Consider the following 65,935-nt stretch of genomic DNA (forward strand, 5'->3'; position numbering starts at 1 on the left):
CCTATCTACTTATCTACTTATTTCTCTGAAATAGGGTTTACAGCATTTATAATCTGTAGAAATGAAAAAAAGGAACAGAATCTGTGCTGAACCCTAACATTATAGCTATAGGTAATATTCATGACTGCACACTTGAAACACTTGCTTAAAATACAAGCTGCAACCCCCTTAAATTGTATTTGTAATAGTTATTAACACTTACTATATATATATATATATATATATATATATATATATATTTTTTTTTTTTTTTTTTTTTTTTTTTTTTTTTTTGAGACGGAGTCTCGCTCTGTCGCCCAGGCTGGAGTGCAGTGGCCGGATCCCAGCTCACTGCAAGCTCCGCCTCCCGGGTTTATGCCATTCTCCTGCCTCAGCCTCCTGAGTAGCTGGGACGAAGGCGCCCGCCACCTCACCCGGCTAGTTTTTTGTATGTTTTTTAATAGAGACGGGGTTTCACCGTATTAGCCAGGATGGTCTTGATCTCCTGACCTTGTGATCCGTCCATCTCGGCCTCCCAAAGTGCTGGGATTACAGGCTTAAGCCACCGCGGCCGGCCAACATTTACAATATTTTTATATTGTCTTGACCAATTACGTTTTAAAAGTAATGAAAACAATATCAATTATAATGTAATCAAAGAGGATTTTTCTTTCTTTTTTTCTGAGATGAAGTCTCGCTCTGTCCCAGGCTGGAGTGCAGTGGCACTATCTTGACTCACTGCAACCACTGCCTCCCCTGTTCAAGTGATTCTTATGCCTCACCCTCCCAGGTAGCTGGGACTACAGGTGTGCACCACCACACCTGGCTCATTTTTGTATTTTTGGGAGAGATGGGTTTCACCATGTTGGCCAGGCTGGTCTTGAACTCCTGACCTTAGATGATCCACCCACCTTTGCCTCCCAAAGTGCTGGTATTACAGGCGTGAGCCACCATGCCTGGCCAAAGAGAATTTTTTTTTTTTTTAACATTTAGATCCTTATGATCCCAGAGAAAAAAATGGATTTCAATTTATAATATGTATTTGTTTCAGAGATATGTGACAGAGAGATCATAAAAGATGTTCAGTGTAAACATGTATTAACATTCTGTAGGGGAATTGGAATGTTCAATGACAAAAGGCAATGATAAAATATTTTTAATTATTAAAGATGACTTGATAATTGCTTCATGGATGATCATGTATGTCAAATTACTATGGTATTAGGATCCATCAAATACATTTAAAAGAGTGTTCTAGGCCGGGCGCGGTGGCTCAAGCCTGTAATCCCAGCACTTTGGGAGGCCAAGACGGGCGGATCACGAGGTCAGGAGATCGAGACCATCCTGGCTAACACGGTGAAACCCCGTCTCTACTAAAAAATACAAAAAACTAGCCAGGCGAGGTGGCGGGCGCCTGTAGTCCCAGCTACTCGGGAGGCTGAGGCAGGAGAATGGCGTAAACCCGGGAGGCGGAGCTTGCAGTGAGCCGAGATCGCGCCACTGCACTCCAGCCTGGGTGACAGAGCCAGACTCCGTCTCAAAAAAAAAAAAAAAAGAGTGTTCTATCAATTTTTTCCAAAAATATCTATGTTTACATTTTGTAGATTACTGACATGTACAACAGCTTTATGTTTTAATGTTAAGTTAAAAATGGGCAAGGGAATGCAGAGCTTTTTGAAATTCTTCTGGTGAGTACATAATCAAAAATGTGTAAGGCCCACAAATTATTTTCCATAATCTCAGGAGTGAGTTGAAAATGGCTTAGAAAGTCTTGATTGAAGCAGACTCAAATGTGGATTAAAGTCTCCATATGATAAATACACTTAGTCTTTCTGAAATAATTCCAACTGGAACTTCAGTTGCTATGGACAGCCAAGTCCACCTAAACCAGAAGATGCCTCAGCTCAGTCCATTGTGTGCAGAATGCACTGGATGCTGTTTCCACAGAATGATGAAGGACCAAATAATCTTTATGGGCTCTGCCTCTGGTTGGTAACTGTCTTTGATCTACTGGAAGACAGAAAATCAGATGAGCTCTCCCAAATCCATCTCTTACCCTGGTATGGATGGCTCTCAGATAAAGTTGCTTAAAGTTACTACTTAGAGAACGTTGAGGAAAATATGGCAGTGCAGTTAGACTCGAAGATGTCAGGTTTCCCTGAGAATGGCACTGCAACTCAGACACCTGCCCTGTGAAATCAAAGGCTATAAAGGAGGGATTTTTTTAAGTAGCCAACTCCACCATACTTATTAAAAAAAACAACAACCCAAAACTCACCAAACAAAACAAAAAGTATTTCAATACAGAAAATTAATAAAGCAATTTCAATCTTTAAAATGGTAAAAATAAACTGCAAAGGAGAACTGCATGATTTTTTTCACATACCCCTACATTTCCTTTCACCTCTTACTTTCTTGATCAGAACAAAAAGTAAAAATAAATAGAAAGATTTCACAAAGTTTCGAATTTTTTTTTTTAATGCTGGACTTCTGCAGCTATAGTAGAAGATTGAAAACCCGAACCTTTTTACGTGTAAAGTGTATGGCAGATGGAGGGTGAATAGGGCATATTGACCTTTTCCAGGCAGGCTGAGCAATGACCGTCCTCTCTGTATGGGTTGTTATCAAGATTTCCTCTGGCCCACGAGCAATGAAGCAAATGTCTTTCAGTAAATGCCGCGCAGATAGGCCACGGTTAAAAGTCATGCTTTTGGGTCATGGAAATCCCCGAGCGGGTTTGCCAGGCCACTGATTAAGAGGAAGTGTCTGTGGTTATTACCCCTGGAGTTCCCCTAAGTCCTAAAAGGAAAGCACCAGTGCACATGCAAACCACTGGGAGGAGTGCGGAACGCCTGCTACGGGTAGGGGTGGGGATTTGGGTGACGCATTTAAAGGACAGCGTGAGACTCGCGCCCTCCGCACGGAACAGGCCGGGCGACAGGTGTCGCTTGAAAAGACTGGGCTTGTCCTTGCTGGTGCATGCGTCGTCGGCCTCTAGGCAGCAGGTGGGCGAGGAAGGCTGGGGTGTGCGTGCGTGTGTGTGTGTGTGTGTGTGCGCGCGGGCAGCAGGTGGGCGAGGAAGGCTGCTGTGTGCTTGTGTGTTTGTGTGTGTGCGTGCGCGCGCGCGCCTCCCCTGGGGTAAGAGGTGTGCCAGCGGGTGGCCGAGGGGTGCTCAGGGCTAGAGCGCTGCAGAGGTTGAGAGTCAGTGGGTGGGGCGCAGTTATCAAACGTCAGGGCCCAAAGGCAGGCTCTAGATAGGTTCCAGGTGCTCAATTTCTATTTTACCTTTGGAGTGAGCCAGTGGAATTGTGCAGCTGTGTCATTTTGATTCGGTTGCCAAGAGTTATCACTGGGCCTTTGCAGGTGCCAAATAAATTTCAGGACCGAGCCTAACACAGAGCTCTGGCACAGGAAGGAAGTAAAGTGTTTAATGAGCAAATGGAGGCATGTTTCCAACCTGTGGTAGGAAGACAGCAGTTTTTGGTTGTCTTCCTGGTGATCAGCATGGAAACCCAGAAGTGCTCTTACTCTGATCAATACAGTGTCGAAGGCATGTACCTGATGCTAACGTAACAATAATATTAACTATTGACTTTATTTGCTATTATGTATTGCTAACATTAAGTACTGCTACCTGCTATATGCTAGGTTTCTCTCTGAAGAATTTACATGTATTTTTCACGTTTAATTATCATAATCTTAAGGAGCAGAATTATCTCCATTTGACAGTGAGGAAACTGAGGCTCTTGGAGATTTACTTGTGCAACGTCATGCTTCTGGTTACCGGGCTGCTTGGTACTGAGCACCCCAGATGTCTGACTCCAAAGCCTGATCCTAATCAATCACTGAGTAGACTCTGTGGTCATTAATGTAAAATTGATAGAAGTACTGTGGTCACTCGGGGCTCAGTCACATTTGCTAACATTTATTCCTTCAACGGGAAGTCTTTGTGTCTACCCTGTATGCCAAGCTCTGCAGATGCTATGAGTGGGAGGGCAGGTACAGAGATGAAACATATTAATAGCTGCGGTTCTAAAATACCTTACTGTCTAGGGGGAGGCAGAAAGAAAAGGCACACTTGCCCTCCAGTGTCATAGAAATGGATGTGCCGCGTGCCCAAAGGGTAGGGATGCCCAACAGCCCTGGGATTGGGGAGGTTGCTTTCTTGGTAGGTTAAATGGAAGAGTCAGAAGACGAAAGGTTGGGGACTGAGCCAATCTGAGAAGGAGCCACTAGAAATGAAAGAAGAATCCCAAGAGCTTGGTATCAGAGAAGCCCAGGGAATGGGACATTTCTAAGAGGAAGTGTGCCCCAACGTCAGATGCAAACATTTCCATTTGTTTTGGCAAAAAAACCATTGGTGTTATTAATACTGAGAGCAGTTTTAAGTGATGCTGACTTAATGAGTAAATGGGAGAGGGAAAATGGAGACATTAACCGTACACACATGTCCAGTTTGCTTGGCTATGAAGGGAAGGGGCGATACAGGGTAGTTGCTACAGTGGGAAGTGGGGTTGAAAGGGGATTTTTTTTTTTTTTTTAGACGGAGTCTCACTGTGTCACCCAGGCTGGAGTACAGTGGCGCAGTCTCAGCTCACTGCAACCTCTGCCTCCTGGGTTCAAGCGATTCTCCTTCCTCAGCCTCCCAAGTAGTTGGTAGTAAAGGTGCACGCCACCATGCCTGGCTAATTTTTTGCATTTCTTTTTAGTAGAGATGGGGTTTCACCGTGTTAGCCAGGATGGCCTTGATCTCCTGACCTTGTGATCCACCCGCCTCAGCCTCCTGAAGCGCTGGCATTACAGGCATGAGCCACCGCACCTGGCCGAAAGAGAATTTTAAAAATTTCTTTCATTTGAGAGTTGAGATAGATTTAAGCATGGTTGTTATGTGGAAGGAAAAGGGCCAGTTGAGAGTGAGAGGAATGAGAGTTGACGCAATGAGGGAGATGGGATTAAGAACAAGACTTCTGAGGCAGTAGGAGAGTTTAGGATCCCATAAGGGGGCAAGTCTTTAACTGAGGCAGCAAGTAGGTTGTGAGCCAAAAAGGCTTGGATATGAGAATGTGAGGCGGTTCCTGCTCAATGATATCTCTTTTCTTTGAGAAATAGAAGGCAAAGCAATGGACTGAAAATGAGATGGAGTGCAGTGGAGAAATCTGAGGAAGGTGTTGAAGGTTTAGAAGGGTGCATAGGGCAGTGGGCTAGGGGGCTGAGCAGGGCGAAAAGGAATTGCTAAGGGGTGGCAAAGGAGTCTTAAGTGATGCTGGTCCCAGTCTGCAGGGCTGCATCTAGGTGTTGGAAATTGTTAGGACAGAGGCTGAAGTGATCTGGGGTTGACATCTTGGCATATTTTTGTATATTTATTGTATAGTTGTTGCCTGAATTTCCACAAATATATACCTTGCTGGAGTGCAGTGGCATGATCTTGGCTCACTGCAACCTCCACCTTCTGGGTTCAAGTGATTCTCCTACCTCAGTCTCCTGAGTAGCTGGAACTACAGGTGCGTGCCACCACACCTGACGAATTTTTTTTGTATTTTTAGTAGAGACAGGGTTTCACCATGTTGGCCAGCCTGGTCTCAAACTCCTGATCTCAAGTCATCTGCTTGCCTTGGCCTCCCAAAGTGCTGGGATTACAGGCGTGAGCCACCACGCCTGACCTAAAGCTTCTTTAGGATAAGATTTGTGTAAGGGGTTTGCAAACTCAAATGGAGGTGATATAAATGAGAAAAACTCTGAGTCTTTCTTTTTCTTTTTTCTTTCTTTCTTTCTTTTTTTTTTAATTTTTATTTTTTGAGACAGGGTCTTGCTCTGCACACCCAGGCTGGAGTGCAGTGATGCGGTCTCACACTGCAACCTCTGCCTCATGGGCTCAAGTGAACCTCCTGTCTCAGCCTCCCAAGTAGCTGGGATCACAGGCATGTGCCACCATGTCTGGCTAATTTTTGAGGTATTTTTGTAGAGATGGGGTTTTGCCAGGTCACCCAGTTTAAGGCTGGTCTCAAACTCCTGGGCTCAAGCAATCCGTCTACCTTGGCCTCCCAAAGTGCTGGAATTACAGGTGTGAGCCATGGCATGAGAGCTTGTGGGATGTCTCTTTTAAATGAAAGCATACTCTGTTTGCATATTTGATATGAAGGAATATCCTTCCTTTTCACAAAGACAAAAGTTCTCCTATTTTTCTGGAAACATATGTCCTTCTTCTACTTTTCATTTTTGTTACTTTTGATAGACACATGTTACACTGATTTCACTTTCCTCATAATTCTGCTGTAAGAAAAACAATAGTGCCTGTTCAATGACAAATGGCAACAGTCTGTTATTGCTAGACTGTTATTGTTAGCGGAGACTACCAGCACAGTCAGTCCCAGTATCAGGGAATCAAAGAGAACACGTTCCCTCTCTAAAGGGCACAGCTGCTGCTCAGCTCTAGCTGCCCTGCAGGACTATAGACCCAGTGTTGCTAGATCTTTTGATTTTCCAAGAGAAGCTTGGAATCTAGAATGTGATGGGAAGTCTCTTACATTTAAAAATGTTGGCAATTAACGGTAAGATTTAAAAATACTGTGGTCCATACTGTTTCCAAATGTATTTGGAAACTGGATTAAATTCAAATGAGGCATGTAGATTAATCCACAGCATGGTACAATGTAAATTTTCTGGTTTCTTTAATTGCACTGTAATTAGGTAAGATGTTAGCTTTGGGGAAGCTAAGTGCAGAGTATGCAGAAACTGTGTCATTTTTGTAAGTTTTCTCTAAGTATAAATAAATTTCAAAATAAAAATAAAAAATTAGTAAAGTACTATAATGCAATTCTATGTAAGCCAAACATGATATGTCTTCCAGTTTGAAACCTCTAGGTTTTATTTTATTTTATTTTTGAGACAGAGTCTTGCTGTGTCACCCAGGTTGGAGTGCAGTGGCGCTATTTCAGCCCACTGCCACCTCCACCTCCCAGGCTCAAACGATTCTCCTGCCTCAACCTCCTGAGTAGCTGGGATTACAGGCGTGCACCACCACACCCAGCTAATTTTTGTATTTTTAGGAGAGATGGGGTTTCACCAGGTTGGCCAGGCTGGTTTCGAACTCCTGACCCCAAGTGATCCACCTGCCTTGGCCTCCCAAAGTGCTGGGATTACAGGCGTGAGCCACTGCACCAGGCACAGACCTCTGTTTTTTTAAATCTCTTTTTGGCCTCTACAGTGACTAGTAAAGCACCTGATACATGGTAAACGATCAGTAATTATTAGTGCTCTATTTTGGAGAAAATGTTTTTTAAAAAAGTCATTGTGTTCCATCTATGAATTGTTTGACTTTTAAAACTGTCTTTTTGTTTGTTTGTTTTTGAACAGGTTTACAAAGGAGGAAAACAACTTCTTCTAGATTTTTTTTTTTTCAGTTTCTTCTATAAATCAAAACATCTCAAAATGGAGACCTAAAATCCTTAAAGGGACTTAGTCTAATCTCGGGAGGTAGTTTTGTGCATGGGTAAACAAATTAAGTAGTTGACTGGTGTTTTACTATCCAAAGAATGCTAATTTTATAAACATGATTGAGTTATATAAGGTGTAACTATAATGAGTCTGATTTTGAATTTGATTTGTGGAAGTAAAGGAGAAGTGATCCTAGCTGGGGCATATTGTTAAAGCATTTTTTTCAGAGTTGGCCAGGCAATCTCCTACTGGCATATTCTCCCATTATGTAGAATAGAAACAGTACCGGTGTTTGGGAAAGATTTTAAAATGAGTGACACTTACGTTGAACAAAAAGCTAATAATAAATCCTCTGCAAACTAAAGAAATATGCAGATGAAAGCTCTGACACATTAAAATACTTCTACAGTGACAAAGAAAAATCAAGAACAAAGCGTTTTGATAGGTGCAACAAATTTAGAGTAAGTAAAAAGATAAATGTGATGATTGGAAATTATCCAGTTATTTATAAGAAATATCCAGTTATTTTATAAATAAATATCCAGTTATTTATAAGGCCATTGATATTTTAAAAGTCCAAAAGTGTGTTTAAGTGGGCTGTTACCTCTGAGAATGATGAGGATGAGAGTGATAGTTGAAGGTTACATCTTAGGAAATGAAGAAATTTAGAAAGAAAAATAATATAAAGACAGCGATGAATACAAAGAAGATTTTTATGACAATGTGTAAAATTTTTGGCCAGGGAAAGGAATATTGAAGTTAGATACAATTACTTACCTTTGAGGGAAATAATTATCGGTAATGAGATGTGATGTTTCTCCTGCCACCTGGAAACAAACCATTGAAGTCTGCAGTCAAAAAGTCCAACATCTCTGAGATCCAGGAAACCATGCTTGCAAATCACTGGTGGAAAAAAAAAAAAGCCACAATGACTTTCTTATTGGTCATTGCTAGTATTACTGACTCAGAACCTCTTTACTAATGGCTAGGAAGTCATAATTGAGAAATTCTGAATTTTGACAAGGTCTCGCTGTTGAAATGGTAAATTTAATTTTTTTTGTCACGATAAATTCTGGTTCAAGGTATGCTATCCATGAAATAATTTCTGACCAAAACTACATTGATGCCATTTGATTATTCATCTTAGCCTATACATGGCATTTGGTAACTTTTGACTGTTTTAAAAAATAAATCCACTATCAGAGTAGATTGGATGTTGGCTTCAGAAACATATAGAAAAACAAAAGTTCAAAAATGTTTTCAGTAGGTGATAAGTTGAATAACTCTACAATGTTAGTTCTTTAAGGGGGATAAAATTTTTTTAAAAAATCTTTGAAAGGTCTTATTTTACAGCCATATCTAAATTATCTTAAGAAATTTTTTAACCAAGGGAATGCAATATATATCATGATTCTGTTTTTCCAAAAGTAACCTGAATATAGCAATGAAGTTCAGTTTTGTTATTGGTAGTTTCGGCAGAGTCCCTTTTTGCAGCACCTGTTGTCTACCATAATTATAGAGGACATTTCGGTGTTCTAGCCAAGTATACTCTTAGAATAAAAAAATGTTAACACTGAGTTGCTTCAACAGCATGAAGCTGAGTCCAAAAGACCAAATGAACAAACACATTAATCTCTGATGATTTATTTTAAATAGAATATTTAATTGCATAAGATCTAATAGTATCATTATGCTTAAGCAATTATATTCCTGATGATCTATGGGAAATAACTATTATTTAATACATATTGAAACCAGATTTTAAGAGCGTTAGCCAGTCCTGTTATTAGTAAAGCTCTTTATATGGAGAGAAATTTTAGATTGTTTTGTTCTCCTTATTAGAAGGATTGTAGAAAGAAAAATATGACTAATTGGAGAAAAATTTGGGATATACCATATTTCATTGAATTCAAAATGTCTTCAATTGTAAATCATACCATTATTGTATGTACCTCTAAGAAATAAAAGTGCTGCTAATTAAAATATGATATGCCATTAATTATAAAATACTTCTTGATAACAGAAGTTTTAAAATAGCCATCTTAGAATTTAGTGAAATATGGTAATGTATTCTTTTCCTCCTTTGAGGTAGGTGTTATGCTTTTTTTTCCTGGCTACTAAATTTCACAATTTCCAAAAAGCAAAATAAACATATTCTGAATATTTTTACTGTGAAACACTTGAGAGCAGAGCTTTCCACCATGTAAAGAAGCTTCATGAGTCACACATTACATCTTCAGATTGATTGAATGCCACTGAAACATTCTAGTAGCCTGGAGAAGTTGACCTACCTGTGGAGATGCCTGCCATTAACTGGCATCCTGATGGCCTAATACACTTTACTCTTCTGTGAAGGGTTTTAATCTTCAGCACAGCTTACTCTGTAGCATCATGTTTACATTGTATGTATAAAGATTATACAAAGGTGCAATTGTTTATTTCTTCCTTAAAATGTATCAGTATAGGATTTAGAATCTTTCCATGTTGAAACTCTAAATGCATAGAAATAAAAATAATTAAAAATTTTTTCATTTTGGCTTTTCAACCTAGTATTAAAACTAATAAAAGCAAAGCCATGCACAAAACTACCTCCCCAGAGAAAGGCTAGTCCCTTTTCTTCCCCATTCATTTCATCATGAACATAGTAGAAAATAGCATATTCTTATCAAATTTGATGAAAAGTGCCAACACGTTTGAACTGAAATACGACTTGTCATGTGAACTGTACCGAATGTCTACGTATTCTGCTTTTCCTGCTGGGGTTCCTGTCTCAGAAAGGAGTCTTGCTCGCGCTGGTTTCTATTACACTGGTGTGAATGACAAGGTCAAATGCTTCTGTTGCGGCCTGATGCTGGATAACTGGAAAAGAGGAGACAGTCCTGTTGAAAAGCATAAAAAGTTGTATCCTAGCTGCAGATTCGTTCAGAGTCTAAATTCAGTTAACAACTCGGAAGCTACCTCTCAGCCTGCTTTTCCTTCTTCAGTAACAAATTCCACACATTCATTACTTCCGGGTACAGAAAACAGTGGATATTTCAGTGGCTCTTATTCAAGCTTTCCATCAAATCCTGTAAACTCCAGAGCAAATCAAGATTTTTCTGCCTTGATGAGAAGTTCCTACCACTGTGCAATGAATAATGAAAAAGCCAGATTACTTACTTTTCAGACGTGGCCATTGACTTTTCTGTCGCCAACAGATCTGGCAAAAGCAGGCTTTTACTACGTTGGACCTGGAGACAGAGTGGCTTGCTTTGCCTGTGGCGGAAAATTGAGCAACTGGGAACCGAAGGATAATGCAATGTCAGAACACCTGAGACATTTTCCCAAATGCCCATTTATCGAAAATCAGCTTCAAGACACTTCGAGATACACAGTTTCTAATCTGAGCATGCAGACACATGCAGCCCGCTTTAAAACATTCTTTAACTGGCCCTCTAGTGTTCTAGTTAATCCTGAGCAGCTTGCAAGTGCGGGTTTTTATTATGTGGGTAAGAAACTGAATCTGCTAATTTAAAAAAAATACATTTCATTTTATACATTTCAGTGGGCAAATTGTGTGTATTCATGTTTTGGTCCAAAATTAATTTTAGGTAACAGTGATGATGTCAAATGCTTTTGCTGTGATGGTGGACTCAGGTGTTGGGAATCTGGAGATGATCCATGGGTGGAACATGCCAAGTGGTTTCCAAGGTAATTGTTTTGAAATTCTCTTTGCAAATTCTTGTGATTATCATGAGATTGCTTATATGTGTTTACCTTAAATCAGCTGTTACTTTACTCCGTTCCAAATATATATTTGTGAATAAGTTTAGGATGGATTACTTAGCAAAATACTTAAAAAGTTTTGATGGACTTAATGAAGAAATATATTTGGGGATTTTTGTTTAATTTTTAAAGAAATATATATATTTAAATAATACATGCTCATTATAAAAACAAAGTCACACATTGTAGAAAAGTACAGAGAAAGAAAATTAAACTGTCCAGAAATCTTACCACCTAAGGATGAACATGGTTACCATTTTAGTGAACATCGCTCCAGACATAAAGAAATAAATGTATACAATACATATACATATAGAAATAAATATCCATATAGAAATAAATGTACACAATTTTACATAAATTAAATATTCTATTTAGTTTTGAAGTTTTTTTCAGTCAACATATGTCTTGGATATATTTCCATTCATTCAGTATTCAATAACAATTGATCACCTATTGCCAGGCATTGTTCTGGGTGCATAAAATCAGTTGAACAAAACAAAGACCCCTGGTCGCCTAAGTTTGTATTATAGCAGGAGAGAACAGACAATTAATAAAAACTTGAATAAGTTATAGAGCATGTTGGAAAATAAGTACAATCAATAAAAAGAACAAAGAGGGGTTTAGAAATGCCAGGCAGGTTACAATACTAAATCAGGGTAAGTATAGTCTCATCTCATGTGTTTTAATTGCCACACAGCATTTTAATGTGATATGTTACCCTTTTGATTGTTTAACTGGCCGCCTAGCATTCTAATTAATCCGGATCAGCTTGCAAGTGTGGGTTTTTATCATGTGGGTAAGAAACTTAATGTACAAACTAAAATACCAGCTTCAAAATACTTTTTTCACATTCTCCTTTTTCATCTAAATCATGTGGCCTAAAATTACATTTTTTCATGATCAAAACTTTTGCTATTATTCAGCTCGTTTCCCATTTGCCCTGAGAATACTGCACTGGCGACAAGCTGCACTGTTTTTTTCCAAATGGGGAAATGGGTTAATATTGATTAATAAATGTGGCATCTTAACTTATTTTGATTCCTTTTTTTTCTCTCTTTTTTTTTTTTTTTTTTTTTTTTGAGATGAAGCCTGGCTCTCTTGCCCAGATTGGAGTGCAGTGGTGTGATCTCAGCTCACTGCAACCTCCGCCGGTTGGGTTCAAGCAATTCTCACGCCTCAGCCTTGCTAGTAGCTGGGACTACAGATATATGCTAGCATGCCCAGCTAATTTTTGTATTCTTAGTAGAGACGGGGGTTCACCATGTTGTGCAGGCTGGTCTCAAACTCCTAACCTCAGGAGTTTGAAGTGCTACCACGCCCAGCCAACATTAGTGTGTTTTCAAGAATCTTAGAAGACTTGAAGAGAGTAGCTAAGAGCTGTGAGGAGAGATGGACTTACTTGACCTCAGTAGACTGAGAGGCTCCTGACCCTTGTCCACTTGAGCCTTGGTAGATTACTAGTAATCGCCTTCCTCTTGCTTATATCAACCTGCCTTTCACTACAATATCTCTGATCATTCTCTGTATGCTAAATGAATAGTAAAGTGATTATATGTATGTTTATACTCATTTGAAATATTTATACTTCACAATATATTAAAAGTAAATTGATTATATGTATGTTTATACTCATTTGAAATATCCAGTCTACAAATGGCTGGATTAGTCCTGCCCAAATTAAGATAAACATTTAGTGCTTTTCAAAATTAGCTGAAGTGGTCGGGTGCAGTGGCTCATGCCTGTAATCCCAGCACTTTGGGAGGCTGAGGCAGGAGGATCGCTTGAGGTCAGGAATTCAAGACCAGTGTGGCAACATGGTAAAACCCCATCTCCACTAAAAATGCAAAAATTAGCCGGGCGTGGTGGCAGGCACCTGCAATCCCAGCTACACTGGAGGCTGAGGTACGAGAATCACTTGAACCCGGGAGGCAGAGGTTACAGTGAACTGAGATCATCCCACTGCACTCCAGCCTGGGTGACAGAGTGAGACTCTGTCTTAAAAAAAAAAAATTAGCAGAAGCATAATATTTCTTGGCAAATATAAAAATATTAATTTTGTAAGACATTCAACCTGTATGAAAAATGTTAACTGTCATGAGAAGCATCTTACAAAACAATTAAAAATTCACACAAAAAATTTGGATCCTATCATAGGATACTTACAGGTTAGTTTTAGAAAACAATTTTTTCTTGAAAGCAATACAATAGAATCAGTTCCCAGTGAGCTAGGATTTATTTATTCTTGCAACATTAAGTTTAGAATAAATGATCTTAAATGATTCTGTGATTTGGGGCAAACAACCAGATTTGAAATGGAATAAACACCTAGAGATGAGAAATTTATTTATTACATTTTCATTTCACTGGTATAAATAATACCTCAAACTTTATTTTCTTTACATTTTAGGTGTGAGTACTTGATAAGAATTAAAGGACAGGAGTTCATCCGTCAAGTTCAAGCCAGTTACCCTCATCTACTTGAACAGGTAGGTAGGGAAAGTTCTTTTTTTAAATATTGGTTGCCATCAGAGAAATTACTTTCTGATAATTACAGAGAGTGCTATTTTAATGAAAAGACAAGATTGTTTTAGAAATACTTTTTCTTTTTCTTATCAAACCTGGCATGATCTTAGAATGTATTATTCTTTAGAGAAAAATAGATCCATAAATGGTAGTCTCCTGATAATGACACTTGTGATGTTTCTCTTTAAGCATTTTTTCAATCAAGTTGCAATAAATTAAACTGTTTGGGAAAAAAAATGACTGGGATAGTAGCATTTAACAGTTTTACTATATAAATTTTCCTTCAAAAGATCTGAGAAAGAGAATTTTATTGCTTTTTCTAATCTTCTTGGGAAAACAAATAACTTACTTGATAGTTGGATGGTCAATCCCATTCCAGCCATGAGCAATGAAACTGATATAGGGTCCAACTTATCCCAAAGAATGACCCAGGGTAGGTAAGACCTGTGTATGAAAGAAAAATTGATTGTCACATGGATTATTGAAAAGGTACAGTCCTTTTCCTGCCTTAATGAAAATGGGTTTTATTTGTTATTATATACACACACTGAAACTCTATTAATTTATGGCCTAGGGAATAACTATCAAATATAAATGAAATATTGCTTTTGGTTAAAAAATTATTTTGCTAGTAAGCAAGTAGTTTGCAATAAATTGAATAAAATATGTCTGTTGGGTCATTTTCATTGCAATGGGTAAGATAAGATTTATATTTTAATTTATATATATATATATATTTTTTTTTTTTCTGCAGCTGCTATCTACATCAGACAGCCCAGAAGATGAAAATGCAGAGTCATCAAGTAAGTGCAATGGATAATAATGAATGCATTTAAATAGAGTCATTTGGTACTGTTAAGATTGAAAGTTGATAACAGTAACGTACCTTTATATTGATTTATAATTTACAATGAATGCATTTTCAAATATACTGTGTTGGTATTTCCCAAACTTCAGTGCATATCAGAGTTGCCTGGAGAACTTTAAAGAATATGACAGATTTCCAGTTTCTACTTCAGACCTACTGAATTAAATCTGAGTATCTAAAGGAGGGGCTCAGGCATGTATAGTTTTAACAAACTACATACATCTAGCCTAACCCTTGTTCTTGGGCCAGTGTGAGAACAGATGTACTATGATATTAGATTGCTCACATATTCTTTCTGTGAAAGGGAAAGGATAGAACATGTTAGTCCCCTTTTTAAATAGGGATCCTGAGGCTCAGAAAAGTTACATGACTTGTACATCGCCTTAAACCTAAAATGCAATAGAGCTAACATTTGTGCAAGCTCTTCTACTCCATTATCTCATATTCAATTCAATTCAATATATATTTATTGTGTATCTCCTGTTCTGAGGAAAGAATAGACAACAGGATAAACATAACTCCTGGTCTCATGTATCTACAGGATACACAGAAACACACAGACAGGAGAAAGGGATATGGCAACAAAAGTAAAGTGTAATATGAGAGTGCATATAGGACAATTAACCCAGACTTGGAGGGTCAGAAAAGGCTTTCCAGAGGAAATATTTGTCTTAGCAGAAAATCCAAGGGAAGAATAGGAGTTAACTGAGTGACAAATGGAAGAAAAGAGTATTCCAGGCAGAGAGAACAGCACATGAAAGACCGAAGTGACAAAGGAGAATAGGCACCTTTGAATAACTGAACAAAATTCTATATGGCCAGAAATAGGAGTTGCTAATAGACAAATGAGTGAAGCAGGCCAGCTGTATGAGTGGTCAGCACTGCAGGCAGAATTTGACACCAGAGCCATCAGTTTGTGACTCCTGGGCTAGAGTGCAGAATGCGAATGATACAGTGGCGAGGGATGAGGCTGAAGAGCTAAACAGGGTTCAGATTGTATGAGACCTTGTAAGCCATTTCTATTTTGGATTTTATCCTAAGAGCAATGAAATTGTTGATAGAATTCAAGAAGTGTGACACAATCAGATTTGTGTTTTTAAAAAGTCACTCTGATTACACTCTTGAGAATGAACTCCAAGGAAGCAATATTGTATAATAAGAGCCTCTCTGAAAAAATATGTGAATTATTCTTGATTGAAAGCTCATTTGTTCATCCAACATAGGGAAAAAGAATCTCAATTCTAGTGGGAAGTAATCCCTGCCATTCTGTTTCCTTCTCCTGCTCACATATGTATATCCAGTTATGACAGGTAATATGTATTTTGCATCTAAGTACAATATTTCATGTTGCTATTTTGATGACTGAACGTGTATATCATTTTAAATTTAACAATGTTCATACAAAATAATGCCTATACATTTTGTTGGTTTTACATTTTTAATATTGTAAAAACATTTTTGATTTCAGTTCAAATTTTAATTTTTAAGAAATATACAGGCTATCCTAATATGTGTTAAATTCTTGTTCCATATAGTTATTCGTTTTGAACCTGGAGAAGACCATTCAGAAGATGCAATCATGATGAATACTCCTGTGGTTAATGCTGCCGTGGAAATGGGCTTTAGTAGAAGCCTGGTAAAATACATGGTTCAGAGAAAAATCCTAGCAACTGGAGAGAATTATAGACTCATCAGTGATCTTGTGTTAGACTTACTCAATGCAGAAGATGAAATGAGGGAAGAGGAGAGAGAAAGAGCAACTGAGGAAAAAGAATCAAGTATGTAGATTTATTAATACAGTCTATTTTCATAAGGATTTGATACCAGTCTACATGTTATGGAAAATATACTCATCTAGTATATCTGAAAATATACTCAATCCAGTCAGATTTTTTTCATGTTTAGTATTCTGAATTCAAGTGCTGAAAAATTTATTCATATTCAGATATATTTGAGTTGCCCATAAGTTGAAAATGTATGATATGTTTTTTCCTGTTTTTCCTTAATTCATATTTTTTCTCTGGATAGCTGACGCTGTGTCCAATTATGCATTCATGGCGCTTTTTTTTTCTTAAGGTTTTGAAAATGGAATCCTTGTTGCAGCATGGCACATTTTTAATCTCAGGCTAGTTGCTCACTCCCCTTTGGAGTAAATCAGGGTGGGATCAGCGACAATTATTAATTTTTTTTTGAGACAGAGTCTTACTCTGTCACCCACGCTGGAGTGCAGTGGCATGATCTCAACTCACCGCAACTTCTGCCTTCTGGGTTCAAGCAATTCCCGTGCCTCCCTCCCTTAGCTGGGACTACAAGCACCTGCCATCATGCCAGGCTAATTTTTGTACTTTTAGTAGAGACGGGGTTTCTCCATGTTGGCCACACTGGTCTCAAACTCCTGACCTCAAGTGATCCACCCGCCTCGGCCTCCCGAAGTGCTGGGATTACAGGCATGAGCCACCGTGCCTGGCTGGACAATTGTTAATTTTAACGTTAACATAAAAGCATGTCTTAGCCTGTGACTATACATTAATGCGCAAACTACTATTAAGTCCCCTACCTGCCCACACAAGAACTGAGTCTTTCAGAGCATCCTTCGATTATTTAGGCAAGTCCTAGGATACTGTTTCGCAATTTCTTAGGACAAGTTGCTCATGTCCTTCCATATTAACCTTATCCACTACTATGTTCTCTATTGCCCTTCACAAAAACTCTTCTGGGCACATCCATTCTCATCTGGCTGTTTTGACGGCTGTTATCACTCTGTCCTAGACAAAAAGAAATGCTGATCTCTCCTTTCCCAAGCATGGACCAGACCTATAAGTCCCTTCAACACAGCTAAAAACAGATGCAACTTTTAACAAGCTCTTATTGGAGACTTAAGGGTAACAGAAGGGAATTACATCACAAATGTCGATTTACAGCTGCAACTAGATGTGGCCCCTCTTAGTGCCCCCGGGCTCATCCTCATAAATCTCTCTGCCTAGCTTCTGGTTCATCTCTGTGTAGCTTTGGCAAGTTTACACAAATCACTCGGAATGTCCCAGTAATGTTTTCCTTTATCAAAACTCAGGCCCCCAAATATTCATAAAGTTCAGAAGGACAACAAAGATTTTTCCTTATCCTTGTCCAATGCCATCCGGGATCTATTTCTTCATAGGATTATTGACAGTCAGATCGTCCATTGCATTTAGGGATAAATCCAACCCTGCCCATGAAGATGGATTTGTTTTCTGACCCAACCCGGACAAACCTATCAGATCATAGTGACATGGCATCATACATTCACCCAAGTGTGAATTACTCAGTCTATAAACCACTAGTGTAGCAGCAATACAGTCACAGTTAACCTTTGCCCAGCCTCATCAAGTTCTCTTTTCTCTGTGAAGATTAGGCAAGTATGTCCTTCCTGTAGCCTTCTTAGTGGTAGCCATTTGTCACCAGCCAACAATTGCTCAAAGAAAAGAACACTTATCTCCACAACCATTGAGAGACCCCATAAAATCTGAAACTATCCACTTATAAAATATTTATATTTCTTTCAAAGACAATCAGAAAAGTCTCCAGAAATGACTTCAAGTCAACAATATATAATAATTTACATTGTCAAAAAGAGCCCTTAGTGTTTCTGCCTCACTGTTTTATATATATATATATCTACTACCTAGTATGGTGCCTGCATATAGTCTGTGTTCTGAGTGAGTGAATGAAAACACATTTAGGTTAATTATTACTTTATAGTTTCCCAAGAACAGTAAGGATATAAATAAAGAGGCAATTTAAGATATTTTTTCCCAGAATAAAATAATAACATGGCTGGGTGTGGTGGCTCACGCCTGTAATCACAGCACTTTGGGAGGCTGAGGCAGGCAGATCACTTAAGCCCAGGAGTTTGAGACCAGCCTGGGCAACATAGCAAAACCCTGTCTGTATAAAAAAAATACAAAAATTAGCAGGGTGTGGTGGCATGTGTCTGTAGTCCCAGCTATTCAGGAGTCTGAGGTGGGAGGACCACTTGAGCCCAGGGAGGTTGAGGCTGCAACGAGCTATGATCATATGCCACTGCACTCCAGCCTGGGCCACAGAGTGAGAGTCTGTCTCAAGAAAGAAAGAAAGAGAGGAAGGAAGGAAGGAGGGAAGGAAGGAAGGAAGGAAGAAAGGAAGGAGGGAAGGAAGGAAGGAAGGAAGGAAGGAAGGAAGGAAGGAAGGAAGGAAGGAAGGTGGGAAGGAGGGAAGGAGGGAAGAAGGGAAGGAGGGAAGGAAGGAAGGAAGGAAGGAAATAATATGCTTCAAAGGTATACTCAAGTCTTCCGAAGGAAGGAAGGAAATAATATGCTTCAAAGGTATACTCAAGTCTTCCAAACTTACAAACCAGAATATAGTCTACAACTTTGAAATGAAACTTTTTCTCAGTTACTAGCAATTAAATTTTAGAAATCTTAAGAATTTCAGAGAATGTATTATATTAGATTAGGTATAATTGCAAAAATAAATCTTAGATTGAAAAACCAGTATACTTCAACACCAAGTTTACATTATATTTTTATTTTCTGATATATCCCTACTTTGCTAATATAGATAATTTAACAAAATATAGTAAGTTCTAAGTCTTCTACCCCCTCACTATTACTTTTCTATTCCTACTCTTTAAATTATAGAACTAAGGCTTGGTTGTTCATTTGTTCAACAGATATTTATGGAGCATTAACTTTGTGCCAGACACTATTCTAGCTCCTGACCCTTTTCTCATTTATTCTCAGAGCTTCAATTATTTTCAAAGTATGTCTTTAGCCTTGTCTTTTTGATGCAGCACCATTTTAATTCTTTATTTTCTGGTTGTTGTTTTCGATTTTTGATGTTTTCTTTTTTCCATTTTTTATTCTTTCTTAAATGGTTCTTTTTATGAGTCCTATCACTTGACAAAGTCAGTGTATCTAAAATCTAACCATCCTCTCTCCCAAAACAGTTCTTCAGATAGCTCAGCCTCTGTCATTAGTTATTTTTTAGAAATAGCTTTATGGCTTATGGTAAGCTATATGAAAATTAATAAACTTAGATTCATAAGTTATATTCCAAAGAGATAATAAAATCACAGTTTTGCAATATAAAATGTTTTACCAATGGATACAAAATCTAGGTCTTGAAGGAGAATTAGATGTTATCTTGTAGGACAAGAAGGTAGTCATTGACAAATAGGGTTTAGTATTCAAAATGCTGTTACTGCCTTTCCCTGCTTACTATACAATATTCAGGTAATGGCAATATGTCTAATTTCTGGAAATAATTAAAATTTCAACTTGGAATTTTAAAGAAATTTTATGGGCCGGACACAATGGCTCACACCTGTAATCCCAGCACCTTTGGAGGCTGAGGTGGGCAGATCACTTGAGGCCAGGAGTTCAAGACCAGGCTGGCCAACATGGTGAAACCTTGTCTCTACTAAAACTACAAAAAATTAGCTGGGTGTAATCTCAACTACTCAGGAGGCTGAGGCACAAGTATAGCATGAACCTGGGAGGTAGAGGTTGCAGTGAGCTGAGATCACACCACTGCACTCCAGCCTGGGTGACAGAGCAAGACTCTGTTTTAAAAATGAATAAATAAATAATAAAAGAAATTTTATGGAAGAATACTTTAAGAAAAAATTGTTTTAATTATCTTGATTTTATCTTTCCCCAATTTACCTAGATTGAATTGAAACATCAATTTTAATAGGTTCTAAGTTTCATTTGGTTAAAGGCTTAGCAGTATTGCAAAATGATTGAAAGCACAGTACATGACACCAGACTACCTCAGTTTGATTTTTGCTAGTTGTGGTGTCCTTTGGCAACTTACTTGCCTCACTGTGGCTTCATTTTCTCATTTGTTAAATGAGGCTATTTGGACCTACCTCAAAGAGCTGTTGTGAAGATGAAATGAATCAATGTGTATAAAGTTCTTAACACAGTGCTCACTAAATGTTAGTCCTTACTATAATTATAATTATAATAATTATTATTATTATTACAGCTTTTTGAGACAGGGTATTGCTATGTTGCCCAGTCTGGTCTCTGACTCCAGGGCTCAAGTGATCCTCCTACCTCAGCCTCCTGAGTAGCTGGTGCTACAGGCATGTGCCACTGCACCCTGAATTATAATTATAATAACATTATTATTAAGCACAGGAGATGAGATACCCCTAAACCTAGCAATCAATATCAATGCCTTACTGATTATGAATTAAAGACAGTTTTTATTCTGTTACATATGTAGGCCTGGAAGGAAGTTTGTGAGCAGTGTTTGAATATGTTTATGTTTGTCTTCTTTTTTATAAAGATGATTTATTATTAATCCGGAAGAATAGAATGGCACTGTTTCAACATTTGACTTGTGTAATTCCAATCCTGGATAGTCTACTAACTGCCAGAATTATTAATGAACAAGAACATGATGTTATTAAACAGAAGACACAGACATCTTTACAAGCAAGAGAACTGATTGATACTATTTTAGTAAAAGGAAATATTGCAGCCACTGTATTCAGAAACTCTCTGCAAGAAGCTGACGCTGTGTTATATGAGCGTTTATTTGGTGAGTGGTAGAAAATTATTTTTTTAAATTTTCTAAGTCAATTGAAAATATGATCTTATTAATAACTTATGATTATTGAAAATAATTCAGGCTGAGTGTGGTGATGCATGCCTGTAATCCTAACACCTTGGGAGGCTGAGGCAAGTGGATTGCTTGAGCCCAGGAGTTTGAGACCAGACTGGACAACATGGCGAGACCCCATCACTACAAAAATTTTTTAAAAAAATTAGTTGTGATGGCGTACACCTGGTAATCCCAGCTACTCAGGAGGATGAGGTGGGAGGATGGCTTGAACCTGAGAGATAGAGGCTGCCATGAGCTGTGATTGTGCCACTGCACTCCAGCCTGGGTGACAGAGTGAGACTCTGTCTTGAAAAAAAACTCAATCAAATTTATAGATATTAATTGCATAAAAAGATTAAAGACTTTTGTTGCCTTGACATGAGTATTTGGCCAAAGTCTAAAGAGTTCATTTTTAAAATATATTCTGTAGCTAAATATTAACCTTATTTGTCATAGTAATGCTTTTTCTTTTTCTCCCTTAGTGCAACAGGACATAAAGTATATTCCCACAGAAGATGTTTCAGGTAATAGTATTAATATTTTAAACCAATAGAAAACATTGTCTATTTTCTTGTTTTTTTCATTGAAGAAGCAAATTGCCTTTTATGAAAAATTCTTTCCTCTTTCTAGATCTACCAGTGGAAGAACAGTTGCGGAGATTACAAGAAGAAAGAACATGTAAAGTGTGTATGGACAAAGAAGTGTCCATAGTGTTTATTCCTTGTGGTCATCTAGTAGTATGCAAAGATTGTGCTCCTTCTTTAAGAAAGTGTCCTATTTGCAGGAGTACAATCAAGGGTACAGTTCGTACATTTCTTTCATGAAGAAGAACCAAAACTTTGTCTAAACTTTAGAATTAATTTATTAAATGTATTATAATTTTAACTTTTATCCTGATTCAGTTCCTTAAAATTTTTTATTTATTTACAACTCAAAAAAATATTGTTTTGTGTAACATATTTATATAACTATATGTATCTAAACCATATGAACATACATTTTAGAAACCAAGAGAATGATAGGCTGTTGTTCTTATGAACAAAAAAGAGATAGCACTACAAACACAATATTCAATCAACATTTCAGCATTATTGAAATTGTAAGTGAAGTAAAATTTAAGATATTTGAGTTTGCCTTTCAGAATTTTGAATATTTTGGCATTGCATTAATACTGGCAACATGAAGCCAGATGTGGTGGTGTGTGCCTGTAGTCCCAGGCTGAGGCAAGAGGATTACTTGAGCCCAGGAGTTTGAATCCATCCTGGGCAGCATACTGAGACCCTGCCTGTAAAAACAAACAGAACAAAAACCAAACACCAGGGAGACACATTTCTCTGTCTTTTTTGATCAGCGTCCTATACATTGAAGGTGTGCATATATGTTGAATGACATTTTAGGGACATGGTATTTTTATAAAGAATTCTGTGAGAAAAAATTTAATAAAGCAACAAAAATTACTCTTATTCTTAATAGCTTTATTTCTATGACGTTGGATAGTTTAGTCACTCCCAGACTCTTTCCATACTTCCTTGAAGCCTCTTAAATATTGAACTACAGTTTATATTCTTTCCTATAAGATGCTTCTTCATTGACACAGAGCACGGGGTCAAGACACTATAAAGTCTATAGGATTTTATGGAATGCCTGAGACAAGAATCAAACAGTCCCTTTAGTAAGTTTGTTTATTCATTTGTCTATTGATTCATTCAAGAAGTCTGATGCCAGACCCGCCTATTGGAAGAAGGTCTGAGTTTTATTCTTACCTCTTTGGTATTAATTCTGAAACTTAGAAAGTACACTGGTTAGCAATGCTTGGGACCAACAGGTTGTTCTGGTAAATAAATCTGTTCCATGTTGTCAGTGCAACAAAATGTTCCCCTCTGCATTACGTTTTTGGTACTCAACATGTCCAAGTCATAACTCTCTCCTTTGTTTCTTATAGAGGTATTAGGTCTTTAAGACTAGAAGTAAGACTGTAATAGGGAAAATCAGGGGAAGACAGGCAAAGGCCAGTCATCTAAACCAGTTCTAGATGTCTGTGTAGGGGCAGATGGCTCTGTAAGGGCAGAAGGGAAAGACCCCTTCATAAGGGTCACAGCTGACAATCCTATAACAAAAGACAGGTTAACAAGAGAAAAACTCAACAAATGTATTTAACCAAAGTTTTACATGACCGGGGAGCCTTCAGAATGAAAACCCAAAATTACAGGGGAAACTATGCATTATTATGCTTAGGTGTGATAAAGAATGGACAGCCCTGAAGAACAGTGATTGGAAAAAAAAGATCTAATGGGAATAGACTCAGCTTGGGGACCTAGCAAGGCCTGTCTGTTCAGATTCTTTTTGGTCTCTGTGCAGCATTCCTTCCTCCTGGATACAGGGCAGGGCCTGTATGGAATGGGGATCTTATAACCTACTATCAAACAAGGTAGGTCAGAGAATTTATTTATGGCCAGCTCTTACATAGGTGAGGGAAGATTAGAGTACTATCTTTATGATGTAAGTCTGGCATTGTGGAAAAGTGGTTCCGGTTTCTATGACCTACCTTGGGGAAGAGGAATTCAAGTTTCTATATCTTGCTTTCGGGGTGAATGAGGCTGAAACAGGAGGGCAGGATAACGTTAGAGAAAACTTTGCTTCTGAGGCTTTCACTTCGGGTTTTCTGAGCCCCAACATCTGCTAGAGTTATAAAAATTAGGGACGAAGCGAGGGGAGGAAAGAATCCATCTCTTCATTCTGATGCTGGGAGACTATTTCCTTGAGATGCAATTGATTTTGCCTCTGCTAAGAGGCTCTGCTGGCTAGCCACACGCTAGCCAGTGTCCTGCATGGGTGCTACCCTGAATTATTTGTAATTGTGCTTAGGTGATTTGTAACTCAAGTATAGGATATTTAAATAGTGGGCACCCTTTTTGCGACTTTTTTTTTTTAATCTAGTTCTTGTATACTACAGATAATATTTGAACTTGTCATCTCACTGTACAACTTTTGTTCATTTCTCATTTTGGTAATAAATAGCTATTATAACCAACTCACTTATTCAAATATGTTATTTCCCTAAGTGTTATTTTGAAATTTTTTTTCGGAAAAAATAAATCACCATAGATAATAATGGTAGCTCCATTTGTTGAACAAATGTCAGATGTTTTCAGGTGCTTGACATGCATTAATCCATTTGATTGCCTCCAACCCCACCTACCAGCCAACCTGGTCTTCAGTCATAGGTTTTAAACCTCAATATATAAGGGTGATCATACAGGACTTTGCAGCAAGCTTAATTTCATACTTCAGCCATGCTCATTATAGCTTCCATCCAACCTTTCTCTTAATTTCCTTATGTCACTTGATACCATTAGCCATTAAGTTCCTTTGTGGTCACAGGCAATGTGATTTAACCATCTTCAGCTCCTACTGGTGAAGGTCACCTCCTTTTGTTGTCTTGCACATCATAGTAGACACTACGTATGTTACTAAGAAAATTCAAGACCAGATGCAATGGTTCACACTTGTAATCCCAGCACTTTGGGAGGCCAAGGCAGGTGGATCATTTGAGTCCTGGAGCTCCAGACTAATCTGGGCAACATGGTAACATAGTAAGACCATGTCCTAATAAGAATGACAGAAAATTCCAGGCAAAACAGATGTGATGTTTAAGAGATTCACTATTTTAAAAGCAATACAAGTACCCTTGAAACAAAAAGAATCAGTGGGTCAGTATTACTTAATCTCTTAAAAATTACGCCCACTCCTGGCCAGATGTGGTGGCTCACACCTGTAATCCCAGCACTTTGGGAGGCCAAGGTGGGCGGATCACCTGAGGTCGGGAGTTCAAGACCAGCCTGACCAACATGGAGAAACCCCATCTCTACTAAAAGTACCAAAAATTAGACAGGCGTGGTGACACATGCCTGTAATCCCAGGTACTTGGGAGGCTGAGGCAGGAGAATTGCTTGAACCCAGGAGGTGGAGGTTATGGTGAGCTGAGATCATGCCATTGCACTCCAGCCTGGGCAACAAGAGTGAAACTCCAGCTCAAAAAAAAAAAAAAAAACCAAAAAAAAAAAACCCAAACCATAACAAAACAAAACCATGCCCACTTCTAAATCTTGAGTCAAGATTTAGGCAAGGTCTCATTTGCAGCATTTGTACTGTGCAAATAACAGGGTTTTTTTCCAAGTTGCACAATATTTCTGCTCCTCCTCAGGTCAACATGGCCCTTAGTAGTCTTCAACTTTATTTTCTGCCACTCACCCATTGCTCACTATCTCTCAGCCACCTTGGTTTTGATTAGTTTCTAAATATGTCAAACTCTCTTTTTTTGCTTCAGCGTCTTTGACTGGAATCTTTCATTCATTCTTTCCCTGGCAAATTCCTACTCATTCTTCAGGTGTCAGCCTCCATGTTACTTTCTCAGACTGTCTTTCTCTGACTTCTCCCATCTAAATCATATCCCTTTGATAGTCTCTTTAGTAGACCCTTTGTTCTTTTTCTTCATAACACTTAACACAATTTGTATTTACAGTTTTTAATGCCATAGTGTGTTGTCAAAATTCCCATGAGGACAATAATCATGTATTTAACACCACTATATGTGCAGCACTGAGCACAGGGCCTGACAGAACAGACCCTTATTGAGTAAATGAATGAATGAATGAATGGCTTCCTGTGAGTTAACATGGAACCTGAGAGGAGATTTCTTCCTCTTTAAATACCACTGCTGATAAAGTACTAAGGCAGAATCATTGATAAAGTAGATCATGGGGCCAAATTCTGCCTTTAGATATCAAAAGGAATCTTTAGAGAGGAAAGATCAACCTAGTTAAAAAGGATTCATGTAGGAGACGGGAATTGGAACTGATTTCGGAGGAGGAGGCATGGCATTTCAATTCTGGAAAGAGCATAAGGTACAGATATAGGCATTAGAATCTTAATAACAACAATTAACCGACATTTATTTATTTTTGGTATGTTGTTATGTTTTTGTTTTTGAGACAGAGTCTAACTCTGCAACCTCCAGCTCCCAGGCTCAAGTAATTCTCATGCCTCAGCCTCCCAAGTAGCTGGGATTACAGGTGCGCGTCACCACACCCGGTTTTTGTATTTTTAGTAGAGATGGGGTTTCGCCATGTTGCCCAGGCTGGTCTTGAAATCCTGGCTTCAAGTGATCCACCCACCTCAGCCTCCCAAAGTGCTGGGATTACAGGCGTGAGCCACCGCGCCCAGCTTGACATTTATGGAACGCAAATGTACTAAGTGTCTATATTCATTATCTGATTTGAGACACTGTAATTTAGAAGAGGCAGTAGCACAGGAATTGAAAGTTCAGACTTTGGATTCCAATCACAGCTGAGTAAGCTTGGGCAATTATTTAACATCTCCGTGCCTCTGTGTACTTAGTCCCTTGCATGATTGCCTTCTGGAAATCCATAGGAAAGGCTTTTCCTGGACTTCCATCGGCTTTTGGGATCCTAGAATTCTTTTTTCCTTCCTTGACAGGAAATACGTATAGGAAGAACAAGGTCCTCTCTGCCTGGTGTTTGTCAATATAATTTCTTGTGACTATTTTCCCCTCAACATAAGGTTTTTCTGAGTTCAGATTTTGGGGCTGATCAAAAAAGAGATGTGACCACAAGGTGGCAGTAGCATGCAACAAGCTTTATTTGGGCGGTGCTTGAGAGACTGCATGTAAGGACATCCCTCAGAGCTGGAGACGGAGACCTTCCAGAGGCCCAGGTGTATGGCCCCCACGCAGAAGGGGAAGAAGGCAAGGGAACTACTCCCGGGGTACGGGAGAAGCAGAAATGGGGTTTATCTGTCTAGGCGATGTTGTACAACTGCAAAATGAGGAGTCTCTGAGTCAGAGAACTTGGAAGGGCAGCAGAGGTTTGGGGTCTTTTATAGCCCTATGCTTTGTCTTATCTTTGGTTAACAGATGCCAGGTACAGTTTTATCTTTGGCTAGCAGGCAGACTCTAAATGGCTAAAAACATGGCCATCTGAGCTCTGTGTGTGTGTGTGTGTGTGTGTGTGTGACTATTTTCCCCTAAACATTTATTATTATTATTATTATTATTATTATTTTTGAGATGGAGTCTTGCTCTGTATCCCAGGCTGGAGTGCAATGGCACAATCTCATCTCATTGCAACCTCCATCTCCTGGGTTGAAGAGATTCTCCTGCCTCAGCCTCCCAAGTAGCTGGGACTACAGGCGTGCACTACCATGCCCAGCTAATTTTTGTAATTTTTAGTAGAGATGAGGTTTCACCATGTTGGCCAGGCTGGTCTCAAACTCCTGATCTCAGGCAATCTGCCTGCCTCGGCCTCCCAAAGTGCTGTGATTACAGGCGTAAGCCACCGTGCCTGGACCATCTGAGCTGTATTTAAGGGATTACATGGATAACATTTTGAGCTTAGAGAAGGTAAGCTTTTGAGCTAACAGTCCCAGCCTGATGTGAAGAAGCAAACAATATGTGCCCAATATATGCGGGCCAATCTTTAACACCTTTATTTTCCTTTTAATTCATTGATTTTTGAAACTAGAGTTGCTGAAATTCTAATTCACATTCAATTATTAAGGTTTACTAATTAAGCCTTTTAATAATATTTCTGTAAATTTTTAAAACCTGACTTTTGATACAGATGCCAACATTTTAAAGCTGTCATGGATTTTAAGAGTTCCAATATTATCTATAAAAATCTTTTTGGCAGTTACTTTGGCTAAGTGATCATATACAAAATAAACTGATTAAATCAAGTGGGCTATTGGATGCTTTCTAGTTCCAAAACCCTAATGAAGGGTTTTATGAAAATTAAAATCCAAAGTTTCACCACAGAAATATAAAGTGACTTTTTTTTTTTTTTTTTTTTTAGCAGATGAAAAGGTAATGCTTGGGATGCCTGTAAGTGGCTAAAAGTTGGAAAGGGAAGTTCTGATATGACCCAAATCTGTAAGTTTTTAATGTCCTATTTGAATTTTTTAAAAAATTCAAAAATTCAGGAAGATATGCATGCCATCTGTGTACATACTGACAAAGACTATCTCTTTGACCAAACTTTACTCAGCCTCTTCTGAGCCCTCTTCTTGACTAGGCCTTGACTTTGGGCCCTACCCCACCTGTAATTGTTGGCCTACCTCAGTCTTAACAAGAATCCTGTCAGTTTAGTGAGGATTCCGCCACTCTGGATATCTGATCAACCCTGATATCTGATCAAATTCCTCCTTCTCCACTTCTGAAGTGTAAGCCCTTAGCCTGCCTTCAGCAAGAATCCTACTATCCTTGATGTCTCCTCTTAGTACTTTTCCATCCATTGACCCTCCTAACTGTTGGTTATAAATATCCCAGCAGTCCTTGCTGTATTCCCAATTGAGCCCAATCTTGCTTCCCTATTACAATGTTTTGATTGCATAGTCCTGAATAAAGTCTTCCTTACCATTTTAACAAATGTCAGAATATATTTTTCTTTAACAATAACACACAACCAATCCTAACATTCTTTTATACTCACCTAACTTAAAAAAATAAATAAAACATTACACATACAATTGATGCATAGGAAAAATTTTTCAATCCCATTCATAATATAGCAATAAAAAATTGAAACTGAACTGAAATACTATTTATTATTCAACAGGTTGGCAACAATCCAAAAGTCTGACAACTTACTCCACTGATAAAGTTGTGGGAAATACAGGCACTCACATACATTGCTGGTTGGATTGCAAAATACCAGCATACCCATGGATGGGTATGTGGCCATATTAGGCAAATTTACATATGGATTTACCATTTGAACTAACTTCTGGGAATATATCCTAAAATAAGATGTGTTCCCATGACTATTCATTGCAGCACTATTTGTAATAGCAAAAGCCTGGAAACCACCCAGATGTCCATCCATAGGGAAGTAGCTGAATATATTATGGTACTAATTTTATCTATGACTGGGGAGCTTATTCAGGTTGGATCCTTAGTCTTTGACGTGGCCCTAGCAGTTTTTGGCTGCTTTCTGAATTATGTTGTTGAATATATTATGGCACATCTACACAACGGAGTACTATATAGAAACGAGGAATAGCTCTATATGTATTACATAATCTCTAGAATTTATTATGAAGTGAAAAAAGGTGGAGAAAAGTATGCTACTATTATTTATCTAAGAAAAGGGTAGGTATAAACATGCATAATTACATTTTTAAAATGAAAAAATGAATCATAAAAAGTGTTTAAGTCATTACTTATGGGGCAGGAAGGAAAAAGTAGAGGGGAGACCAAGGATTTTCAAAACAAAGGGAGTTACAGATGTGCAATCAAAGAGGTTAAATAAAACCTTGACTTCCTGAATTTGAATCGGAAGTATCAATGAGTTTGTGATATATTTGATTTAAAAAACAAAAACCAAACCAAAACAAACCCATACTAACCAGCTTTGTCCATTGAACAGGTATAGAAACAATCAAACTCATTAACAATGAACACGACAAACATTTTTTGTTTGTTGTTCCTTGCAGCGCTAACTCACAGGAGACAAACATTCAGATTATGCTCTTTAAATACCATTTCCCACTAAAGGATCCAGGACACTTAGGAGTAATGGCTTATTATGGGTATGGAGTAAGAAATACACAAAATGAGCCTGGAAAGCAAAGACTACTAGGAAAGTATCAAAAAGACTCAGGAGCCAACCTGAGTAAACTCTCACCGGCCTAAAATAAAACAACTTGAGCACTAATAGTGATAATAGCTGCGATGGATTACAACTCACCAAACTTCTTTAAATCCCTGGATTCATAATGATGGCTGTTTACTTTTGAGGGTTTTTTTAAAAAATCAAGCAGAGATTTTTAAATAGTATATGGTAGTGATCTAATTTTATTTTCCATTAGAATAACCATTCATTCAGCATTACTTATTGACTAATTAATCCTTTTCTTATTAATACATAATGCCAGTATATCAAATTCCCAAATACATTGATATGGGTCTCTTTTTGGGGCTCTGTATCTCCTTCTTTTGTTTAATTGTACATCCTAGTGCATTTAATAATACACGACTGTCTCAATTACTATGGCTTTATTGTAACTCATTACCTGGTAGGACAAGACTTTCCAATCTTAACTTTTCTTCTTCAAAATTGTTTTAAATACTGTAAATATTTTTTCTACATATATATGAAAAACGTTAGAATGGCAACTGTAGCAGACATACTAGCTTATTTTTTAAGATTAACAGCAACTTTATACTAGTAAAACGAAAAAAATTAACTGAATAACCAGGTAACTGAATTAACTAACTGTAACACTAGACTACAAAGTTATACAAGAATAAAAGTTATGAAGTACTATTTATTATACCTAAATATTACATATATTTTTTGTTAAAAATATCTAAGGCTTTTGAATTTTTGAAATGCAAGCTTTCCCCTATACTTAAGTATATTCATTATCTTACTGTTTTGGTCAGGACAAGAACTGAAAAAGAGAAATACTTGAGTTCAGAATGAACAATTCTTGCTATATATATTTTCCCACATGTTAGGAATGTTCTGTAACTTTCCGAGAAATAGTGACTTGAACTAAATACTAAACTACTACCAAGCCCCACGTGCATTTTTGGAAGTTTTTAGTCATTGGGAGCCATGGCATTTCTTTTCTCTGTATTACAAACTGTTACACTCACTTTCTTTGACTATTAACATTGGAACAGTAGACCTCCTGTTCTGTGACTGACTGGCAGGCAGAAATGACACGGACAGGAAATGGGAAATGGTTCAGGGTCTTGGAATTCCCCCGGCTGCCTAATTAAGTGGTTCGCTATTTGGAAGTTTTTAAAATATTTGCCCCTTGGAGTTCCCCAGAGAGAAGCAAGCATTGGATTCAATGGGCAAAGAGCGTCAACTTCAAAAGTCATTCGTTGGCTGTCATAGCACAAACATTTACTGCATGCCACTGTGTCTATGGCACTACTGGGGGAGTATGGCGGAGGGATACAAAAGGTCCATCACTAGTAAAAGCCAAGGGTGTTTGTTTACAAATTTTCTATTACCTAAGCATTAAAAAAAAAAACAACCTTGGGCTTCTCTGTGGTTTATGTACAATTATATGTGCATGTACACCAATACACAGGCGGACGTATATATTTCATTTTATTGAAACATTCAGAAAATACTGGGAGTGAAGCCTGACTTGCAATACCGTTCCCGTTGCTGGCAATGAGCATCTGAAATAATGACACTTTTGTCTTTAGTGCATATGCACTGTTTGTCTCCAGAACAGAAAACCAAAAGTTTAAAAACAAGATAACCTAGTTGATTGTAAAACTCATCGAGTCAAAATTATTCATCAGATGCTTCCTACTTTCCAACGCTTCGCTTTTTTCGATTTGCACAAACAGCTGTTGAACGCTGATGCTACACAAACGGTTACAACTGTTTACTTGAGCAAAAAATGCCATCAGACTGACTCCATCCTCAAAATGCAGTCATCTCGACGGGGGAGGCATCACACTAGGGGAGCCTTGCCAGGGGCCAGATCATAACCCTGAGGTGACACAGGGTAGACGCGCAAAACCACCGGCGCCAGGGCGTTTCCGCAGGGTTTCCCAAGAGTCAAACGCAGCGGCTCACGGTTTGCCACGTCCCCCAGGAGAATGGTAGGCACAGAGAGAGAGGAAACGTGGAGGGGGCACAAACTGCAAGGTGAAGAAAACGAACAAACACCGAGTTGATACGGATAGTCCCCGTTCCCCTAAGGGCCGACCCCGCGACTCCCGATGGGCGTCCAGTTGCGCCGGGGGTCCCTGAGCCTCCCAGCGTCTTTCCCGGCGGTTAGTCGCCCCACGGCCGCAAGTGCGCTCGGTTTCGCTTTCCGGCCCCAGCCTCCCGGGCGCCCTCGCGCGGCTGCCAACGCGAGTCTCCGGCCGGGCGCGCTGACGTCATCGTGCGTCGGCGTGAGCCCGGATGGGGCGGCGGGCTTCGGGAGCGCCGGAGCTGACCCGAGCCGAGGCGGCCGTGTCTCCTTGTCGGTACCGCCGCTTCCCGGCTCTGGGGAGGCCTCTAGGCTGCCGCGCAGCTTCCTTGTTTGCTGCGCCCGCACTGCGGTGAGTGCTGCTCCTTCCGGACTCGGGCGGCGCGGGGAGGGTGGGGACGCGCGGGCCCGCGGGGGCCCACTTCCCTGATGTGGCGGCCGGGCGAGGAAGGAAGGGGCCAGAGGCCCTTCGGCCAAGGGTCGAGGGTCGCCGGGGGCTCTCTGCTTTCTACTCTCGCCAAGGTTTTATTGGATTCGGAAGCCCAAACTTCAAGACTTGCAGTCAAAGCCGTTTTTAAAATATGACTTGTTTTCAAACCTCCTCTGGCCGCCGCCCACTCTTCTGGCCCTTGGACTTTGACCAAGATGTTTTCTCGCAGTTTTTGCAAGGTTTTAAACAGCCCTCGGCGTTCTTTTAATGTAATACATTGAAACGAAGATATTTCGGTGGCGGTGATATTTCATATTTCATAGTTGCCACTGCGCTCTGTCATTCCAGTAGTCTGTTGTGTATTGTGAGAAACAACTCTGGGTAATTATTGGGTAAATCCCATAGTTTCTATTCTTTTCTCTTCCATCCTATCCCCTGTCCAGCTGCAGTTTGCATAAAGAGAATGCTGCAGTACGGTGCTCGCAGATAAAAGTCTTTCGTTTAAAGATAGTATATAAAAAATCGCGTGTAATTAAAGCAATCATGCCAGTGGGCGTCAGGCCACTGTTTCACAGGCCGCTGTGTTAGGTTTTGTTTTCGGTTGTTTTCTACCGTCGTTGCTTTGAAATTGTAAGGGATTGGCAGAGTTTAAGGGTTTATATTAATGAACTCGTGGTACATTTTACTGCAGTTTTCCTAGTCGCGGAGAGACTTGATATTACAAACTAACGTTGCTGTCTGATTACTGCTGTACTGCTGTTGACAGGGTTTAGTGGAGTACCTTGTCGCTCTCTCTGCCTTTTTCACCAATGTTCCTTTGCCTCCAGCAGAGTGCCAAAGATACCTTTAGGTCAGAAAAGGGGAGGAGAGCAAGGACAAAATGTTTTCCTGTGTGAAAATTTCCATCTGTCTCTAAAGTTGTGCTTTTTAAAGACACGTATAGTTAGTGCTATGGGAGTATGTTGCATTTATTTATTTTAATTAAGAGCTTTTTCAGTTAGAAAGTTGTGACAAATTGCTGGAAATTAAGATGTGTTATCTAAAATGTAAATTATTCTTAGACTTTAGTGAATAAATTGAAGAGTATGTAAGTTCTATTTGGCATGCAAATACGGTTTTCTAAAATACCTTTTGTTTTTTCTTTTCAGATTTACAGCCCTGAAGAATCCTCCTCTCCCTTTCCCCTTGCAGTAATAAATCCCATTTTGGAGATCTCGAAGCTTTATAAAGGGATATAGTTTGAATTCTATGGAGTGTAATTTTGTGTATGAATTATATTTTTAAAACATTGAAGAGTTTTCAGAAAGAAGGCTAGTAGAGTTGATTACTGATACGTTATGCTAAGCAGTACTTTTTTGGTAATACAGTATTTTGTTAGGCGTTTCTGATAACACTAGAAAGGACAAGTTGTGTCTTGTGACAAATTGATTAATGTTTACAGCATGACTGATAATTATAGCTGAATAGTCCTTAAATGATGAACAGGTTATTTAGTTTTTAAATGCAGTGTGAAAAGTGTGCTGTGGAAATTTTATGGCTAACTAATTAAGTTTATGGAGAAAATACCTTCAGTTGATCAAGAATAATAAAGTGGTATACAAAGTTAGGAAGAAAGTCAACATGCTGCAGGAAATAGAAACAAATACAAATGATATTTAACAAAGATAGAAGAGTTTATAGTTTGTGAACTTTAAGCCAAATTCATTTGACATCAAACACTATAACAGGCACAGGTTCAACAAAGCTTGTGGGTGTTGACTTCCCCAAAAGTTGTCAGCTGAAGTAATATAGCCCGCTTATGTAAATACTATGGTGATAAGCTGTGTGAACTTAGCCTTTAAATAGTGTGACCATATGAAGATTTTAATTACTTTTGTTTATTGGAATAAAATGAGATTTTTTGGGGACATTATATTAAAGTGCTTATAGGGAAAGAAGCCTGCATGTAATTTTTTACCTTGTGGCATAATCAGTAATTGATCTGTTACCCAGGCTTCATAGCTTGTAACCAAATATAAATAAAAGGAGTAATTTAGGTATTCTGTAGTTGCTTAGAATTTTGAGAATATAAATCTCTGTGAAAAATCAAGGAGTTTCAACATTTTCAAAAGGGCATCCACCTCTCAGGGCTTTAGGTTAGTATTACTCAAGATTATGAACAAATAGCACTTAGATTACTTAAAAGAGTTACTACAACCCCAAAGACTTGTGTTCCAAGTAGTATCTTGGTAATTCAGAGAGAGACTCATCCTACCTGAATATAAACTGAGATAAATCCAGTAAAGAAAGTGTAGTGAATTCTACGTAAGAGTCTATCATTGATTTCTTTTTGTGGTAAAAATCTTATTTTGTGTGAAGAAATTTCATGTGACTGTTTTAGCTATCAAACAGTACTGTCACCTACTCATGCACAAAACTGCCTCCCAAAGACTTTTCCCAGGTCCCTCGTATCAAAACATTAAGAGTATAATGGAAGATAGCACGATCTTGTCAGATTGGACAAACAGCAACAAACAAAAAATGAAGTATGACTTTTCCTGTGAACTCTACAGAATGTCTACATATTCAACTTTCCCCACCGGCGTTCCTGTCTCAGAAAGGAGTCTTGCTCGTGCTGGTTTTTATTATACTGGTGTGAATGACAAGGTCAAATGCTTCTGTTGTGGCCTGATGCTGGATAACTGGAAACTAGGAGACAGTCCTATTGAAAAGCATAAACAACTATATCCTAGCTGTAGCTTTATTCAGAATCTGGTTTCAGCTACTCTGGGATCCACCTCTAAGAATACTTCTCCAATGAGAAACAGTTTTGCACATTCATTATCTCCCACCTTGGAACATAGTAGCTTGTTCAGTGGTTCTTACTCTAGCCTTTCACCAAACCCTCTTAATTCTAGAGCAGTTGAAGACTTGTCTCCATCGAGGACTAACCCCTACAGTTATGCAATGAGTACTGAAGAAGCCCGATTTCTTACCTACCATATGTGGCCATTAACTTTTTTGTCACCATCAGAATTGGCAAGAGCTGGTTTTTATTATATAGGACCTGGAGATAGGGTAGCCTGCTTTGCCTGTGGTGGGAAGCTCAGTAACTGGGAACCAAAGGATGATGCTATGTCAGAACACCGGAGGCATTTTCCCAACTGTCCATTTTTGGAAAATTCTCTAGAAACGCTGAGGTTTAGCATTTCAAATCTGAGCATGCAGACACATGCAGCTCGAATGAGAACGTTTATGTACTGGCCATCCAGTGTTCCAGTTCAGCCTGAGCAGCTTGCAAGTGCTGGTTTTTATTATGTGGGTAAGAAGCAAATAACTACATTTTATCATTTTATTTTGATTTACATATTAGAACATAATGTGTTTTCAATATTTAGTCTTTTTTTTTTTCTTGAAGGTCGCAATGATGATGTCAAATGCTTTTGTTGTGATGGCGGCTTGAGGTGTTGGGAATCTGGAGATGATCCATGGGTAGAACATGCCAAGTGGTTTCCAAGGTAATTGTTTTGAAAAAGGTATTTGTACAAAAAACTCTGCTTAAAAGAAGTAGGCATGCTTACATGATTTAGTTTACCGTTAAATTATAACAAAGCCTCTTTTGTGCCGCTGGGGAATTATCCTTCTAAAAGATCACATTTTAACTTTAATTGTTTTGTTGAAAAATATTATGCAGTCTTCTGTGTACTTTTGTAAGTCAGTTACAAGTATAGCCATACATTTTATTTATTGCCCGTCTTCTTTTAAACAGTACTTAAGGATTACAAAGACATATAAAATAGATTAAAAAGAAGTTAGAAAAAGGTAAGAACAGGAAAACAAGAAGGGACATAGAATGGATGCAGGAATAAGGCAAATGTAAAAATGCATATATTAAGAGCATATCTTGGCTGGGTGCAGTGGCTCACACCTGTAATCCCAGCACTTTGGGAGGCCAAGACAGGTGGACCACCTGAGGTCAGGAGTTCAAGACCAGCCTGACCAACATGGTGAAACCCTGTATCTACTAAAAATACAAAAACTGACTGGGCATGGTGGCACACGGCTGTAGTCCCAGCTTCTCGGGAGGCTGAGGCAGGAGAATCGGTTGAGCCCAGGAGGTGGAGGCTGCAGTGAGCCAGGATCATGCCACTGCACTCCAGCCTGGGTAACAGCGAGACTCCATCATCTGACTGCCCATTTTAATTGTAATTGTAAGTTTTTTTTTCTGTACAATTTTCTTTTTTTATAATCTGTCATTTACCTCTTTTTAGCCACTTTATCTCTAGCAGTGTCTTTTTATTGTAGCCTAGAAAGAATTTAGGGGCAGTGTTATTAGTAGAAATAAAATTAGAGATTAATTGTGTTTGTAATTGAGTAGCTGTGTGAACTGAGACATCATTTGTAAAATGAGGAGGGGTTGGCCTGGATAATTTTTTTTAAATAGTGATAAAATAGGCATAACATAACATTTACAATCTTAACCATTTTTAAGTGTAGAGTTCTGTGTCATTAAGTACATTCATACTGTTCTGCGATCACACCGCTATCCATCTCCAGAATCTTTGCATCTTCCCAAACTGAAACTGTCTACCCATCAAGTACTAATTCCCCATTCCCCTTTCCCCAGCATCCTGGCAACCACCATTCTACTTCTTTTTTTGTTTGTTTTTTTGTGGTGGAGTCTTGCTCTGTCATCCAGGCTGGAGTGCAGTGACATGATCTTGGCTCACTGCAACCTCCACCTCCCAGGTTCAAGCGATTCTCCTGCGTCAGGCTCCTGAGTAGCTGGGATTACAGGTGCCCGCCACCACACCTGGCTAATTTTTTTGTATTTTTAGTAGAGACGGTTTTTAGTAGAGACCCAGTTTCACCATGTTGGCCAGGCCGATCTTGAACTGCTGACCTCAAGCGATCTGCTCACCTCTGCCTCGAAAAGTGCTGGGATTACAGGTGCCCGCCACCACACCTGGCTAATTTTTTTGTATTTTTAGTAGAGACGGTTTTTAGTAGAGACCCAGTTTCACCATGTTGGCCAGGCCGATCTTGAACTCCTGACCTCAAGCGATCTGCTCACCTCTGCCTCGGAAAGTGCTGGGATTACAGGTGTGAGCCACCGCTCCCTGCTCCACCATTCTGTTTCTGTCTCTATGAATTCGACTACTCTAGGCACCACATATAAGTGGAATCATACATATAGATTATGTTTTTACCTGTGAGTGTCTTTCACAATAATGAAGAATCTCTTGAACCCCTTCAGGAAATTAAAAACATATTTTTGTCATTTTGTGTGATATATGATGAAAAAGAAACTTGAAGTAAATACTTCATTATGGATCACTACATTGTTAAAAGTTGTATTTTAAAGTTATATCATTAATAGTCATATCAAGATAAATTTTGACTTTTTTACACTTTGAAAAATGACTATTACGTTTAAAATTAAAACGCATGTTTTATCAGACTTTTAAATGACTTAATTATGTTGGGCTCTATGGGATTGTATACATTTAATTTGAAATTTAATTCATGTTATGGTATCAAAGACAAAAACAGCTTCCAAATTCCAGTGTTGGAACTGCTACATTTTGTACTTTATGAAACAAAATTAAAATCTTTATTTTTGTAACTTGTATTTTGTTTTAAATGATTAAATAAGGGAGAAGATGTAGGGGTGCATTTTGTAAATGCTTCTCTGAAAACAACACATTCTTTTTTCCTTTTTTAAATTTTTTTGAGACAGAGTCTCATTTTATCACCTATCACTGCTGGAGTGCAGTGGCAAGATGGCAGTTCACTGCAACCTCTTCCTCCTGGGTTCAAGCCTCAGCCCCCCAAGTAGCTGGAATCATAGGCACGCACCACCATGCTCAGTAGTTTTTGTATTTTTAGTAGAGACGGAGTTTCGCTATGTTGGCCAGCCTGGTCTCAAACTCCTGACCTCAAGTGATCTGCCCTCTTTGGCCTCCCAAAGTGCTGGGCTTACAGACCTGAGCCACTGAGCCTGGCTCACATTTCAATTGGGAATAATTTTTAATCTCCGTAAATCGATCACCTTATGTAGTAACTTTCTTTTTTTTTTGGTGAGAACTTTTAAAAGATGCTCTCTTCGCAAATTTCAGGTATAGGGTCCAGTATTATTAGCTGTAGTCACCATGTGCTGTACATTAGATCCTCAGAAAGTTTGTGACCTTTGACCAGCATCTTCCCATTTCACCCACCTCCTTGTCCCTGGCCACCAGCATTCTACTCTCTGTTTCTATGGTTTTGGATACCATATAGTATAGTTGTCCCTTGGTATGCTTGGGGGATTGGTTCTAGGATGTATACCAAAATTCGCATATACTGAAGTCCTGAAGTTGACTCTGCAGAACCTGTGCATCCAAAAGTCAGCCCTCCAAATATGTGGGTTTCACATCTGCAGATACGATCTGCATTTCATTGAGAAAAATCTGCGTGTAAGTGGACACGTGCAGTTCAAACCTGTGTTGTTCAAGGGCCAGTTGTATTTGTCTTTCTCTGGCTTGTTTCACTTGGCATAATGCCTTCTGGGTTCATTCATATTGCAGATGGCAGGATTTTATTTATTTGTTTTTTTTTGACGGAGGCTCTCTCTGTCGCCCAGGCTGGAGTGCAGTGGCGCCATTTTGGCTCACTGCGGTCTCTACCTCCTGGCCTCAAGCGATTCTCCTGCCTCTGCCTCTTGAGTAGCTGGCATTATAGGCACCTGCCATCATGCCCGGCTAATTACTCTATTATTGTAGAGATGGGGTTTCACCATGTTGGCCAGGCTGGTCTCAAACTCCTGACCTCAAGTGAGGATGTGGGTGGGATTACAGGCATGAACCACCACGCCTGGCCAGGCTCATCCCCCATTCATCCCTCAGTAGACACTTAAGTTGTTTCCATATAGCTGCTTGAACATGAGAGTAGAGATATCTTTTTGAGATACTGATTTCATTTCCTTAAGATATGTACACAGGAGTGGGATTGCTAGATCATATGCTAGTTCTATTTTTAGTTTTTTGAGCAGCCTCTATGCTGTTTTCCATAATGACTGTACTAAGTTGCCAGCAATGGTCAGGGGTTCCCTTTTCTTCACATGTTTGCCAACATTTGTTACTTCTTGTCTGTTTGATAATAAAGCATCATTACAGGTGGGAGGTGATGTTTCATTTTGGTTTTAGTTTGTATTTCCCTGATGATTAGTGATATTGAACACCTTTTCATGTACCTGTTGGCCATTTGTATATCTTTGGGAAAATTTCTATTCAGGTCCTTTGCCCATTTTTTTAACCTGAATTATTTGGTTTTTTTTTTGCCTTTGAGTTGTATAAATTCCTTATATATTTTAGATATTAACTCCTTATCAGATGTATAATTTGCAAATATTTTCTCCCATTCTCTAGGTTACTTTTTTATTTTGTTGATTGTTTCCTTTGCTGAGCAGAAGCTTTTTAGCTTGATGTAGTCCCAGTTTATTTTTATTTTGGTTGCCTATGCTTTTGGTGTCATATCCACATCATTGCCAAGACCAGTGCCAAGGAGCTTTTTAGCCTACATTTTCTTAAAGGAGTTTTATGGTTTCTGGATTTATGTTTAGTCTTTAATCCATTTCTGGTTAATTTTTGTAGGTGGTGTAAGATAGAGGTCTGGTTTTATTGTTTTACATGTGGATATCCAGCTTTCCCAATACTGTTTGTTAAAGAGACTATCATTTCAACATTGTGTGTTCTTTGTGCCCTTGTCAGAGATTAGTTGACTGTATATGTGGATTTATTTCTGGGCTCTCTGTTCTGTTGGTATATGTCTTTGTTTTTATGCTAGTATCATATTGTTTTGATTACTGTAGCTTTGTAATATAGCTTGCAATCAGGAAGTATGATGCCTCGTTTTTTTTGTTTTTTTGTTTTTTTGTTTTTCCTCAAGATTGCTTAGGCTATTCTGGGCCTTAAGTTCCATACAAATTTTATGATTGGTTTTTCTATTTCTGTGAAAAAAAGTCATTGGAATTTTGATAGGGATTATATTGAATCTGTAGATTGTTATAGGTAGTATGTACATTTTAACAATATTCTGTTAATTCAAGAACACAAGATTTTTAAAAAATTTATTTCTGTCATTTTCAGTTTCCTTTTTCAGTGTCATTTGTTTTTCATTGTATTTCTCTTTTACCTCCTTGGTTAAATTTATTCTTAAGTGTTTTATTATTTTGGTGCTATTGTGCATGGGATTACTTTCTTGAGTTCTCTTTCACATAGTTCATTGTTAGTACTGACTTTTGTAAGTTGGTTTTGTATCCTGCAACTTCTGGATGGTTTATTAGTTTTAACTGTTTTTGGTGGCATCTTTAGGGTTTTCTATATATAAGATTATGTCATCTGCAGACAGAGACAGTGTGACTTCTTCCAGTCTGATTTGGATGCCTTTTTCTTTTTCTTGCTTAATTGCTCTGGCTAACTGTTCCAGTATTATGTTGAATAGAAGTGGCAAGAGTAAGCACCCTTGTCTTGTTCCTCATGTTAGTGGAAAAGCTGAAAGCTTTTTTTTTTTTTTTTTTCTCTTGAGACGGAGTCTTGCTCTGTCGCCCAGGCTAGAATGCAGTGGTGTGATCTCAGCTCATTGCAACCTCCGCCTCCCGGGTTCAAGTGACTCTTCTGCCCCAGCCTCCTGAGTAGCTGGGATTACAGGTGTGTGCCACTGCACCTGGCTAATTTTTGTACTTTTAGTAGAGACGATGTTTCACCACGTTGGCCAGGCTGGTCTCTAACTCCTGACCTCATGATCCACCCGCCTCAGCCTCCCAAAGTGCTGGGATTAGAGGTGTGAGCCACCGCGCCCAGCCAGCTTTCAGATTTTTCATTACCGAGTATGATATTAACTGTGCACTTGCGGTCCTTATGTTGAAGTATATTCCTTCTATAGCTAAATTGGTGAGAATTTTTATCCTGAAAGGGTATTGAATTTTGTCAAATGCTTTTTCTGTGTCTGTTGAGATGATTATATGATTTTGTTTGTTTGTTTGTTTTTTGAGATTGAGTGTTGCTGTGTTGCCCAGGCTGGAGTGCAGTGGTGCAATCTCAGCTCACTGCAACCTCTGCCTCCTGGGTTCAAGTGATTCTCCTGCCTCAGCCTCCCGAGTAGGTGGGACTACAGGTGCATGCCACCACACCCAGCTGATTTTTTTATTTTTTGTAGTGATGGGGCTGGTCTCAAACTCCTGACCTCAGGTGATCCACCCACTTTGGCCTCCCAAACTGCTGGAATTACAGGTGTGAGCCCCTTCACCCGGCTGATTATGTGATTTTTATCCTTCATTTTGTCAATGTGTGGTATCACATTTATTGATTTGCATGTGTCATACCATCCTTGCATCCCAGGTATAAATCTCACTTGATCTTGATATATGATTCTTCTAGTATGCTGCTGAATTCAGTTTGCTAGTATTTGTTGAGGATTTTCGCGTCTGTGCTCATCAGGGCTATTGGCTTGTAATTTTCTTTTCTTTTGTTGTCCTGGTATGGCTTTGGTGTCAGAGTAATGCTTGGCTTGGTAAAATGAGTTTGGAAGTATTCCCCCTCCTCCTCCCCCGCTACTCCCTCTTCCCTCCCTTTTCCTCCTCCCTCTTCCCTCCCTTTTCCTCCTCCTCCTTCCTCCTCCTCCTCCCTTTTCTTTCTTCTTCATCCTCCTTTCTTCTTCTTCCTTCCTTCTTTTCTCCTCCTCCTCCTCTTCTTTCTTCTCCTCCTCCTTTCTTTCTTCTTCTTGGTAGAATTGTGCTGTGAAGTCATCTATTCCCTGGGCTTTTCTTTGTCAGAAGATTTATGATTACTGATTCAATCTTCTTACTAGTTGTAAGTCTTTTCAGATCTTCTATTTCGTCCTTATTTTAGTCTTGGTAAGTTACAGGTTTCTAAGAATGTATCCATTTCTTCTAGGTTATCCAGTTTTTTGGTGAATAATTGTTCATGGTAGTCTCTTATGATCATTTGCATTTCTGTGTTATCAATGGTAACGTCTCTTGGTTTTGATTTTATTTATTTTAGTCTTCCTTTTTACTAGTCGAGCTAAAGCTTTGTTGATTTTACTTATCTTTTCAAAATCTAGCTCTTAGTTTTAGTCATCTTTTCTATTGTTTTTGTAGTCTTCGTTTCTTTTCTGATTTTTATTTTCTTCTGCTTTTTGTAGTTCCTTTAGATGTAAAGTTACATTGTTTATTTTTAAGATTTTTTTTAATGTAGGCAATTATTGCTATAAACTTGCCTTTTAGAACTGCATTTGTTCTATACATTTTGCTGTGTCATGTTTCAATTTTAATACTTCTTCAGATTTTTTAAATTTTCTTTTTGGTTTCTTCTTTGACCCATTGATTATTCAGGAGTATTTTGTTCAGTTTCCACATAGTTGTCAGCTTTCCAGCTTTCATTCTGTTACTGATTTCTGGTTACATACCATTGTGGTCTGAAAAGATACTTGATAGGATTTCAGTCTTCATCAGTTTGTTGAGTCTGGTTTTGCGACCTGCTACATGATCTACCCTGGATAATTTTTCTTTTTTTTTTTTTTTTTTTTTTTTTGAGACGGAGTCTCGCTCTGTCACCCAGGCTGGAGTGCAGTGGCCGGATCTCAGCTCACTGCAAGCTCCGCCTCCCGGGTTCACGCCATTCTCCTGCCTCAGCCTCCCGAGTAGCTGGGACTACAGGCGCCTGCCACCTCGCCCGGCTACGTTTTTGTATTTTTAGTAGAGACGGGGTTTCACTGTGTTACCCAGGATGGTCTCGATCTCCTGACCTCGTGATCCGCCCGTCTCGGCCTCCCAAAGTGCTGGGATTACAGGCTTGAGCCACCGCGCCCAGCCCTGGATAATTTTTCATGTGTGCTTAAGAAGAATGTGTATTATCTGCTGTTTGATGGAATGTTCTGTATAAAGGTTGAGTATCTCTAGTCCAAAATCTAAAATGTTCCAAAATTTAGAACTTTTTGAATATCAACATGATGCTCAAAGGAAATGCTCTTTGAAACATTTTTGGTTTTGCATTTTTCGATTAGGATGCTCAGCTGGTAAACATAAGGCAGATATTCCCAAATCCAAAAAAATCTAAAATTCAAAACACTTTTAGTCCCAAGTATTTTAGATAAGGAATACTCAACCTGTATGTATGTTAGGTCCATTAGATCCAATGTATAGTCGAAGTCCAATATTTTCTTACTTATTTTCTGCCTGGATGACCCATCCATTATTGAAAGTAGGGTTTTTGAAGTCGTCTACTATAATTGTGTTCCTATCTATTAATGTCTTCAGATCTGTTATGTTTTCTCTATATATTTAGGTGGTCTGATGTTGAGTGCATATATATATTTACAGTCATTATATCCTCTTGTGGAATTGGCCCCTTTCTCATTATATAATTACTTTCTCTGACTCTTTTTACAGTTTTTGATGTAAAGTCTGTCCTATCTGATAGAACTATAGCTTCCTCTGCTCTATTTTGGTTTCCATTTGTATGGAATATCTTTTTTCCCATACACATGCATGTGCTTAAAGGTGAATTGAGTCTCTTGTAGACAACCTGTAGTTGAATCTTGTTTTCTTTATCCATTCATCTGCTCTTTATCTTTTGATAGGAGAATTTAACCCATTTACATTCAAGGTAGTTATTGATGGGTAAAGACTACTGTCATTTTGTAATTGTTTTCTGGTTGTTTGGCAGATTCTTTGTTTCTTCCTCTCTTGCTGTCTTCCTTTGTGTTTAGATGATTTTCTGTGGTGGTATGCTTTGATTCCTTTATATCTTTTGTGCATCTACTATTGGTTTCTACTTTGTGGCTATCATGAGGCTTACATAGAACATCTTATAGTTAGTTATAGTAGTCTATTTCAAGCACTAACAATTTAATTTCAATTGCATAAAAAAACTGTACTCTTACTCAGACCTTCCTGCATATATTTTATGTTTTTGATGTCATTATTTACATCGTTTTATATTGTATATTCATGAAAGAAGTATTGAAGCTATAGTTTTTAATACTTTTTTTTAAAAAACCTGTATTTTAGAATTAAGTAATTTACACATGGTTATTATAAATTTAGAATATTCTTAATTTGATTAGATATGTATCTTACCAGTGAGTTTTATACTTTCATATGTTTCCATGTTGCTTATTAGTGTCCTTTCATTTCAGTTTGAAGAACTCTTCAGCATTTCTTGTAAGGCGCATCTAGTGGTGATAAACTCCCTCAGCTTTTGTTTGTCTGGGACTGTTTACATCTCTTTCATTTCTGAAGGACAGCTTTGCTGGGATACATATTCTTGTCTGGCAGTTTTTTCTTTCAGCACTTTGAATATATCCAACTCTCTCCTGGCCTACAAGGTTTTTGCAGAGAAATCCACTTATGGTCTTATAGGGATTCCCTTGTAGAAAATGAGTTTCTTTTCTGTTACAGTTTTTAAATTCTCTTTCATCTTCTGTTTTTGACAGTTTCATTATAATGTGTGTCAGTGAAATCTTTTTTGGGTTGAATCTTTACGAGGTCCTTTGAACTTCCTGTACCTGGACATCTTATCTTTCCCTAGGTTTATGAAGTTTTCAGCCATTGTTTTTTTAAAATCATCTTTCTGCCCTTTCTCTCTTTTCCTTCTTGAATTCTCGAGTTTGTTTTTTGTTTTCTTGGTATTTTTTTAGATGGTGTCTTGGTGGCATGATCTCAGCTCACTGCAGCCTCCACCTCCCAGGTTCAAGGAATTCTCTTGCCTCAGCCTCCCACCTAGCTGGGACTACAGGTGCGCACCACCATACCTTGCTTATTTTTATATTTTTAGTAGAGACAGGGTTTTGCCATGTTGGTCAGGCTGGTCTTGAACCCCTGACCTCATGTGATCCACCCGCCTCGACCTCCCAAAGTGCTAGGATTACATGTGTCAGCCATTGTTCCTGGCCTTGAATTCTTAAAATGCAAATATTGTTTTGCTTGATGGTGTCCTATAATTCAGATAGGCTTTCTCCACTGTTCTTTTTTCTTTTTTCTTTTTTTTTTCCTCTGACTAGATCATTTCAGATGACCTGCCTTTGAGTTCACAGATTCTTTCTTCTGCTTAATCAGGTCTGCTGTTGATGCTCTCTATTGCATTTTTTTTGTTGTTATATTCTTCAGCTCCTGAATGTGTTTCTTTTTATTATTCCTATCTCTGTTGAATTTCTCATTTGTTTGTATATATTTTTTTATTTCATTATCTGTGTTCTTTTGTAGCTCACTGAGTTTGCTTGAAACAATTATTTTGAATTCTTTATCTGTTAGTTGATTGATCTCCCTTTCTTTGGGGGTGGTTATGGAAAATTACTGTGTTTCTTTGGTAATGTGATGTTTCTTTTTTTTTTTTCTTTCTGTTTCTTGTGGCCTTCTGTTGTTATCTGTGTATTTGATGGAATAATTACTTTCAGACATTACAGATTAGTTTTTTTTTTTTGAGCAAAGACATTTGCCTGTGGGTGAGTGTGAGGGTGCCAGCCAGTAGGTGTGGTAGTTCTGGCTCTGTGGAAGGCCCAGCATTGTAAACTCCATGTAGCTCTGTTACCCCAGATCATTGTCAGTGAGGATTGCAGGGGTCCTCAACATCCAAGGCTGCAGGTATCCATACCAGCAGCAAGGTTTTTTTGGTGGCAGAGGCTGCTGGGGACCTCTTGATCACTTTTTCTCCCATGGGAGACATCGTGGCCAAGGGGATTCTTTTTGGCACAGGTTCTGGCTTTGGGCTTTGTTGTGTTGGTGTTGGTGGCAGCACTGATGTCTCTGATGGCGTGGACACCTGTGGGGCAGCTACAGAGCCAAGGTTTGGAGTGCAAGTGCCTGCAGAAAGACAGCGGGTCTGGGGTTCAGGATGTTGACTAGCCTGCAGCAGTGGTGCTTCTAGTGCCTCAGATGTGGGTGCACATAGAGCAGCCTTTGAGTTGGGTGTGGAGTGCAGGTGTGCAGAGCAGCCAGAGAGCTGGGATCTGGAAAGTATATGATTTTACATGCAAGTACACGTGGACCACCTGTGGCTCTGGGGTCTGGGGGTGAGGGGCTGCACTGTCTCTGGGCAGTGCAAGAGCTGCTTTTTTTCAGGGTGAGGAGTGCGGTAGTGTCTCCCTCTCCAGGGGGTTCACAGCAGTGCTGGGTGCTGGTTACCTTAATGGTGAAAGCTCTCAGTGTCCTCTGCAGAGTAGGCTACTGCAGTTGGCATCAATGAACACTATAGGGTCCTTCACTGTGAAACCTGCAGGAAGTCTGTGGCTATCCTGAGGGTTATTGGGGTCTCCAGGGACCTGCTCTGGGGAGGAGCCTAGCAGTCTTTGCCACTGAGGACTGTGATGGCACTCACCACATGACTGATACAGATAGCCCTCACCCCTTGTTCTTAGCCGTCTCCAGATGTCTCTGCTAAGCAGATCTCCCAGCAGTCCTTTCTGTGTGGTTATTCTCTCTCTTTTTTTTTTTTTTTTTCCCTCCTCACTGTATTGCTGTAGGCTGATTGGGCTATTGAGTTCTTCCAGAGCTGTATTTGTTTGTGGATAGCTGTCTCTTTATTGTTTTTTGTGGGTGGAAGAAGGCTGGTGTCTCCTAGTCTGCCGTCTTGCTGATGTCACTCTTGCAAACTTTCTTCGAGTGTTGTGGCTTTTCATTTTTTAACATCTTTTGAAGAGCAGATATTTTCAATGTTGATGATGTCAGTTTATCAATTTTATCTTTTGTAGAAGATGTTTTTGGTCTTTTGTCTAATAATTCTTTACCTAATGTAAAGACAAAAGTATTTTTCTCCTGTACTTTTTCCTAGAAGTTTTATTATTTTAGGTTTTATATTTAGGTATATGATCTATTTTTACTTTTATTTTTGCTATTTTTGCATATAATATGGGCATAGGTCAGAGTTTTTTGTTTTTTAAATACGTATATCCTGTTGTAGAGTATCATTTGTTGAAGAAACAAAAGGAGTAGAATGGATATAGATGGTATGTGAACTTCTTGGAACATCTTCAAGAAGCCCTATCAGTTTAAAAACAAATACTTGAGAAACACTGTCACATTATATATAGATAAAAATATTTGATTCCATATTTTTTGGAGGGAAGGTAGTGGATTGTGGCTCAAATGTAATGGAAGAGTGAACATTGAAGAAAGATGAGCAGTTATATTGTGAAAGATCATGTTGTAGGAATACTAAGTTAATAGTATCTGAAACTGTTAAGTAGTTCACTTTAAGCACAAAATAAATTGTGTATAATAGTGTTTTTTGGGAGTCAACTTGTTCCCCTTTGTAGGTGCAGACGCTTTTCTTTTTGTTGTTGTTGTGTTAATGGATTGAATTAGAAAATACCATGATATATTGGCCGGGCGCGGTGGCTCAAGCCTGTAATCCCAGCACTTTGGGAGGCCGAGACGGGCGGATCACGAGGTCAGGAGATCGAGACCATCCTGGCTAACACGGTGAAACCCCGTCTCTACTAAAAAAATACAAAAAACTAGCCGGGCGAGGTGGCGGGCGCCTGTAGTCCCAGCTACTCGGGAGGCTGAGGCAGGAGAATGGTCTAAACCCGAGAGGCGGAGCTTGCAGTGAGCTGAGATCCGGCCACTGCACCCCAGCCTGGGTGACAGAGCAAGACTCTGTCTCAAAAAAAAAAAAAAAAAAAAAAAAAAAAAGAAAGAAAATACCATGATATATAACACACAGTAAGATGTATATTGTTTTATGATAATTTTGTTCCCGTTAGATATGTATGTGTTCTGGGTTGTGATGTAAAATGTTTTTACTGTGGGGTACAATGAAAGATTTGAAAGCCATTTTTTCTAGAATGGTCAGGTTATATTGATATGGAACAATTTTAAAAAATAATTTTCCTCATATGTTTTAGGTGTGAGTTCTTGATACGAATGAAAGGTCAAGAGTTTGTTGATGAGATTCAAGGTAGATATCCTCATCTTCTTGAACAGGTAAATATATTTTTAAAATCAACAACTTTGAATTCTGCTTTATAATAAAAATACTATTAGATTGGTGCAAAAGTAATCATGGTTTTTGCCATTGAAAATCATGACCAAAACCGTGACCACTTTTGTACCAACCTGTATTAGAAGTTATACTTATTTCTCTTTTATTAATTGTAGGTACATATTTTCATTGATGTTAATGACAACTTTGATTTTTACTTTTGTAATCAACTTGATTGTTTAGGGCTTTTTAAAAAGATTGTTGTTTGTTTTTACTATTTTGAAAAATCATTTATGCTGCCACTGTACAAATTTGTGATGGGATTAGAGAAGGAGGTTTAGTGTCTCTTTGCTGTTTTCCAGAAAAACAAACAAAAAATAACTTGTTAGGCTCTGAGACCCTTTGAGAGTAACCCAGTTAAAATCTTATTTTCCTAATGGAATGAGAAACCACTGATACATTTTTCTACTTTCCTGAAACTAGAGAAATACTTGAATTCTAATTTGGGATAACATGAAATTTAAGGAAATCTATGTGATTAGGGTGAAAGAAAGCAAAGTAAAGCTCATAAATCACTCAGTTCTCAATAGAATATATACATATACTTAACATAAACTTACTTTAGTGTTGTTCCTTTCAGATTGTTGGGGATATCTGATTTTACCTATTAACTTTTCTCTTGTTTCATAGCTGTTGTCAACTTCGGATACTACTGGAGACGAAAATGCTGACCCACCAAGTATGTATGAAATAATTTTAAGTATAGAGTGTAAATTTTTATAAGAATTTTAGGAATAGGCTGGGTGCAGTGGCTCATGCCTGTAATCCTAACACTTTGAGAGGCCGAGGTTGGCAGATCACCTGAGGTCAGGAGTTCGAGACCAGCCTGGCCAACATAGTAAACCCCGTCTCTACTAAAAATACAAAAATTAGCCAGGCGTGATGCGCCTGTAGTCTCAGCTACTCGGGAGGCTGAGGCAGGAGAATTGCTTGAACCCAGGAGGCGGAGGTTGCAGTGAACTGAGATTGTGCCATTGCACTTCAGCCTGGGCGACAGAGTGAGACTCGGTCTCCAAAAAAAAACAAATGTAGGAATGAAAGTATGTACTTTTTAAAAGAGTTTCTGAAGCCATAGGGAAAAATACTGGGAAGTCAGCTAATAAATATTTTATATATATATATATATATGCTTACACACTAGTTTTTGTTCTAGTGCTATACTTACCACTTTTAGTGCTGACATTCCAACTGGAGAAATGAGACATAAGCAAAAGAAAAACAACAGATAGCTTGAAGCAATGCCAAATAAGCGGTGCAAATAATAAGCCCCCCAGAAAAGAAAAGGTTGCTGTGAGCTAGCATGATTTGGAAAAGCAGTTCACATATGATTTACGAATTGGACTAGATGTTAGGTATTTAAGTCAGGTATGTTGTATTTCAACGCAAGGGCAGGAAATAGTATAGCTTTTGATTAGAGCTTAATGTTAGCCACATCTGCCAGTTTATGTAATATACATATGTTATGGTGTCTAAAATGGCTAAGGTAATACACTGTTTTATGTACCAAGGGCCATTCTGTTTGTGGCACAGCATTTCAAGAAAGATACTGGTAGATTTGTTAACTGGACCAGAGAAAGGTGACCAAGATGTATGAATCTTAGAAACCATGGCTCAGGAGGACTGGATGAAGGATTTGGTAGTATTTGACTGGGAAATAGGAAGGAGAGTACCTGGGTACATGACAGCTATCTCTTGTGTAATGGACCTAGAAAAGATAGATAGCAGTGTGGGCTGTTCTTAAAATTTTTAACCACTGCTGTCAAGTAGGCTCCCCTGAAGTTCTACCGTAGTTCCTAATAAAATCACTTTGTCAATCTTTAAATGACTGTTTCTTGTTTTCTTTCTTGGTAATTTTCTAACACTCTCTTCCCACCTTGTCAGTTTATAACCTTGCTTCCCTAAGAAAATAGAATCCAAAAGAGAGCTGCTTTATTGCCTCACCAGCAAAACCACAAGGCTACATAATTTATCCTTGTACTTTTCTTTCTGTTCGTTCATAAGAGATGAATTGTCCTTTCCTTTTTCTAAGGCCAATACTTCCACTTTTCCTCTGTATTCCATCCCCTGCTGCCAACTTAAGAAGGTTACTTTGGCAGTGACATACCCTTTCTCTCGAGTCTTCAATTTTTCCATCTCTCCTGAATCATTCATGTTAGCATATAAACATAATGTACTTTTGCTAATCCTAGGAAAACTTCCATGAACCAATGTCCCCATTCAGCTATTATCTTATTACTCTGCTTCCCTTTACAACAAAATACCTAGGAAGATTTATCTATGCTTACTCTGTTTTACTTTCTCACCTTTCATTCTTTCTCTTACTTGTTCTGCTGGAACTGTTCTTGTCATGGTAACCAAGGACTGCCATGTTAGCAAATCCACCACTTGACCTGTTAACCAGCATTTGATAATCATTGGGTGCTTTGTCTTTCTTTTTTCTTTTTTTGAAACAAGGTCTCACTTTGTCACCTAGGCTGTAGTGTAGTGGTGCCATCATGGCTCACTGTAGCCTTAACTTCCCTGGCTCAGGTGATCCTCTCACCTCAGCTCCCCGAGTAGCTGGGACTACAGGCATGCACCACCACGTTCAGCTAATTGTGTCTCTGTGTGTGTGTGTGTGTGTGTGTGTTTTGTAGATGCAGGGTTTCACCATGTTGCCCAGGCTGGTCTCAAACTCTTGAACTTAAGCAATCTGCCTGCCTCGGCCTCCCATAGTGCTGGGATTACAGGCATGAGCCACTGCACTTGGCCTCATCTTTCTTAAGACACGTTTTTTGCTTGACTAATCAGATCCCATACCCTTGGTTTTCTGTTTCTCTGGTTGATCCTGAACAATTTCCTTTGTTGGCTGCTCCTTTTTCAAACTTTAAAATGATGGAGTACCCCTCAAAGCTCAGCTTAAGTTTATTTCTCCATTTCCTGAGCCCCAAGCTGGAATGTCCAGCTGAGTGTTTAAATCTCTACTTGGCTGTAACAGACATCGTAGAGTTAATAGGACCAAACCAGAAATTTTCTCCCCCATTCTTCATTCATCAGATTTGTTCCTTCTTTGATCTTCCCCATCTCAGTTAATGGTACTCATTTCTTAGCATTAAAAGTTGGCTCAAGATAGGTATCATCCCTGATTCCTCTCCTTCCTTTAGTTTTTATATTTAATCTATTAAAGTCTTTTCATTTCTGTCTTCATAACATATGCCAAATCTGACTACATCTCACTGTCTCCACCACTATTAACCTAATCCAAACTACCATCATCTGTGTCTAACATCCTAACAAGTCTTCCTGATTCCAGATTACCCCATTAAAGTACATCTCCACAGAAGATACCTTATTAAAAATATGATTTGCAGATACTTAAAAACAGGTTGAAAAAAGACCTGCATCCAACTTTAACATCTTGCTTTTTCAGAACAATTTAAATTTGTTATGTATGAGAAAGAAATGGAATACAGCTCAAGAAAGAGCTTATTATGCTAAAATTCTCTGATTGGCATAAATCAGGGAACCTCAGCCAAAAATAAATATGTAGAAAAAAGCTGCAGTCAGTGGTTCTCAACTAGAAGCAATTGAGAGGGGTAGAAAAGGAGGGTTGGTTTCGAAATTACTGGAGGACTGCTACCAGCACTTAGTGGATGTGAAACAAGCATGTTGTTCTGTAACATGTGAGACAGTCCTAAGAGTTCCATTGAGAAATAATGCAGGTGACTAACATTCCCAAATACCTGATGCCATTTCTTCAGCTTGTCTTTCCTTCTCCTCTTCTCTTTTTTCATCTTCAGCATTAAGAAGTCATCTTCTGAAACACAAGTCAAGTTTTATCAATTGCATGCTTAAAACACTCCTGGAATAGTCTACCAAAATTAGAATAAAATATAAACTCTTAGGAAGGCTCTGCTCATCTGGGCATTGTCCTCTTTTACCTTCTGCCACCTTCTTTCTGTTTCTTGATCATGTCAAGCTTTTCACTTAATTTAAGGCTTTTACACTTGCTATTCTCTTTGCTTAGAAGACTTCTTTGACATATTTCCATAGCTTACTCCTTCCCCCCCAAGTATTAATAATTGCACATGTAATAGATGTATACATTCTTCATAAGGGAAAGAAAAAGAACTAAATGCTGGAGGCAATGCCAAATTTCCCTCTGATGCTTACATACAGTTCTGTTTCTAACTTCTAACACCCAGAGCTCAGTAACATGGACTGGATTTATACCAGTTTAGTTCATTTGTATATTTTTAAATATTTTTACAGTAGTCCAGCATATATTGTATTTTATTTATCCATTCCCTATTGAGAGCTATGTTGTTTTCTGGGTTTTTTTTTTCCTGCTGTAAATATTGCTGTAACGATCCTCTCATGTGTCTCTTACCTTGAACATTAAGTATTTCCTTAAGGGATGCACTTAAAAGTGAAATAGAGCTCATTCCTTGTTATTTAAGTCTTTGTTCTGGTGCCGTTTCTCCAAACAGGGATTCCACGCATATTTGAACAAGAGAGCACATTGTTGACATTGTATATTTATATGTTTATTATAACAGTTTCACAGAAGATGGCAGTAGTATCTTGAAGAATTATGTCTTTTTGTATTTTTTTCATAAAAGTATCATATGGGCTAGCATTGACTGTTAGCAGAAAATTTTTCCCTGACTACCCTATCTAAAATGTCTTCCTGCTTCCCAGTTTCTTTTAATGACCTTACACTACTTTTTTCTTCAGAGCATCTGTCACTGCCTAAAATCATATTGCTTTAATTACTTCTTAAGCCATACTTTTTCACTACGTCTTCTGGGTGAACTGATCTTCTATTTTGCTATACTTCCCATTTTTGTTTGTTATTCTCTCTACTTCAGCTATCCACTTGTCTAGACCCTGTCCATCCTTCAAGTCCAAACTCTAATGCCACTTTTCCATGAAGTCTTTGTGATTTTCCCCCACTTTCCTGGCTGGAGAAGATTATTTCTCACTTCTAAGTTTGTGTAGCATTTTGGTTTCCAGAAATGACTATACATCAGAATCATTTGGGGAAATATTTAAAAGATACAGATTCCTAATTCTTTTTTTTTTTTTTTTTGAGACGGAGTCTCGCTCTGTCGCCCAGGCTGGAGTGCAGTGGCCGGATCTCAGCTCACTGCAAGCTCCGCCTCCCGGGTTCACGCCATTCTCCTGCCTCAGCCTCCCAAGTAGCTGGGACTACAGGCGCCCGCCACCTCGCCCGGCTAGTTTTTTGTATTTTTTTAGTACAAAACTAACACGGTTTCACCGTGTTAGCCAGGATGGTCTCGATCTCCTGACCTCGTGATCCGCCCGTCTCGGCCTCCCAAAGTGCTGGGATTACAGGCTTGAGCCACCGCGCCCGGCCCAGATTCCTAATTCTTATCCTTAGATAATCTTTCATTAAGTAGGTCTAGGATGTAGCCAGAGAGGTGGGTTTTGTGAAGAGTATAGCATATTAATTGTATTCTCATTTGACCATTATGAAGTTCAGACTTTTATTGGAGTTATAGGTAATTGATGCATATAGCTCATCTCCTTTACCAGAATATGAGAGTAAAGGATGAATAAAGATTGTGCTGTGATACTTTTTTCCATAGGTTTATGTTTGTGGAATTTAATATTAGCATGTGTCTTTTCAAATAGTTATTCATTTTGGACCCGGAGAAAGTTCTTCAGAAGATGCCGTCATGATGAATACACCTGTGGTTAAATCTGCCTTGGAAATGGGCTTTAGTAGAGACCTGGTAAAACAAACAGTTCAAAGTAAAATCCTGACAACTGGAGAGAACTACAAAACAGTTAATGATATTGTATCAGCACTTCTTAATGCTGAAGATGAAAAAAGAGAAGAGGAGAAGGAAAGACAAGCTGAAGAAATGGCATCAGGTATTTGGGAATGTTAGTCACCTGCATTATTTCTCAATGGAACTCTTAGGACTGTCTCACATGTTACAGAACAACATGTTTGTTTCACATCCACTAAGTGCTGGTAGCAGTCCTCCAGTAATTTCGAAACCATCCCTCCTTTTCTACCCCTCTCTATTGCTTCTAGTTGAGAACCACTGACTGCAGCTTTTTTCTACATATTTATTTTTGGCTGAGATTCCCTGATTTATGCCAATCAGAGAATTTTAGCATAATAAGCTCTTTCTTGAGCTGTATTCCATTTCTTTCTCATACATAACAAATTTAAATTGTTTTGAGAAAGCAAGATATTAAAGTTGGATGCAGGTCTTTTTTCAACCTGTTTTTTAAGTTTCTGCAAATCATATTTTTAATATGATATTTTACTCCCTAATCCTTGCTAAATGGTCTGCATACAAAAAATAGAACTTACAATGAAATTCTGGGGCTTGATGAGAACCACCTGCCCAATCCAAGGATAACAGGAAAACTAATTTTTGTATTCGTCCAGACAGTGTTAAGTTTCGGCCCCCCAAAACAAGTATTTTGAGTAATCATTTATTCCTTCAATAAATATTTATGAGCATGAGCCCCAGTGCCAAATACTGTGCCTAATCATGGTGGTTGCTCTCAAGGAGTATATACACTAGCTGGCGAGACTAGTGTGCAGAAAACAGGGTTAAAGGGCCAGCAGAGAGGCGAAGGTTGCATATGTATTGGAGTATTGGGTTGGAAGATGCTTTCTTTTTAAGCTTGTAAGTAAAGATAGGAAATAACTTAAGAGTACATTATTGGCCGGGCGCGGTGGGTCAAGCCTGTAATCCCAGCACTTTGGGAGGCCGAGACGGGCGGATCACGAGGTCGGGAGATCAAGACCATCCAGGCTAACACGGTGAAACCCCGTCTCTACTAAAAAATACAAAAAACTAGCCGGGCGAGGTGGCGGGCGCCTGTAGTCCCAGCTACTTGGGAGGCTGAGGCAGGAGAATGGCGTAAACCCGGCAGGCAGAGCTTGCAGTGAGCTGAGATCCGGCCACTGCACTCCAGCCTGGGCGACAGAGCGAGACTCCGTCTCAAAAAAAAAAAAAAAGGGGTACATTATTGCACGACCATGTAGCAAAATGTTTAAAGTCTGGATTTCTACATTGAAACAGATTTGTGTTTAAATTGCAGCTCCAGGCCGGGCACGGTGGCTCACGCCTGTAATCCCAGCACTTTGGGAGGCCGAGACGGGCGGATCACGAGGTCAGGAAATCGAAAGGATCCTGGCTAACACGGTGAAACCCCGTCTCTACTAAAAATACAAAAAATTAGCCGGACGTGGTGGCAGGCGCCTGTAGTCCCAGCTACTCGAGAGGCTGAGGCAGGAGAATGGTGTGAACCCAGGAGGCGGAGCTTGCAGGGAGCCGAGATTGCGCCACTGCACTCCAGCCTGGGGGACAGAGCAAGACTGTCTCAAAAAAAAAAAAAATTCCAACTCCATCAGTTACTAGCTTGGCTATTTATCCAGACATCTGCTTTCTTATCTGTAAAATGGGGATCATAATAGTATGAATCCCATAAGGTTGCTGTTGGAATTAAATGAGATATTGCAAATAAAACACTTTAACACAGCTCCTAGCACATCAATTTATTTCTTTATTTATATATATATTTTTATCCATTAGGCAGATTGACTTGGGAAGTGGGAGGGACTTGGTGAAAGAAAGGGCCTAAGGAAGGTCAATTTAAGGATTGTTAAGTAGTAATGAAATCCAGCTAAGGTTATATGAAATTACTGTCACCTTAGATTTATGACTTTCTCATACTTTGTGTGGGTCGGAAGATAGTATTGAATTACAGATTTGGCAGTGTTAATAGGGGAAAGGCCAAGTAAGGAATATGGAAGATGAGTTAAGGGTGCTAATACAGAGAACCTCATTGAAACACCTGACTGCTACCTAGATTGGAATAGGAGATTTGAAGCAAAGCCTGGAGACAGCCTTGTGCAGGTGGAATTGGGAATGACGTGGAGATCTTGAAAAGGTGAAGAACAAATTTGTTAGCAGTGAGAGGAATTATTTCAGTAGAAGAAAAAGTTGTCACAGAATGGAATTTTATAGTTTTGAGAGTATTAGAGCAGTTCACTTCTAGAAAGATGTAAAAGGGGAAAGAAGATAGACTTCTGTTTTTATAATTTATTTCTCATTAAACTGGTACTTTGTAGAGATGTACTTTTAAAATTTTTTTGAAAGTCTGAAAATAGACAATTAAATTTTTTAATGATTCAGATACCAAAAGAAGGAACTACCATATTCCATAAATATAAATTAACTATGGAGTTTTATGGGATGCAATATTGAAGGAAAAACGTTGACTTTTAATAAAAAGGTCAGGCTTCATTCCTACGTAGTTTTTCTTAAAATTGCTATAAACATAGATATTTATAAAATAATAATGGTAGTTAACTGTGTACCACATATTGTGCCAGATGCTTTACATGTATTATTCAATCCTCACAACTCTGAGGAAGGTACCATTATGTATATTTTACAGATGAGGAAACTGAGGTGTATGGGGAAAGATGAGGACACATAGCTAGTGAGTGAGCCTAGCCAACTGGAACGTAGGTCTGTTTTGACTTCACAGCTCAAACCTTACAATACTACAATACCGCGTCTTAAATATGGGGTGTTGAAAAGAACAGTCGTCTAGGATACCTGGTTCTGCAGCTTATTCTTTCTGTGATCTTGGACAGGCCACTCATTCTTATCTGAGTCTTTTTTCTCCCTATGTGAAAATGAGAGCCAGTGATACTTCCCTTGTTTAATTGACAGGATCGCTGTATCAAATGAGACAAATTACTATGAAAGTGCTTACAAAAGTAAAGTGATATAATGGAAATATAACTCAGTATTATTATATAGGGTGGGGGAAATTATTACTGTCTTCTAAAAATCTCTTACTTGCAACAAAATAAAAGCAGAGTTCTAGGACATGTAAACATGTAGACTTAAAAATTACAGAACCAGAGACTTCCTCTGGAAGTTTACCAAACAACAAACTTTCAAATGCAAACAAGTTACTTTGTTCTTTTTTGAACTTTAGTGCCTAAATTGTTTGTAGGGTTGGTTATTAGTGACTATATGAGTATAGTTAAAGGAGTTTAAATTCTAATGGATTTCTTTTTCTTTTTTTAATGAAGATGATTTGTCATTAATTCGGAAGAATAGAATGGCTCTCTTTCAACAGTTGACGTGTGTGCTTCCTATTTTGGATAATCTTTTAAAGGCCAATGTAATTAATAAACAGGAACATGATATTATTAAACAAAAAACACAGATACCTTTACAAGCGAGAGAACTGATTGATACCGTTTTGGTTAAAGGAAATGCTGCAGCCAACATCTTCAAAAACTGTCTAAAAGAAATTGACTCTACATTGTATAAGAACTTATTTGGTGAGTTTGTTGAGAAAATTATTTTAGAAATTCTTAGGACTGGCTAGACACGGTGGCTCAGTTTTGTAGAGTGATGCTTTTTATATGTTTTCTTTCCTCAGTGGATAAGAATATGAAGTATATTCCAACAGAAGATGTTTCAGGTAAAACAAAGATTTAAAACCAACATGAATTATTACTCTTTTTTTTTTTAATGGGGAATGAAGTAGAAGCAGTTTTACTAAAGTAATTTTTTGTTATTAGGTCTGTCACTGGAAGAACAATTGAGGAGGTTGCAAGAAGAACGAACTTGTAAAGTGTGTATGGACAAAGAAGTTTCTATTGTATTTATTCCTTGTGGTCATCTGGTAGTATGCCAGGAATGTGCCCCTTCTCTAAGAAAATGCCCTATTTGCAGGGGTATAATCAAGGGTACTGTTCGTACATTTCTGTCTTAAAGAAAAATAGGCTATATTTTAACATGTATAAAAAAGTCTTTAAAATATTGTTGAACACTTGAAGCCATCTGAAGTAAAAAGGGAATTATTAGTTTTTCAATTAGTGACATTCATGTTCTAGTCTGCTTTGGTACTAATAATCTTGTTTCTGAAAAGATGGTATCATATATTTAATCTTAATCTGTTTATTTACAAGGGAAGATTTATGTTTGGTGAACTATATTGGTATGTATGTGTGGACCTAAGAGGAACTAAGGGAGTAGTGTCACTGCTTGTTATGTATCATTTCAGGAGTTACTGGATTTGGTATTCTTTCAGAAAGCTTTGAATACTAAATTACAGTGTAGATTAAAAGAACTGGAAACCAGAAACTCGAGTTCATCAGAGTTAATGGTGCCGAATTGTCTTTGGTGCTTTTCACTTGTGTTTTAAAATATCCTTATTATTTTCTCTTATTTCTCCCCCTAGTTTGTGAGAAACATCTCAATAAAGTGCTTTAAAAAGATTGTGTTACCAGAATATTTTTTCTGTCCTGATTTAAAAAGTAATTTTCATGTGTCTTCATTGTACTCAAATGCCAGCTATTAAGTAAAAAATTGCATTCATGAGAAATTATTGTTTTAAAAATAATGTTATCTGTGAAATTTCTTTAGATGACAGTCTCTTGTTGCTTTGTATGTTATAGATACAATGTTGGATGAAAAATGAATCCAACGTTAATTTCAAAAAACTCTTAAATTAGATAAATAGGCATTATTTTCAGACAATCGTGTAATTGCTTTGTTGCATAGGTGTTGATGAGGTGAGGTGGCGGCATACAGGCAATGAATGGTTAGTACCTCCTTTCTTGGTCCAGCCATATTTGACCTTTCTTAGATCTCACTCTGTGGCAGACTTCTGAAGCCAGGTGGATAAGGAAGTCTAATGTTAAAAACTCTTCCTTTTTCTTCTCACCTCACAACTCTTTTGGATTCCTTTAGAGAACATGGGAAGAGTAAGAATTCCTGTATCCCCCAGTCTCTTCTCTTGCCTTTGTTTCTGTCCTGATATGCTGATACATGTATATAAGTCCAGATGCATATACCTAGATTAAAGACCTCACGAGAGAAACTCCCAGCCATTATGGAGGGAATATAAAGAGGGAATTCCACCCCCCCCCCCCCCGCAAATTCAGTAGACTCAGAACAATGTTAAAACATTGTTAACTTTTCTCTGCTTTTCATCCTGGACGTATGATTGCTGAAGGGATAATTAGCACCCTCAAGGAATCAAATTAGAAGTCCTTTAGTTAGAACAACCCAATATGTCTAAGTCATAAAACCAATCCCCCTTGTTGTCACAGGATACTATTAAATCTTTTTAAAAACTATTCTCTTTTTTTCTTATCTTGCTTGTAATAGCTGCTCTATCGAGGATCCCGTTTGCCAGATACAGTGCTAAATGCTTTAAACAATTGAGATGTGCTGTAGGTTCATTTGTATCCCCCGCAAATTTATATGTTGAAGTCCTAATTGCCAGTACCTCAGAATGTACCTGTATTTGGAAATGGGGCCGTTAAAGAGGCAAATAAGGTAAAATGAGATTATATAGGTGACTGCTAATCAACATGATTGGTGTTCTAAGAAGGGATTAGGATACAGATGCAGAGGGGTGACTATGTGAAGACACCTGAGAAAGAGGCCTCAGAAGAAAGCAAACCTACCAACACCTTGATCTTGGCCTTCTAGCTTCCAGAGCGGTAAGAAAATAAATTTCTGTTGTTTAAGCCACCCAGTCATTGGTACTTTATAGCAGCCTTAGCAAAGTAATACAAACTGCCCTTAATGGATACTTTAAAGCACATTGGCGCTGATCCTTTCAGCAATTTTGCAAAGTAAGATTTGAACACAGATCTGCCTGACTCCTTAGCTTGTGCTTTTTTAACAAACTGTCCCAATAAGCTATCCTTATATTTTTAAAAATTAACATGGGCTGCTGTATAGTATAACATACTGATGCTTACAGTATAACTGTAACAGCTTACGATTTGCCATCTATTTATAAAAGAGTTATCTTATTTGGCTTTATTCAGCTAGCAGTTTAAAGACTTCTGTGTTTTTCACATTCCGTAAAAACAATGCAAAAAATATAACTAAACATAGTGTAATTTATACTTTATCTGCTTGCAAAATTCTCACATGGACCTGGGTTTGAGATTAGGGTTTTAGTCTCATCTTTTTTGCCCTCTTAATGATGATAATCAGTTAATCAGTGTCCTAGCAGTTGCCCATTATGTTGAGCAGACAGATGAATGTCAGATGCTTTGTTTGGATTTTTTATTGCCTTCCATAATCCTTAAAACCATAGGAAACATGTCTCCTTTTTATAATACAAATGTGGAAATTGAGGCCCAGTGAAACCAAGTAATTTGCTAGAGATAGCAAGTGGTAGAGTGTGAATTGTATACAGTCCAGGTGGAAGTGGCTCCAGAACATTTACTTTTTATTTTTTAATCTCTTGCTAAACCGTACTTCTGTTTTTATTTGTTTGTTTGCTTTTGAGATGGAGTCTCGTTCTTGTTGCCCAGGCTGGAGTGCAATGATATGATCTCGCTTCACTGCAACCTCTGCCTCCTGGGTTGAAGTGATTCTCCTGCCTCAGCCTCCCAAGTAGCTGGGATTATAGGGGCCCGCCACCACAACTGGCTAATATTTTTAGTAGAGCCAGGGTTTCACCATGTTGGCCAGACCGGTCTCAAACCCCTGACCTCAGGTGATCCACCTGCCTCTGCCTCCCGAAGTGCTGGGATTACAGGTGTGAGCCACTGCACGCAGCCCGTACTTTAGTTTTGTACTTTCTTTCTTGTGGTTTGGATCTCTTTCTTCCCTGTCTTAACCTAAATGGGAAGAATTGTATGACTGTTAGTTATGCTTCTCATTTGTTTCCCACATTTTTTCTTAAAAGAGCTCAGGTACCAGAGCTGAATACAGTCTGCATTTCTCAACACTAGTGACCTAAGAGACCCATTACTTGTTGACTGCCATTCCATAAGTCAAAGGACAATTGATAGTCAGCTTTGAAGACACACCTAAATTTTTTCTAGAGGTGTAACATTTCAATGAGTATCCCCTACTATATGTAAGAGAAACCTGTCAGTACATAGTAACAGTTCTTTCAACCTTTTTGGGTACTGTGAAAAAAATAAAAGTAGAACTAAGATGCTGGTGGGGCACAGTGGCTCACGCCTGTAATCCCAACCCTTTGGGAGGTCGAGGCGGGCTGATCACTTGATGTCAGGAGTTCAAGACCAGTCTGGCCAACATGGTGAAACCCCCATCTCTACTAAAAATACAAAAATTAGCCGGGCGTGATGGCAGTTGCCTGTAATCCCAGCTACTCTAGAGGCTGAAGCAGGAGAATTGTTTGAATGTGGGAGGCAGAGGTTGCAGTGAGCCAGGATTTCACCACTGCACTCCATCCTGGGCAACACAGTGAGATTCTGTCTCAAAAACAACAACAACAAAACAGAAGTAAGATGCTATTTGCTGTTTTCACTGTGCTGACATTTGCAATGATTTTGCAGGCACAATGGTGGTCAGTAGACCTGCATTTAAGAACCACTGGTGTATGGTAAAACCATTAGCCTGATTTAAAAAAAAAAAAAAAAGAATCTAAGAAGAATTGTATTAAAGGATAACACTTAGTCTTATGTGTTGCGGTTTTCTTCAACATAGAAGGAACTCTTTTTGCCCCTGCACTTACCATCTTGGTGCTTTTCGGAGAGAAACATGGGTATGCCCGGTAGCTCAATCCCATCTTTCTTCTTTCTCTTTGGGAGCCAGCTTGTCTGAAGAGAGTGTGCTCTGTCCTTCTGTGATGTCGGCATCACAGGGGCCTGTCTTAGTTGTTCAGTATTGCCAGTGACTGGTAAAGTGTGTTTCCTTCTAGCATTCATATCAGGAAATCTACACGAAAGCATCATCCTTCAGATCTTTTATCAGTGATAAACATGATGTTTTCAATGTTACATGGTGTCTCTTTTTATTGGTTCTAAACTTGCTTAAAAGGGATGTTATCTATTGAGCCCCACAAGTCCATAATAGATTCTTTTGCCTACTTGGTCTGTTGGGATATGCGTGATTATTCCGGGGAAGAAGGTTTAGATGGCTTAGTAGAAATGAAAACTATGGTAATAATTGATCACTGTGTTAGGTCCTGTTATCTTTCTGGTATGGTGTCCAGATAGGCTTTAACCATGGAGTCCTTGGAGCTTGTAAGCCTTAGCAGCTCTGATAATGAAGGGTAATAGGTAGTTAAAGAGCCCTGAATTTCAAATCCAAAGACTTTGCCTCTAAGCCTAATTCTGCAGTTTAATGAGGTCTTCGGCAAGCCCTTTACAACCCTTTCTGGTCCTCAGTTTTTCTGTGAGGGTGAATTTCTGCCCTGCTTATTCCTCACAGGGCTGTAGTGAGGTCTGATGTAGAGCTACACTTGACTTCTGTATTCTTCATTAGTGGGCTATGCTAAAGACTATCACAGGTCTGATTCCCAAGTAGCAAGCGTTCTGTTTCGTATCAGACCTGGATAGACTGAGTCATAGCATTGTGTTCCAATCAGTTTTTGTTTTGTTTTGTTTTAAGGTAAGGTAAATACTTTAGAATATATATTTGTTGTAAAAAGTTTCAAACAAAATCAGTGTATAAAGTAACATGTTTGAATCCCCTTTAATTTCTCCCCGCTACTACTTTCAGTCCGCTCCCTGGTAGTAATCACTGTTAAATTTGATATGTATTCAGTGTGTGGGGGCATATGTGTACACACATGCCTACATACATATGGTTATAGAAATGTTCTTAAGGTTACTTTTTCACTCAGTAGTAGGTCTTGAAGATCTTTATCTTTCCATGATAGTAAGCAAATATCCAATTATTTTTCTATAAATATAGAAGTCATAATTTCAGCTTCAAAGCTATATGGACACTAAGATATTTTCTCTGTCCTATTTGATAATATAAAATCACTTTATAGTATTTCTGACAAGTACATGTACAACCTCTGTTTCAGACAATTCATTACTTAAATATATCCATTTTGAGGCTATTTTGGTTGCTAGAGTAATTCGTAGTACAGCACAATTCAGGATATTGGAGAATATTTTACACAGAGGTGAAAAAACAGGATCAGGTCTAGAGATCAGTGATAGGTTTGGCACAGTAAAGGCACAGAGGTGCAAAAGCGCAAGCATTGTCAGAGAACAGGGTGTTGTCCTATGAATTAAAACATATTACTCTTGTTTTACTGAGGCTCGGAAGTATTTTAATCCAAAGTAAGAAATAAGTGCCATAAGAGAGGTTCAGATGAAGTGCTATGGGGTCTTTTTAAAAAAGAATATTAGATGAAATATCTCAATTGGGTATTGAGGATTAAATAGGGTTAAAATATGCAAAGTTGGAGAATGGAGTTGTTGGAAAGTATTTTCCAGGAAGAGGGAAGAACGAAGAAAGACAAAAATGCATGAATCATTTTTGTGAGAAGTAGTTTTAGGGTCAGTGAAGGTGAATAATGGGAAACAAGGTTGGGAAGATAGGATGGGGACCAGGCTTAAGAGGACTACAAATTACGGGCTTTGCCATCTAGACTTCTTTCTTTAGGTAAAGGAGAGCTGTTGGTTTTTAAGCAGAGGAGTTATATGATTTTAGGTGTTACTCACAAAGAACAATGTAGTGGCAGAATTGGATTTCCATATAAAAGGGGTTGGGAAGCAAGCTGATTAGGCTTGAAGCCCAATTCATAAAGCACTGTTAGTATTTTGTTGAAGATTTTTGCATCTGTATTTATAAAGGATATTGGTTTGTAGTTTTTTGTGGTATGTTTGTCTAGATTTGGTATCAGGGTAATACTGGTCTCATAGAATGAGTTAGGAAGTGTTCCTTTTCAGCTGATTTTTTTTCCTTTTACCCTTGGGTGCAGAGAACTTGAGGTTCTCAGAAATTCCATTCCTGATCCCACAGCAAAGAAACAGGATAGAACAACATGTCCTGAGAGACCTTTTGATACATGCCTTCCTCTCAACTTTTTGAAGCAGCAGCACTAGCAGCAGAGAACAAGGAATAGAAGAAAAATAGAAAAGGAGCAGGCTTGACCGCGTGGTAAAAGTTCTGTGTAAAAGAGGTCACTTTAACTGGTTCTTAAAAATTTTTTTTAAGTGATTATGATTAATGTTTTAATATAAAGGGGAAAAGTCTTTGAGTAACTGGCAAGTGATAAATCTAGATATTTTTGCACAGAAAGGCCATCTTCTCCTGAGATGAGAAGGAAGAGGGTTAGGATGTGGAACAGGAAACGTTCCCTTGTCCCCCTCGCAGAGCATGTGATGAAGGAGTGGCTCGCTTCTTCAGTGCCCTACTGCTCAAACCTCTAGGGGAGCATACCAATGGACAGGCTGTGAGGCTCTGACCCTACGGCAGTGTCTAGGGGTGAATGTTTACAGCTGAAGCCCCAGTGGGCGTATGTTACAGGGTGCTCTTTTAGTTTAGTTGTCCGTGGGCGGCTTGTGTTAGCTCAGTTAGACCCCTGCCTTAGCTCAAGGACAGAGGGCTTTCTTGGCCTGGGGTTCTTGCCTTAGTGTACCGGAAGAACCGAATCACACATGAGCTTGGAGAATGAGTGCAAGCTTTTATTGAGTGGAAGTAACTCTCAGCAGATGAGGGAGCCAGAAGGGAGATGCTTTTCCTCTGGAGTCTGGCCGCTCAGTGGCACGGGCTCTCCTCTGACTGCCCCAGCCAAACTCTCCACCTCATTCCGCTGGTTGACGGCCTGCTGGTGTGCTGGTATGCTCCCCTCAATGTCCTCTTGACGTCCAGCCGCTTTTGTGTTCCTCTCTCGACGTCCAGCTGGCTGTTTGTCTGCCTGTGGCAGGATTGATAAGGAATCAGAGAGACCGATGGGGTTGAGGAGGATATTTTCCCTTATTTTAGGTGCACCAGCCCAGTCGGATTAACATCCAAAGGACTGAGCCCTGAACAAGGAGTTAAGTTACCTTTTAAGCAATTCTTGGGGCAGGGGGAGATCTGTGCAGGGGGAAGCATATTACAGAAGCGAGAAACAAAGACAGTTATTTAATTAATTGAGACATGCATTACATCATTTATTACTTTTCAAGGAAAAACATGTTTTACGACTTGAGTTTATCTGTCTGTTGACCTTGCAGCTGCACAGCTAGAGAAACAGGGTCTTACACAATGCCTGAGAAAGAAGGAGAGATAAGGCTCACTAGCCATAAAAAACAGGCAGTTAATTTTTAAAGGACTCCAGCTCTTTCTCTTTCTCAGGGGGAACTGGATTTTCTTACATACAGCTGAGTTTCTGCTAACCATTCTTTAATTTCTTTTAATTCCTGTTCCATGCCTGCTAGGGTCTCAGGGTTTTTATAGGCACAGGATGGGGCCGTGGCAGGCCAGGGTGGTCTTGGGAAATGCAACATTTGGGGAGGAAAACAAAAATGCCTGTTCTCACCTAGGTCTGTGGGGTTGGAGCCCTAGCCTGAGACTGCACCCTCCTCTACCCAGCACTTCCCTTCCCCACTTCCATATCATTTAAAGGGACCAAGCCCTTCCCTTTCCAGCACTTCCCTGGCCCCCTTCCGTATCAGATGGATGGGTATAGCTGCAGGAAAAGAGCAGGAAGCTGAGTTCTTTCTGTTCACAATAGAAATCTTCCAGGTCTTAATCTTAGATTTCCAACTCATTTTCCTCTTTTTTGTGAGGTTGTCAGCTACTTACATCCGAAGATGTCTATTAAATTGGGTTC

At 38.8% G+C, this 65,935-nt stretch overlaps 2 protein-coding genes across 4 annotated transcripts; both read left to right on the forward strand.

Moving 5' to 3' along the window:
- The first annotated feature begins 2,869 nt into the window (after positions 1-2,869).
- Positions 2,870-22,656, forward strand: BIRC3 (baculoviral IAP repeat containing 3). The gene is made up of 9 exons (XM_001096429.5): positions 2,870-2,984; positions 7,333-10,901; positions 11,004-11,103; positions 13,589-13,667; positions 14,459-14,507; positions 16,108-16,350; positions 20,885-21,139; positions 21,685-21,726; positions 21,833-22,656. The coding sequence occupies exons 2-9, from the start codon at positions 10,049-10,051 to the stop codon at positions 22,024-22,026; spliced, it is 1,815 nt and encodes a 604-aa protein (XP_001096429.2). The 5' UTR covers positions 2,870-2,984; positions 7,333-10,048; the 3' UTR covers positions 22,027-22,656.
- Positions 22,657-32,137: 9,481 nt separating this feature from the next.
- On the forward strand, positions 32,138-58,650 carry BIRC2 (baculoviral IAP repeat containing 2). 3 transcript variants are annotated; one of them, NM_001261321.1, is given in 9 exon segments: positions 32,152-32,297; positions 33,524-35,676; positions 35,773-35,872; positions 48,237-48,315; positions 49,004-49,052; positions 54,011-54,253; positions 57,456-57,710; positions 57,812-57,853; positions 57,954-58,642. In NM_001261321.1, coding segments are annotated over 8 exon segments (1,857 nt in total). In that variant the 5' UTR covers positions 32,152-32,297; positions 33,524-34,781; the 3' UTR covers positions 58,148-58,642.
- Positions 58,651-65,935: the final 7,285 nt, after the last annotated feature.

The sequence above is a fragment of the Macaca mulatta genome, chromosome 14, assembly GCF_049350105.2.
Source record: "Macaca mulatta isolate MMU2019108-1 chromosome 14, T2T-MMU8v2.0, whole genome shotgun sequence".
NCBI classification, from domain to species: Eukaryota; Metazoa; Chordata; class Mammalia; order Primates; family Cercopithecidae; genus Macaca; species Macaca mulatta.

Excerpts from the sequence above, each read along its gene's own strand:
- BIRC3 (XM_001096429.5), top strand. The coding sequence starts at position 10,049 with ATGAACATAGTAGAAAATAGCATATTCTTATCAAATTTGATGAAAAGT. Across the intron at positions 11,104-13,588 it reads CATGCCAAGTGGTTTCCAAG|GTGTGAGTACTTGATAAGAA; the intron begins GTAATTGTTTTG and ends TTTACATTTTAG. Across the intron at positions 21,140-21,684 it reads GTTATATGAGCGTTTATTTG|TGCAACAGGACATAAAGTAT; the intron begins GTGAGTGGTAGA and ends TTTCTCCCTTAG.
- BIRC2 (XM_015115526.3), top strand. The coding sequence starts at position 34,782 with ATGCACAAAACTGCCTCCCAAAGACTTTTCCCAGGTCCCTCGTATCAA. Across the intron at positions 48,316-49,003 it reads ATCCTCATCTTCTTGAACAG|CTGTTGTCAACTTCGGATAC; the intron begins GTAAATATATTT and ends CTTGTTTCATAG. Across the intron at positions 54,254-57,455 it reads AGCTGAAGAAATGGCATCAG|ATGATTTGTCATTAATTCGG; the intron begins GTATTTGGGAAT and ends TTTTTAATGAAG.